The sequence below is a fragment of the Coloeus monedula genome (genome assembly GCF_965178545.1).
Source record: "Coloeus monedula genome assembly, chromosome: 7".
In the NCBI taxonomy this organism is placed as follows: Eukaryota; Metazoa; Chordata; class Aves; order Passeriformes; family Corvidae; genus Coloeus; species Coloeus monedula.
In genome coordinates, this window is record NC_138787.1 from 9631967 (window position 1) to 9704055 (window position 72089).

Here is a 72089-nt window from a genome sequence, read left to right on the forward strand (position 1 = left end):
TTTGTGAGGAAAATGATAATTGTTGAAAGGTGACTGCAGCGCCCACAAAAGTTGACTGCAATAAATTGCTGGTGAGGCTGGAGCTGTGAGTGAGACAAGGGCTGCCCCTGACCAAAAGGGAGCTGCTCACAGTCATGTCATTTATCTGCTTGTCTGGGGGAGAGCTCCGTGCTCCAGCCTGGTACCGCAGGACTCAGCAGCACAAAGCCCAGTGCCACAGCAATGTACTAACGCCTCAGAGGGGATCCCTCCTGAAAATCCATATACATCAGTAAGCTGCAGTTCTTCAGAGAAATGAAAAGCCAGACAACAGCTCAGTTATCCCTGGCCCTGCTGCATGCCCAGAGACTCAACAAGCTGTGGTCTTGAGACATCTTACCTTTAGGAACAGCAGACAATATGAATTTAAACTGGAACTTCTGAATTCAGCTAAATATAGTTGAAACATTTACAGTGAATACACTCTTTAATTCTAAAGTAGGGCTTCAGAGCTGGCCTCTGTCTGGTCTTCTGTTCATGCCCTCTCTAACTGCTATATCCTAAATCCTGGTGTTAAGATCCTTAAGTTACCTCAGGATGAAGACTCCTAATCCCAGACCTTATGTACCATGGATGCAGTTTTCCACCTTCTGGGACTGTTGGAGATGTGGGTTTCTGCAGAAAATGTGTCACCAAAGGTGGAGAAGAAAACTAAACTTTGAAGATTGCTTTTCAAAATCAAAGTTTCATAAAATGTTCTACTGCATATAAACTAATCCCCATTCTTTCACTTTTCTCCCTTCCCAAGCACAAAACCATCCTTCCATAAACTGTCTCCTGCTCACACTGGTCACAGGATCAAAGGCATGTCAACGAGGCTGCAGACTTATGCATCTGGAAACAAAGATTCCTCTACTGAAAACTTTTTGCATTCATCCATCCATAAAAAGTCACCCCCCCCCCCACTTTTCAGTTTAAAGCACAATATTCCAGATAGCATAACACTCCATAAAATAACATGAAAAGCACAACTGTATGAATAAGACCCACCAGCTCCTGAGAAGTGGCCTGAACAGCTTCAGAGAAACCAACAGTTTGTGACATGACTTTGCACAACACAGAGTTCTTTCTTGCTTAATTTGTACCACAGCATCCTAAGGAGAAAGCCTAATCTTTGTTCATTACTGCTCTGCACCTGTCATTTACAGCAGTATCAACTTCAAACAGTAAAATAACAAACAACAAAGGAGATTTTTTACAAATACATTAAGCAGTATTACATTTTTAATTGCCATTATCTTATTTAAGTTCTTAAACATTAAAGCAGAAGGATATCAACACTTTTATCAACACATAGACATTTGTAATGAGTATGCAAGCAACTGTAAAAAAAGGCACTAAGCAAAAGTTGAACCATATAGTAAGTGAAAGACAGCTTGTTGCATCTCATTTTTTTGAAGGTGGGGAAGCACAGTGAGGAGGCGAGGTGATATTTTAGATTAGAAATACTTTTTTTACAAAAGTCTTGATTTTAAACTTGCATGGTACCTGACATTGCAGGGAACTTGAAGTTCAATAAAGGAAAATGCATGCACATGGGAGCATTTTCTTAATTGGACTCTTGAGCTGAAAACTCAGATGTATTTCTAGTAGATGAAATGCTTCATATTAAATGTCAAGATGTATTGAAGAAGTGACACTTAAAGTGAACTGAAGAAAGAAATAAAATGGAAGAAATTTAAGACAGCGTTTATTAGTTCAAGATATTCTATGCATAGAGCAATTCACATTTTAAAACTAATTTCTGCCTATCTATGATAATAATTGGGTGCCAGGAGTCAGGAACACAATGAAAAGCCAGTATCAGAGAGGAGAAAGAAACTTCTATGGAAATAATTTGAAAACACACAACACAGCTCAGACGAAGACTACTGTCTTCAGCAGGTCTAATTGACACAAATTGTACTCCATTTCTGGTCTATAAATACACACGAGGGTATTTTTTCTTTTTTAAGCAGATCCCCTAGAGCCTTATTCAAGTTTGCAGTCACTGTCTGGTCCAGGCAGACAACCTGCAAAGCCACATGTGCCTTTCCCCTCCTGCCCCGTGCTCCCAGCTCTCTGCCTCCCCCCACTGCAGGACCTTGGGGTCCAGCTTGGTGTCCAGCTTTAGGCCAGCTCAGTGCCCATCCTTTCCTCTTGGCTTCCCTCCATCCTTCCACACCACTTGATGTCTTCTGGCTCCTCTCACCCTCTGCAGAACTCTGCACTTTCAGTCTTACTAAGAGCTGTCATTTTCTATAGTGACCCTGGAAGGACAGGTATTCTGACCTGACTTTAACATCTCTTTTTAAAATTTCTTCCAGAATTTCCATCCATTCAGGGTACCATTACTCTTTTGCTCCAAATCTCTTTCACTCTTCAATTATTTCCTTTTGCTCATCACCTATTTCAATTCAGCTTCACCAGCTTTCTCTTTTCACCCTGTCAGACACTTTTCACATCCATATTTCCCAATCCTCCCTCCCTTTGTAAAATGATACAGCTTGTCCTATCACCTCTTACAAGCTGTCCTTTCAGTTATTGACACCATGGCACCATCACAGCCCGAGACCCCATTCTCCTCCTGCTCCTGTTCTCATGCTGCTGAAGCAGGCATGAGAAAGGGCTCAGATTTTCTGGCTTCCTGTGCCTCACACTGATTCTCCCCTCTCTCATCTTTGCCCTTTATCTTTTGGAACACCCCAGATTGATCCTTCTGCTGTCAATCCTCGTTACCACCACAGCTGCCTCTTACCTGCCACCACACACACACTCCACTGTTCAGACTCTTACTAACATTTCATCTGAAAACCTAGCAATCTTCTCTACACGTCTTTCTTGATCAGTGAACTCCCTGGTGAGTCTAGAACTGCCTTTTAAAGCCTTAACAATGCTAATTTGAAAAAAATCCTCAAATTTATGATTTACTCTCATAACCTAAATGTCTTTAATGTTCTTCTTATATCTGCTCATGAGAACTGATGCAGCTAAATAGGTGTAGGTCCTTTTTCCCAGTCCCTGATTTATTTTTTTCTTCCTATTTTGAATATCTTTAGCATCTGAGGAGTGAAATTTGTCTTTCTTCTTCTTCTAAACTGAGCAGTGCTCAGGAAAGTCAAGGAAAGTCAAAACTAGAACTCCTACTGTTACTAAACATAAGTAAGACTTTGATATTACTACAGATTTACACTGCTATTGCTAGAAATGACAAAGAGCAGGAAAAAGAGCAAGGATGAAGTAAGCAAGGAAACACAAGCCAAACTGTATGTTTTCACCAAGATATGGGGTGGCTTTGGAGATAGGGAACCTGCAATCCCCCTGCTTGCACTGACAGTCTTCCATTCTTTTTCTCGAGCCTGAAGGGTGCCCTAAAGTTTTTACCTACCACTGGGGACATCTCCCAGATGCCCCTCTACCATTTTCCTTCTCCATTCCAGTATATCACGCTTCAAAAAGGAAGATTGAAACAGGCTCAATGGTAGGAACATCACACCTGAACTTCCAGAGAGATCAGATTATTTTTATATAGAAAAATGAAGTCTCAAAGTGGATTTATTTTAATAGTGTCCATGCCAAGCAGAGGTAAGTAAAATCACTGGCCTGTGGAGGTTAGCAACATGCAGAACATGAGGATATTTGGCACTATTTATAACTAACACAGCTGTATATTAACTATGTATTAGCTTGAAGGATGCCAACTATCAGATTTCCAGAGATGCATTTATACAATGCTCTTACATAAAAAGATTCAGAAGAAGAAACTAAATTTAAGCTCATAATTCTCTGTCTTCTCTCCTGTTCATATTAATTCTCCAGCTCCATGTTGGAAGGACAACCAGAAATCTGGATGCTCACAGGAAGTCTTTGCAGGATTCATCACTGGACCTAGCACAAGAAGACGCCTACTACAACAGGATTTTCAGGCTCACTGTTTTGTCCTCAAGCAAACTGATATTCTTTTTCTAGAGGTGAAACTGGTTTGTACACAGGAAGACACCAAAACTTCCAGTAAATGTGAGTTGCGACATACCATATACATAATTGTAACAAAAACAGTGAATCTGCTTGGCATTAACTTCACCAAGTCACTTCTGGGTCAGTTTTGCTGTAAAATAGCAATTTCAAAATGAATCTGCTCTCAACAGGAATGTGTACTCTCTTGCAAAACTCTCCCTTTACTACAGGCTTAAAGAAATGGTTAAGGTATTTGGAAAAGACTAGGGAAAAATGCTGGGTTTGTAAAACCAAGAGATTGACACTGACAAGAAAATAGGAGTGCTCTTATTTTTCAGGACACAGGTATCAAAGTCAATCTGAAAATGAAAGAATTATCTCTCAAATACTAATCAGCCAAAACCATGTAGCACCTCAGTTAAATAACTGAATTTTGAGTTGAACAGCTCTTACCAGTGACAGAGCATACTGTGACTACAAAACAACTTTGCTCTTGGGAAAATTCCCTGCAGCCGGCTACTCCAAGGCTGCCTGCACAGCCACATGGAATCCAGCCCATCCTCAAGCAAGACCTGAGGTGGGATACAGCTCTGAACCTGGCTGGGCTGGCAATCCAACTCCACTGTAGAAAGCACTCATCTCTTTCTCTGACTTTATATAAATACTCTGGTTTAAAACTCCTTTTTTTCTTTTAAAGCTAATATAGTTCATAGTTCTTCCCAGGAAAAACTTTTTTTCTAACCTGCAATAAATATTGGCCATTGGTTTTTATTCCAAATTTAACAATGTTTAAATCAGAAATAATTAAAAATCTGATATATGAACTCACAATTTTGATTGTAATAACATTTCACTTCTAAGCAGGTTATTTCCCAAAAGCCACTCGTGTAAGTATAAAATCTGCTCATATTCCATAATCTTAAGAAAAAAAAACAACTGTACTTTAAGTGGAAAGTTAAGCATAATCAGTCTATACCCGTGGCAAGCCACCGTGCTTTGCCCATGATGTTATGCTCCTAAGAAGAGATATCTGATCTTTTTTTCTGGCTCCATCAGGACCATGCTTATACCCTCTGTATGTGTAGGTAACATGGGAGCTGTCATTATAATTGCATTTTTCAGAGAGAGCCACAATGATTATTTGCATTTTTATTTGCAAGACTATACAGGTAGGGAAGTCTGCCTTTGGAGAGTGCACAGGGGGAGAGTCTGATCCTCCCTGGCAGAGGGAGAGCAGAGGTGAGGGCAGATGTGTCTCTGTGAACGTCGGTGGCATTCTGTGGATGCCACCTGAAGCAGCCAGGGGGACCAGCAAGCCCCCCCGAGCTTTGCTGCCTGGCTGAGATTCAGAGGTGTGAGATAAATGCTGCCTTCAGCCAACAAAACACTGGCAGTTTCAGAGGCTGAGAATTCCTCCTATACCATTGGCATCATAGAGATTTCTGAACTTTGATGTGGAGACCTTGTTTGGCTGTTTCTTCAAAAGCAAAAGGCTCACAGTCCCTTTTCCTTTTCCCTTGCACATGGCTCAGAGCCTTTTGTGGGAGAAAAACCTAATTAGCTCTTTCTGCAGCACTCTATAATTGGGATCTTTTCTGAGCTGATCCTTGAGACTGCCCAATCATATTTCATTCCTATTTATCAGTAACATGTTTGCTAATGCATTACATGGCACCATTAGCATCTATACACTCTGAGATTAGTCAGTGTTTCCATTAGGAAATTATAACTCATCCTTACAATTTGATTCCAAACAGAATTGTAGCTTTCAGCATCAGAGCCCAGTGTGATTTAAATAATGGAATTGGGCTATAAAATCTGTTTAGTTTCCAGTTTATATTTTATATTTGAAATGAAACGCAAAAATATTGAAAGATTTAAAATTGGGCTATTGCAAAGCACATTTAGGATGTAGTTTTACTGATATCAAAGATTGCTGCTTTTGTGCATTTATCTTTTTTAAATAATGGTATTCTTGTGTTGAGCATTCTACAAATACTTTTCTCAAAGTGAAATTTCACAAGAATACTTATAATGTGGGTTTGCACATCCATCTATCACTATACAGATAACTAATGCCATTATATGGGTGGTTGATAAAAGAATATTTTGAACATTTAATGGCTGTGAAATTCTGAAGACTGTATAGGGAGCTCTGATATTTTTCAGTCAACAGAACTAAACCATCACATTATATCAAAGACAGCATTTTACATTCAGGAAACAGCTTTCTACAGAAGAAAGATGGGAGTGCCAGGAAACTCATTTAGTAAATGAACAGCAATCTTTGACCAAGCTTTTCCAAACTGTATGCTTTAAGTGCCCAGATATACATCATTCTTTCTACATGTGATGGGAAAGACATGATATTTGGAGTCCCAGGGAGAATCCCAGATGATTCTGCTGCTCTTTTCAGTAAATGTTGATACCCATGGATAAACCCTCCTTTGATATATAATTAATTCTGATTCTATGACCTACTTAAAACAACGTATATAAGACACACCTTCTCTATTGGGTTTATTCCTCTTATTCTGGCTTCAATCAAGTTTTCTAAAATTATCGGGTTTTTACATCACTGAACTCCATGAATTTCATATATGTATCACAGAATATCAGGGAGTCTGGAAGGACCTCCAGAGGTCATTTAGTCCAGCGTCGTGTTCCAAGGAGAGCCACTTAGATGAGGTTGCTCAGGGATGCATCCAGGCAATAGAACCCTCAAGAGTTCCATTCATCACCACCACCTCGCTGAAAAGCGTCTTCCAGTACCTGGTCACTGTCATACTGACAATATTTTTTTAAAATCTAATCTGAATTTCTTTCTTTTTTCCCTACCACTGAGCACTTCTGGGGAGAGCCTGTCTCTGTTCTCTAGACTGTCCTGTTAGATAGTTGAAAACAAAACTGTGTCCTCCCTTAACTTGAATTCTTAAGGCTGACCAAGGTTCTCCCCAACCACTGCATTTCTCAGATCCCTGACTACACTGATAACCCTCAGCTGGGCTCACTCAGTTCTATCAAAGCTCTTCTTATGCTGGGCAGTCCAAAACTGGACACAGGCCAATGGGACTCCCAATGGGAATCATGTCCTTTATGTGGGAATAAGTTACAGTGAATTCACTTTTCTTTTTACAGATCTACTGTATTATATTTATAATGTACTATTTTAAATCTATGCTTATATTTACCATATTTATAGTATTTTTTTTGAATAGAGGTTGTATTATGATTTGATAAATGCAACACATGATTAAAACAGTTAAATATTTGCTATGCACCCCAAGAACACTGGCAAGTAAAACGATTGAAGTGTTTTCCCAGGGGAAGTACATGTGGCACTCTTACTACTAAATAATTTTGATTTAGCATTAGAAACTCTTATGTTTTAGCTTTAGGAAGCAGCACTAAAGAACAAATGTCCACTGAACCAGTAAAGAGAAGGAAAATAAAATTAAATAAGCAAAAAAAAGTTGTTAATGTTACAGTTTGGAAAGTCACAACATTTAATTTGCTCAGATTTCTAAAAATCCATTACACATTTACCTTACAGAGCTAATCCTGTTGTAAAATTTATTTATGGATTTTTATAAGGAAGGTCAGGTCCCACGAGCCACACACAAATAACAGAATTGCAGAGACAGAAATTATTACCAAAGTACCACGACGATTATCACCGTCTGAACACAAAGATGACAATCCCATTATGCTGTAGGGATTATTCTTCAGCACAGGATGAGAAAGTCCCCAAGACTATTATGACAGAGCAAAGGATGAGATGCAAACATGAAAAGATGTGTTATTTCCATTTGACAAAAGTAGGAGACAGGATGCCAAGCACTGAAATAAATTGCCTAAGGCAACACGTGAAGATACATGTGCTGAAACCAAATCTTCTGAAGCCCAGACTTACATTTTACACTCATCCAAGAGCTCTGGTTTCAGTTTCTGTGCATTAATCCACCCTCTGAACGCCTTGATTCTTCTTCCATTTAATCAAATGAGAACTTAGACTGACTTTACAGTGTAAGGGCTGTACTTATTAACTGGCAGCTCTCTCCTGCACCCACAGAACATGACAAACCCCAATAGTTAGGGGCCCTAGGAGAAGCTGGGGCATGTGGCAAGGCTGCACCAGGTGAAGAAGGACATGGCACAGTGTTTCTGGATCTGGGAACGTGGAAAGGCTCCTTCCTGGGGCTGCACCAACAGGGAGACTGGGAGCCACCCACCTCCAAACAACAAAGCGCTCCTCAGCCTCAGCTGAGCCCTGTTCCCTCCTGCTGCGTTCACTGCCTGTCCCTCTTCCTGAGCCACCCATCCAACAACCTGATCACCACAAAACCACGTTAATTTATCTTCTCTCCTAACCTTCTACCAACTGACCGCCCACTCAACCCACTCCCTTCTCTAAGTATCTAGAATATGGTTTTGTTCCCCTCAAACATCTTTCTAAATCTCTCTACATATGGTGTTAACTATGCTATATGTGCACATTTATATAAACATACACACACAAAACCTACAGCGTATATAACAAGCAATATATTTGGTACAGATAGAAAAGAAAGGCTATAAAGGCTATAGAAATACTAATTTTAGTCTGTGCTATTAAAACTACCCATCAGATATTCTACTGTGGCATAACATTGTCAAACAAAAACACATAGACCTTCCTTTCACTATGTTCAAGAACTTTACAGGTTCCTTAGTATACCTTTCCACATCTTGAAACTGAAAACAGATAAAGTAATACCTATTACTACAGAATTACTCCTTTATGAATATTTATAACTAGAAAGATGGAAAATTGAAAAAAAACCCAAAACGACAAAACAGCCAAAGACACAGATTTCAAACAGAGTATGAAAATAAGCAGCTTCTATTTAGACTTCAATGTGATATTACAGAAGTTAGGTAGTTATAGAAGGAAGCCTGCAGACCATCTTTGTAACAAGTAAGTATGAAAGGAGAGGTAAAAAAAGTTGCAATGAACAAAAGCAGCATGATAATACCTATCAGTTCATCTGCTGTTCCACTGCTGCACATGCCGTGTAGCCAAGCTCAGACACAAAAACCTGTAAAGTATTAAACAGGATTCCACTGGCTACAAATTTTACTCCTAATCTGGCATGTCTTTAAATCTAAAGCTATTATTACACCTAAATAGTCAAATATTATAATTTGGGTATTGCAGTTAAGTCACAAAACCAGCCTTCATCTATAGTTCTTGTCACGGCCTTGGTACCACGCACACAATCACAACTTTTACTCATTTCAGTAGCAGCAGTGGTTGTTAAATACTGAAAGATACCATGTAATTGATTTTAAACTGATTAAAGGGAGCATACAGCATGAGTTCATTCCTGGATTTATCTTCTCTTTGTGTTTCCATTTGAACGTGAATGCAGAAAATATTATATTTTTTCTACCCACGGTAATAAAATATTTCTACTCTGTTTATGGAAAAATGAGTACAATGTCTTCATTAGATACAGTGTTATTTCCACTCATAAATGGATTTAATTTTACCAAGTGATTCATTAAATTTTGAACTTGGCCATTCAAAAACTGCATTATACAAGGCAGCATCTCTTTTTTTATGATACCTTCAATGACCTGGAACACTATCACATTTCCAAAAGCTGATGCTGCAACAGGAACTGAAGCGTCTGGTGGAACTGCAAATGTGCTGTGATGGACAGAGCTGATCAGGACGCTGGGGAGCCAGAGGGCTGGCAAATAAAGGCATTCTGGTTTCTACCTGTCCCCTCCTCACTCCCCACCTTTCCTGTGCCTGGCGTTTGAGGATGCAGCCCACGAGAAGAGAGGCTCCCAAGGAGCTCCTTGACATCTGGCTCCATGCCTTGGGAAAGCCACGGGCCTCCTGAGGCAGCCAGGCCACAGAGAAGTTACTGCACAATTCCAGGGATAAGCACCAGCTGAGCAGGAATGCTAACTGCTCGTGGGGCATCCTGAACACCTTCCATTCACTGGAATTCCGACAGCGTTGGGCTGCTACAGCCTCCTCTCTCACATAATCCTGTGCCACAACCATCCCCCTGGGAGCAGAATTCAGTGCTAGGAGAAGCAATAGCAGAACATGGCAAATAAAATGAAGTAGGTTTTTTCCCTCGTTGATAATGTTGTATGCAAAGGAATAGCATCAATCTTGTTTCTCATTTGAGGAATATTGGTTGCTTCAGCTTTGACAGTGTTAAACAGCCATCTCAGTCTTTACAATTAACATTATGATAGCAGTTATTTAAAATTACTTTGGATGCAAACAAAATAAGTAGACAAGAACTACCAGCAATTAACAAAGTAAAATACCATATACAAAAGAAAAGTTTAAACTGCAATTCTATTGGCAAAGACAGTTACTTATCAGCATCTATGACAGATGTTTAAAGTAAATTTTACACAGTAAACCAGTAATAGATATTGCAATTTTTCGGTAAAAATTGCTTTATCAATTATATTCACCAAAGTTTGAAGCACGTGTATATGATGCATAGCAAGATATTGCTGAGGCTGAAAGCAAAACATATTCTGTAAGGAGGTTGCAGGAGAGTGAAGTGTAGGCACATCCAAATATGCTTTTGCTCCACTTACAAATGAAGTGGAGAGATGAGACCTTTCATATTTCCAGCTAAATAATAGACAAAATAACCCTGAAAGATCCTGCTAGACGGTAGTCCCCTGCATTTCAGAGGCAAGGTGAACAAACCCCCAAACCTGTTAGCTCCAGTACCATATTGCTCACACTGAGGTTGTTCCATGGGACGAAATACAAATGCATCCATCACAAGATCCATGGCAAGACCAATTTTAAGATGTTCATGGTTCAAGTGCCTTAGGTATTCTGAGATGCAAAAATGTACTGAATTCACTTGCTCAAAAAGTGTGCCCTGAAAAACAACCCCCAAAAGACCTGAAAATGGAAAGCCTTCCCACCCTTGTGCTGACCTAATGCCACACGTAGCACATGACAGCAACACCCAGAGATTTACTGCTGCACCCTAAGGGTTTTTTTGGTGACACCTCCTTGTTTGGGTGCTCCCCACTTTTTACCTCAGTTGCCCCTTCCTCCAAAGGTAGTGAAAATTAATTACACAGTGAGAATTAATTACATACTAGCTGAAGACAGCCCAGAACATGGAAATAAGCATTAGGTAAGATTACATTAAAAATATTAGTTATAAATCATGTAGTAGTCTCTGCAGAACTCTAAGCAGTATTGAAACATGAGGCTATTTAGAGCCAGAGGAATAAAAGGGTTTGTTCAGAAAAGTTTGTGTTACCTTCTTTCAGGCAAATGTCTTTAGTGAACTGAACACTCAGTATGTATTTGCATTTTTGGTCAAGATGGACTGGTACAACAGGCCTGTACAAGCCAGGACAGTGACTTCATAATTTGGTATATCCACCAGAGAATTCAAAAGACTAAGAACACTTGGCAGTGTTTCTAAATGACTTCCTGTGTTCAGCTCCACTAGTTTACAATGAAGATAAAAGCCACAGAAGTTATTAGTTTTGTTTGCATTCAAGTTGATAAACAAATGTTCTGTGTGTATTTGAATAAATCATAAAACATGAATTATGAAATTATACAACATTGGAATGATGAAAACCATTGATTTCTGTCTCTGCCTAAGGGCAGACGGAAAGAACAGAAAAATGAGATTTGTAGCGTATTCACTAGGAATACTTCAAAAACCACGTACATTTCTCCTGTGAAAGCAGATCAATACAATAATTTTATTTTTAAGCTAAGACATGGGTATAGCTAGGACAGCCTTATCTCTTATCTGTCTAGTCTCACACATATGCAATGATATTCACATAACGTCTACACCAGCAAGATACAGTTTTTGAAAATATAACACTTCGCTGAGCTCCTGGCAGCACAGATCACATTTCTGCACTACATCTTGCACTTAGCACAAGCACCCTGGGGCTAAGTGACATTTGCCTTCTTCACTCAACAAAAGAAAATGCTACTTTACTTCAAACAATTAACAGCATGTTGTGAGGGACTGATTGAAAAACATACATTTTCAATTTTATACATGTTATGGAATAAGATGGAAAAACACTTCTAAAAGGGTCTAAGCTCTTCCCTAGGAAGAAAATGTGCATCAAAGTCAATGTGTTGGGGATTTTTGGTATGGTTTTTTTAATGGTTAATAAACAGGCCTGCAGGAGAGCCTGCCAGTAGGTCTGTCTGTCTGCCCAGTCCTGGGGAACACACCCCCCCACCACTTAGCACCACACTGATACTGCACACACCATTCAAATGGGGCACACACATCCTCCCTAGGTTTTGCAAGGCTTCGGTGGGGAAACATGAAGCATTGAGGCTAATATGGCATGGATTTGAAATGCACATGGTCAGCATCTTAGGAGAGGCACGAGAAAAATGAGCCAAATTCCCTGCTGGGCAGAAGGATATGTCTAATCTTATTGATAATGCTCTTGCAGCCATCACAGCCTCGAGACAGGATTGAGCCAGAGTCTGTGGGGAAAGGGAACATCTTTCCTTAGATCAACAAATGCAACTGAAAAGAAGACAAGCTGTCAGATACACAAGAATTTTTCAGCTTCTGTCGGATACCAAAATCACGGACTTGGGAGCAATATTATTCTTATGGACATTTATAATCTTACCTATACCAGTCCTTTCCCCACAATCCCTTCAAAGCTCCTTAGAAGATAACTTATGTGTTTTCTCTCCTGTACAAACAATCACTTTCCCTGTAACTTTGTTTTCCTTCCCTTAATTATTCAGTTAGCAGCACCTTTTTTTCTCTCTACCACATCCACTTAAAGTCGCATGCAATTTGTTCTTGACTTCCATTCAGCTTTGAAGCTTAATGCTATTATTTCAGAAGAGTAGGGTGTGCCTGAAAGCTCATCCACGTTTCTCCAGGCTTCCCAGACTCCAAGAGTGAAAACAGCTGCAGAGTTTGGAGATGCTTTTGCTGTTCATCCTCCTTTCCTCAGAGAAGAAACTGTTTTCCTGAGACACGGATACAGTAATGTTGCAGAGAGTAAGTGAAATTTTTATGGTCATGAAGTTACAAGGTAAAGGCCATACATTGTTAATCATTAATTGGCTGTTAAGGTATGTTTACCAGTTGCTAGAAATTCTTCTTTACAAATATCATGAGGGTCCTTCAATAGAATTTATAAATAGAACAAGCAATTAAACATACACACAGAGAATATGCCTACATTGTTTTTGAAGTCAAGGCTGCTTGGTGGAGACAGAGACTTTAATTGCTTGTATTTAGGAAAAAAGACAACGTTTCTAAGTAAGCACTGTGATTCACCATTATTGATAGTATTTACAGTTCCATATCCAATTTAAAAAATTGTGTATAATTTACCATTAATGGACATAGAGATACAATCCCATTTTTGTGCCAGTTGATAATCATCTGAACAAAATAGAAAACATATATGCTTTCATAAAATACACTGAAAAAAGTTCACTTATTTCAGCAGGATAAATACTAGATCTTATTTGTGTTTTACATGGAACTAAATGTAAAAATAGGCCATTCTCTTTTGGAAGTTTTGAGGACAGCAGTTCCAATCTTAAATCTGTTAAACTGTTCTTAGTTCTACAAAGCTAAACTTTAGTTCAGCAAAAGAACAATCCTTACGTGAGTTTTGATGCTTACCATTTAAAATGAAAGAAAAGATTTTGTGCGATATCACATTAATAATTTTAGCAGGCATTCCATGAGCTTTGAATTTCAGACTAAAATAGGATTCAAGTAATCACACGACTTACTCAGAATGATTAACACAATATGAAACTCTTTCTTTGAAGAAGAAAGAATATTCTACATGTACCTTTCATATCCCTACACCATTGTATTTTCTACATGGCTACATTATTACAGTATATACAGCTAATCATACACAATATTGCAGCAGAGGAATGGTCAGAGAGCCAAGGAAGAAATTAATTCAAAGGAAAAGAAGTTCTAGTCTCAGGTCAAAGAACTAGAAAGGTGTACCTGTGCAGAGTCCTGCCCTGCCACTTCCCAGGAAGGGGACAGGACAAGCCTTACTGACAGCTCCCCCTGCCTCTGGGAGAGGAGCCTTTCCAGACACAGGCAGGAAGCTGCTCCCATGGAAGAAGAATTGCACACTTTGCCTTTCAGAATGGAACAAGCCATCAGCTCACGTTGAGCTTAAGTGGCCACCCAGTCTGAGCTTCCTAGAGATTTCTCAGGGATGTGCTCATGTGGCTGCGTGCTCCAGCACAAAGGCACTGTATCGGGAAGACTCTGCTGGTGCCAAAGACCAATGTGAGCCTTTTAGAATACAGTAAAACCAGCCAAAATAGCCATGGGGAAAGAGGAAACAACTCCATGCATTTCTTACTATATCTTTCCCCCTTTATGATCCAAGGTTTCAGATAATCTTACCAAGTGCAGAAAGTGGAGTGAAAAGCAAATTGAATCTTTGCTATAACCATAAATGTGACTGAAGTCAGCAGGACCATTCTGAAAAGGACTGAAGGTCTGCCTATTCCAGTACAAGCATTTTATAAACGTGGGTGATAGATCATTATGTATTATGGCATCTCAAAGGTAATAATAGCAATAAGAAATAATTTACAACTAGTGTCCCCTTTATGGCCTCATGATAGTATGACTTAAGTGCTGCACAGACCTTGGACTGGCCCTCAAAGTTCAAAAAGTTTTATTCTTTATGAACCTTGCATGATGGCTATTTTATCTGAAGCAGCAAGCTGGTTCAAGTATGGGAGCAGGACATTTTCCCTCGGTGTGTCTCTTGCTGTATGACTAATGGGCCCTTTTGATTTCTATTGTATGAAAATCCACTGGGAGGTTTAGGGTAGTTTTACTGCAGAAACCTATCAGATCTTATTGGCCTTCCAGGCTGATTAGTAGCAGGTTGTTTCTCACAGCTCTCCTCTTGTCTCTCTCACTGTACCTCTCCCTGAGCTGCTCCGGTGAGGTTTACAGCATTAGATCTTGTTTCACAGGAAGAGTAGGTAGGTTTCTATAGCCTGATGCCTGTGTCACAAAGAATTACATAGGATGTCCTTAAAGGTGACAGAACTGGATGCATTGGATCTCTCTTTTCAGTTCATAAACTTCATTGATTTTTTTCAAATACAAATATGCCATTAAATTCCGAGTCAAAAGTGTCTGGATATTACAAGCCTTCCATGGAAACAAATGTTCAGACTTTTGGATTTCTTCCAGCTGCTTTCTTATGCTAGACTGGTGAGAGCAGGCTTAAAACTGGTGATGCCTGCCAGGATCAATGCAGGATTTGTCTAAAACAGTTGTAAGGAATGTGTGTGAAAGCTGCAGGTCTAGGAGGTGTGTGCCATCCTTAGCTTCCGAGCAGTGCTTTGGTAGCAAATACAATCCAGAGAAAGCCCTGCCCTTCCACTTGCTAGCCAGGCAAGAGTTTAATATTTTACACCACTGTGATACAGTGTGGGACTGAAATTCTCCCACAGTTGTGTGTTCTTAGAGACAAGGGACAGGGCAAAGCCAAGGTCACCAAGAGCTAGAGAGGGACTCGTGTGTGATACCTCAGGGTAACCCACTCCAATCTAAATTTTAGTAAGCTTCAGAGCAGCCTGCTACCACATTGAGCTTTTTTTTGCTAATCCACATGTTCAGTCACAAAAAAATAATGAATTCCTCATCCCTCTGAATTCAAGGGATAGGAAATGTGGGGCATAGAATTTCACAAAACTCAGGGTCCAAAGCTCCTTGCTCTGTAGTCTGAAACTTAATCAGAAGTGTAACTCCTACCACAAGAAGTTTGAATGCAAATGGTCTGTTCTGCTCATATGCATTATTAGCTGGATGAAAATCTTTAAGATATATCATTTGCTTAAAAAAATAAAAGATGCCTCTCACTCCAATAATGCAGCTTAAGCTTGGCACAGCTTTTAGAGGTGAAAAAAATAAAGAGAGATAAAGGAACTCAAAATAATTAACTTCTGGTTTAAATGGAAATTTTCTCTTTTCTTGTTCTGAAATAGTGTTTTCAGACTACATTTAGCCACAGTAACTTCAGAAAAAGATCTAAGCAAAGAATATTTCATTTCAGATCAGGCCAATTTTTCACATTATTATTAAGCATTCCAGCACCAATACAAATTACAGACTTTTCCCACATATCTCCAGTTATTATGACCTGGTTTTATGCAAACACATTGTTGTGTTGTACATTCATTCACCATTCATCTTTCACAGCCTTTTCTTCTAACAAGCCCTTGTTCAATTCGTAAAGGGAACATAAACAATTAGCACAAGCAGTAAAGTTCAGTAACACCTGAAATGTTTTGCAGCACCCCATATTAATTTAAAAGTAATAACAACGAGAATGTCAACGCATCTTAAAAAGAAGTTATTGCTGCTTTCTATGTGCAGCAGTCTATGATTCATTGGTTGGCACAAAGAAAATCTTTCGCTGAAACACTAAGCAGGTTATAAAACACCATTTGTGTGTTACTTTCACAGTGGCTTTCATCTGTCATTATAAAACCATCCAATTAGGACAACAAAAAGGAGGGCTATATTTTTTAAGTGCTGTTTCTTCCCAAATTAACTGCTTCATTTTGACAGAGAACACTTTTGCCTTATAACTTTTCTGAAGCATTACATTTGATTTTTATGTCAAAGAATTGCACAACATATTTTATTTTTGTTTTAAACGGGAGCTGTGGGAAATCTGCCCTGATTTACTTGGAACTTGTATGCTTGCACTACGATAATACAGAATTTTCAAGCAAAGGCAGCACCAACCTCTGTCAGCTACACCAGAAAACCACAAATAGAGCTGGTAGGTTCATTCCCCCTGCAATTCCAAGCAGTTTGAATTCAAGCTTTTTATGGGCTTGTTTTAGACCAGTCATTATCTTATTAGATTTTATAAAATATCACAAGAAAGAAAATCTTGGTCTATAACTTTAGGGCAAACACCTGCTTTCATAGTAAAGTGCCTTTTACTCGTGCACTTGCATAAGGCAGAATTTTGCTCTATAATGACAGAAAGAGCAACAGTTCTCCAAATCTGCATCCAGCTTCTGGTTTGAATTATAAATGCATTCTCTCACTAAACAGGTCAAGGCTTTTTTCATCCCAGGGACAAACAAAGCAGAACCAACCACACTTTCTCATTCAGGAGCTGCTTTGTGCATTTCTGAGATGGCAATATGTTTGGGTGTAATATTTGTTCTTTTGTCCCAAATTGAATTAAAAAATACTTTAGACATTCTCCTGTTTTCCTCTCTCATGTTTTTGCCAATTCTGTAAGGTTTTTTCTTTATAGTGCTTCAGGTCTAGCTATGAATAAACCAAGACCTCTCTCCAAAATTCCTTGGAGATGGTCTTCTACTATAAAATATTTCTTGGGGCACTGACAAAACATGTACATATTTCAAATACATAGCATGTCTAATGAGGTAAGGTGGGGTTTTGTTGTAGCCACCTATTTTTGGCAGGGTCCTGCTCCTCACATTGCAACAGTGGAGTTTTTTTCCAGTGTTGTCATCACTTCCTCTCCTTATCTCAAGTCTCTCCCTTAATTATCAGAAAGTAGAGAATAAAACTAATAAAGTTTAGAAAATAAGGTCCAGAATGAGGAGCACACATTCTTTTCACATGAGAACACTGCAAGAGTCTATTTAAGCAAAGGTGCACCATAGCAACAAAACAGCATGCAAGAACCAAATCATTCTAAAATGGCACAGCACATCCTTGTACAGATCCCTGGACTTGGTGCACAAACATGCAAAACATTTTCTGCTGCTTTCTCTGCCTAACATTTTCTTCTTCTGCGTTTTCAAGTTTATAACTGTCCTAACCACCTGGTGCATGGTATGAAACTGCCTTCTCTGGGAGAACACAGCTTAATTAGCCCCTACATGGTATTTATCCTGCTTATTTCTGTGCCAGTTAGAAAGTAAATCATCTGACAGAAACGTCCCAAATGTGTTTCAGTTTAAAATCTGATTTACCTCTTTCTTGCACACACCTCAGGAAGAGTCTCTCACTTGCACAAAGCTCTTCTGCTGTCAATCTTATGCACAGCACAAGCAGTGGTAACCTGGAGATTTATGGAGTTCTCTGTGATGAAGAATTACATGCACACGTTCCTTTGTTCTCTTTTTCTTTATTTATTCCTCATTACAGTTGTTGGGTTTGCTGATTGTGCTGCAGGAGTGTTTATGCTTCAAAGTTAGATTTTTTTTTTGGCCAGCTGGTCCACAAGAGCCTTTTCAGGAAACAGAGCAATGCTCTAATCCTCGGGAAGTTACGACAAGCTATATTTAAAGGAGTTATGTGCCTGACTGATAGTGAATGAATTAAAGTCAAACTAGCAGCAATATTCTTTGTGCCTTCACATAATGTCTGGCACTCTATTAATAAAAGAAATAAATTTCTTTGAGAATAAAAGTTAAGTGTCAATACTGAATCCTCTGGAATTCAGGAACATGGGTGAATTCTTTCACTAATATCACTGGATTTCTTTCAGGGAATGAATTTGCAGTGTTTCTGGACAAAATGTTGCTCTCCTGTCAGGACACTATATAGATAAAATGGTAGCAGATATCCTTTTTCCTTGCTCTAAAACTCTTTGAGCTTTTTTTTTTTTTTTTTTTTTTTTTTTTAATATATTAGCTTTCTGTAGGATTTTCATTACTATTTCAAAACTAAAACTACCTAAAGAATTTACAATGTCACAGAAGAAGCCTTATGGAAATCTGTATGTTAGAGTCCAATGCTTCATCTAAGAAGGTTCAGAATAAAGTATATATAAAAGGTTTGAGGCAGTGGAATAATTTCAAAACACTTTTCAGAGTCAAAAGCAATTTAAAATGTTTATAGCACCTTTATATTTTTGCTGTGAGTGCTCCAATTTGGGTATCAGTCAAGCTGAATGCTCACAGCACAGTGCAGGGTGAACTTAACTTATTTGCAAATATAACCATCAAAAAGGAAAATAAAAAGATAGGTCAGGAAGGCCAGCTGGGGGAGAATAACACCCCAAAAATAAAAGCAGTTTTGGTTGCATAAAAAGCAGCATAATTCTTACAGTCAGCTATGGATATTGAGCTGGGACAAGAAAAAGAAAAGTGCCATGAAAATAAACAGAAAGAAATGAAGCTATAAAGTCTCAGCCATAGCTGGATATTTAATTCCAGTCAGCAATATTCTCTTTCCAGAATGATTTCTCCTGTGCACATGTCTGCATATACTTTTATTTCATATGGCAAGATGGCTTTGGCAAAACTTTTTGAAGGGGGCTACTATTTTTTTTGCAGACTGCTAAGGAGAAAGGAGGTGTCTGTCACACCTCCTGCTAGTCCAGTTTCCCCTGCAGTGAGCAGGGCCCAGGTCAGCACAGGAATTAGAGTATACACCAAGCCAGGCAGGAAGAGGAGGGCAAACCATGCTGCTGCAGTCAAGACTTTAATACATTTATCCTCTCTGCCCATTTGCCACCTCCTACCTCCATCTGAAGTGCCCTGATCCTCAATACCCTGACACTCTTAGCTACTGCCAGTTTTGCTCTCCAAACACACCACCTCAGCCTCCTACAGCTTCAGACAGGCAATTTCATTGAATCTGCATGGTAAGTGGCCACCCAGCCCACTTTCCTGGGAGGTCTGCACGGCCAAAAGTGCTACTGTCCATTGGAACAGTTACTGCTGTGCCTCGCCAGTCATTAATTCGTGTTTATACCTTTAGGCAAATAACTAAGTAGTTTGATACATAGATTTACTTTCTTGTCTGCAATTTAGCAAAAAAGCAGTCTCACCTGTGGCCAGCAGCAACACTTAACCTATGCTGGTCTGAACCCCACAACAGTATCTTGGCAAACACAACCTGGTTTTTGGTTCAGGTATTTTTTGTAGGCAATATGTTACCCCTAAGCAATACTATAAAGTTTAAAACTTCAAATTATAAAGAAGCAATCTACTCTGTAAAGCCAATTACAAAAGAATTAGGCAACTTTAACTAACTACAGCGATGGAAGACAGCACTGATGACATTTTCACTCATGCTGACTTCAGCATGAAGATAACAATGCATCTTCCAGCCTGACCACGAGCATGTAGAGCTCCAGCTCTTTTCCCTGAGGAAAGCTTGTTACATCAGCAACAACCTCTCACAAAGGAAAAGGAAGGAAGACACATCAGGAGAACATTTTGGAATGTGAGTACGAAGGAGTAATAAAACCAGCAAGAAAAAGCAAAGCTTCAGAAGAGGTGTTTTCCTTCTGGCTGTAGCTCCTCAACAGCCAGATCAGTTCTGCCACAAAGCCTGGGCACAGAGCTCACTCATCACCTACATCCCAGATGATGCAGTCCTATTTTCGGGACTCACATCAGGCTTTCTGCTGGCTCCAGGGTGAATCTCACTCCTGCCAGAAGCTGCACACTCACAGTCTGCACACCAGACATGCTTCACCTTTGCACTGCACTAGCATAACATTCCCAGACTTCACTGGAAAACAATGGAAATGCCACACATCCACGTGGGGTTTATTTCTGTATTGTACAATTCATTTCTGTGACTGTGTTTGGTTACCTAAGAAACAGTCCCTGGGTAAAATTTGACTGATTATGTTGTCAGGTTGATTGTCAGTACCGTGGGTAGAGTTTCATTGGGTATGTGCACATGTGGGATGCACAAAAATTTAAAATAAACACTTGACAATTTTAGATCCTTTTTAGTAGCATTATGGAAAAAAATTATATGAAAACTGAGAGAAATTACACTTTTAAGACATTTATTAGGATCTGTATTATATTTTGAGGTTATCTTAGCCAAAGAAAAAGAAAAGAAAAGAGGCCTTCAAGCAGAAAAGAGGGGTATTTTTAGAAAAGCAATCTGTATTGGAAGGTTAGTAACACAGTAACTTTACAAACTCTGCAAGGTTGTAATAAGTACTGAACTTATTTTAAAATAACAGCAGTGCTTTCATTTATCATTGCCTTACACAAAATATTGAAGCATAACAGCCTTATTTAGTGAATTTCCAGTGTTAAAATCTCCAAATGACTGATTATTTGGGCACTGGAGATATGTGCAATTTTACCTGCAGCCCACATTATTTAGATTCAAAGAACATGCTAAACAAAAAACAAATAGCTGGTTGAGTGATTAAAACCTTGTTGTTAAACACATGCAATACAGATTTTTCTATGACCACTCTCCTCTCTCTCATGGAAAGAAAGAAGCAGTCATATCAAATAGAGGTAATTCTGCAAATATGATGGTGAGGAACATAAAAAAAGAGAAGGTAAAGAAGGAACATCACTTTAATTACCACAGACATGATAAAACAGAATGTTATCAGGGTTCTGATAATATTGCAGAGGTTGCTGAGAAGCATCCTGTTTGAAAGGTTTGTAAGTCGGGATAAATGTGGGCACCAGAGAACAGGTTTTTGTCAGCAATCTAAACACATTTCCCCTTACTATGGTCTTCCAGCATTTTTTACAAATGTTTTTTCACTCTCTTTGTTGTAGTTCTAACTACAATGGGGATTTGCTGAGCAAAGTTATGACATATAACCCCTTTTCCTCCCATTGTGTAAGACTGCTACCACTGCTTCTGAAAGCTCAGAAAGGATGCTAACAGCAACACATGCTGCTGTGATAAATAACATTGATAAAATATGGCTTTGGGTGGAGGAGGAGGATTGTTTTCAAGCACTTCGGCATCAGTTTGCCTACCACAGGTGCAGAACTTTTCAACCAAGGACAGAAGGGCACACAGTAAAACCTGAAATCTCTGGGGAACAAGTCACTGATGACTCTGTAACAGTGGGGAAGAACAATCAGTCTTGCTCACTTGTCCTAAGCATGGCACACTTGCTCCTAAAATGCTCTTCTGGCTGGCTAACAGCCAGAGGTTTCTGGTGCAAGTCCCTACAAGGTCAGTTATATTTTTCTCTCATTAAAAAATAATGTCAGAAGCACTGTAGCATGGTGGCTCGACAGTCTGATGTATCCTGCTTAGAGCTCTGGCCTTCTGCTCTCAAGCACCAGTTGGGGACCAAAACACACAGCAAAACCTCAATGAATTTCCAGGTCTGCTGCACTGGAACAGAGAAGGGTCTTTGGGTTTTGATATTATGAAGACATTTTGCTTTTGGGAAGGTAAACAGACCATATGTTTGGAGAGATGACTGACTTCTGCAGGGATTTGAAAGAGCACAGATCTATTTTGTTGATTATTTCTATAATGAGGATAGAGTGAATAAACACATTACCAAAAATCCAATGTACTGCAAGAGTGCTCCAAATGAGAGTATAACTCTATGGTGTACAGCATTTATTGCTTGACATGATGTATTAATGGACAAGCTACCTGAAAAGAATCTTATTTTTCAAAATATGTTAGCATTTCACCATTATTTCCTCCTACTCTGCAATACAATTTTTTTTCTGATTTTTTTTTTTTTTTTTTTTCCAATTTGTCTTAGGGGAGATGGAGCTTGGGGAAGAAGAGTTTGAAAAAACAAACCAAAACCAAACCCTTCCAGTTGTTCAGTGAGCCCAGTGACTTGCACAGTCACCCGCAAGACAGGAGATAAAAAACATAAGCTCACCCTCTACAAAGAAGGAGAATGAACCCAGTTTCATGTCTTCTTCTTGCAGAAGGCTTCAGAATGTGAGGCTACAGAATTGGCCTTGGGGCTGTCCTGTGCAGGGCCAGGGACTGGACTCAAAGATCCTCATGGGTCCCTTCCAACTCAGGATATTTTATGATTCTATGGACTTTTCCTTGGTCCATTTAACCAAGACTGAATCAATTTTATTAAGCAGAACAAAAATTTTGCAAGACTAAGTCCATGTCTGGAAAAAAATAGAGCTTAAATCTGGTTTCTTGGTTCAGACTAGTGAAAGAAAGTTGCTCAACCAAGCAAACTCTTAGGAAAAGCACTGGGACAAAAGGGAAATATGAGGAGATGAAACCCAGCATTTATGGCTGATGAAGCCTGGAAGAATCAAAAGATGACAGGTTATATTTTGATATCCTCTTCTATCATAAAGTGTCCAAAAGATGCTTGCACTTATGAAAGGGTGATTTTCTGCCTATAAGAAGGGACTAGCTGCTCCTTGGCTGCTGCTCCAGGGCAGTGCGTGGGCAGGAGGGGATCTCTGATACAGGGCTCTGGAGTGGACTGGCAGCTAGGAAAAAGCTGCCATAAACAAAAGAGATGTTGGGGTGCATTAAGGCATTTACTTATATAATTGTCACAATTAAACCCTGCATTTCTCCAAGCCTCCTCACATAAGAATGTGGATTTCACCATCTAAGACACAACCTTTTATTTATATATTTCTCTACCGCTGCAGGACAGGCCATGACCTTGGTTTTTACTGGCTGCAAATTATAGTACATGGAACAAACAAAATACTCACAGTGCTCTGTTAGCACAATTAGTTGCATCAGTATGATATTCAAAATCACTTAAGAGCTACAGTGAATGGCTTCAAATAGAGCAAGGCTGCATCTTTAGAAGTGTTACCATTTTTCCCTCTGTGCTGCATGAAGGTGTGCTCTTGCATTCAGAGCTCCCAGGCAGGCATTTGCCAGCTGTTTTGGCTCCAGAGAAGAGGACCTTACAACCTCTCCAATAAAGACTGAAGGGGGAGCTCTGTTAAACCTCTCTCTACAATGCTGGGAACAGGTCTGTTTTCTACTGCTGTTTTATTTCTACAGTTGATGATTAAATAACCCACCGTGCAGTTGCCTTATGGCAGTCAGTGCAAAATTAAATATTTCCCCATGCAGAGTTCATTAGCCATCAGAGTTTCCTAGTTAATTCGTTAGGCCTCTATGAATTCCCAGGGAATATTATAAAATTATAATTTTGGTCTATTCTCCTCCAACCTATTACAGAATACATTTCATTTTCCCATATCTAAAGCATAGTGAATGAAACTATTAGAGGAGAAAACACATCTGGATCTCATTTACATTTCTTTTCATGCAGATCAACACAACAGGATGAATTCAGTCCTTCAATATTCTTTATTCAGGGAAGGAAAGAATCAAAATGAAAGAAATACTAGATTGCTCCTCCTACTACATAGCACTAATGATTTTTTTTTTTCCATTTTTGCTGCTTTTAAGGCAAGAGTCCTATTTCAAATTACACAGCACCTCCTGGAGAAGGGAAAGAGCATCTGGAGGAATGAAAAAGCTGCCAACTGAAATTCACGCCATAAAGCCCCAGACATGCCTCTTCAACACTGCCTGTGTTCAGCTGAATGAATTCAACCTTGCAACTACTCTCCACATGAGAAGTGATATTTTCACCTACACACTGTAAAAAGGTCCCAGTTTAGATGTGGCAAGTTGGCTCATGGGGACAATATCAAGACCAGCCAAATAAGAGAAGAGTTACCGTTCTGAACCCTAAGGAACACGGTCAAGTCCAGAAAAAAAAAATTCTATGCACAGTAGAACACTCAATTTTTCGGTTATTTCCCATTTTCCAAAAAATTTCAACCCATTTAGCAGATGTAGAGGTGGGAGAATGCGCTGAAAGAAAGCCCATGGAGCTCTATAAAGATTGCCCCATCACGTTCCAGGTACCTAAGGGGAAGGAGCAGCTGAGAAAGGGCAGGACTTAATGAACTCATATCAGCTCTCAAGTTGCAAGGAAAGAATAAGGAGGATAAATGGTCTTTCTTTTCTGAGCAGTTAACCATCTCCTGTAGCTTTGGCACTTCTAACACAACCTGTTTTATCGGACCCTAGACACCCTCCTCCTCACCTCAGGGAAAAATAAAAAGGAGATAATTTGGACAAAATTGGTGTTGAAAAAAAAAAAAAAGAAATTTAGTTCAAACAGAATCTATAAACTGTCATGGCAATAAAATGCTCCCCAGCAGACCTGATAAGGTGGGAAAAGGCTCCACTTGGCTTTACAAGATCTTAAAGGAGATTTACCTGACAGTAGCACACACCCTGCCTTCACACAGACATTTTAGACACCTGAACAGCTTTGTAGCACATTTTGTGCAAAATACTGAGCCTCCATAAACATGGCTGAAATTATATTTGATGGAAAATTGAATTTATTAACTTTTCCTTACTATCAGTATTTTTAAATTCAGATATGAGGTCCTAAAGCATTGGATAAGCTTCTCATCTTGCCAGCAGTTGTGCCACCACTTGTCCCTCCTGAACTGCTCTACCATCAATGATGAACTTGAACCTCTGATCAGTTCCCATTTCCCAAAAACACCCAGTATATTTTCATGAATACAGACATATTTACTGAAGTCAACATTTTCTTTTTGCCAATACTAAAGTTGGACTTGAAACTTATCCCTAATGTTACACTGAGGTGAGCAGCTTCTCTCACAACTACCAGTTTGACTAAATCTTCAGTGTTGATCTGGATGTTAATACACTTCATCCTGAATATTCATGTACACAAGTGAAGCTACACACACAGAAGCAAATGTGTATACAAAAACATGCACATATCTTTGGTTCTGTGTGTATTTATCTGTCATGCTTGCTCATTCAGGTGTGTGTCTGGTGACAGATACAAAACAAAAGCCAATTCCAAAACACAAAAAACATCTAAGTTTTCCAGAGGAGTGGATAAAAGAATTAATCTTCAGGGTTTACTGAGCTCTCAGGAATTGAATTTAGATTAATTCAGACAATACAGTTGCTTAGTGTTTCATTTAACTTCAACAGTCCTCATTATAAATGAAAGCAATGTACCTCATTCTGGATAAACCCAGCCTGAATCCCAGCTAGGAAGCACGAGGTACTGATGCATCTTCTGTCCTTGTGCTGAGCTCTCTGTAACACTGATCATCACAGTTTGCAGCTGTACCATTTCCTAATTTCCACAGGCAAGGCTACCCAATGGAAAGGTATCCTGGCAATTAATGTTGGGGTCTGGTTTCCCAATTGCTATTGCCCTGTTCACACTCCCAAGTACTATTGGCTGAAGAAAATATTAGCCCATTTGACCTTGTACCATGACAGAGTGAAACCTGGGGGAAGAAAAAAAAGTAATTTCTTTAAAATATAAGGTGCCAAATACTTTCTGACCCCGGTGTGGACACATGAAAAATGGTGTGTAAATTCCCGTTTTTCCCCACGTGCTTTTGCATATGTCACAAAAGGGCTCGTGCTAGAGTTCTGTGTCCTGAAAAATAGTATCAAGCGTGAAGAGGCACACCAGGCACACTTCCTAATGCACAACAACCCCGTGGGGGTCCCACAGAGCTGTGGGCTCATTCCTCATAACCTTGACAACTGACCCGCTCCTGTTAACTGATACAGAAAGCTGTTTTACAGAGCATTCCTGTAGGAAAGAGCAACAGGACCATGACATGCAAGTGCAGGTTCCTGCATGCAAAGAAGTGATAGCCCTAGTTTCTCACTGCATGGAGAGTCCTGTCTCTCCAAAGCAGATTTCAGAATCGACTGAAGCACCTCTGAAGGTAACAAAGTGCTGTGTTAATGTTTCTCTGCTCTTCCTCCTGAAGCCCTGTTTTGCACACACCTGAGATACTGACAAGAAAATATGCACTGTTTTGTCTTCAGTATCTGATCTTGATATATTTATAACAATCTCAATTAGAAGATTTTGATGGCTCTGTTATAAAATGATCTCTTTGTAGCATCCCTCAAATTTATGCACTTCATCACTCCTGACTTCTATGCCTTTTGTTCTTCTTTTGTTACGAAGAGAACAATAACAGTGGAGTATACTGACACAAATTAGAACAGCTTATTCTCATTAACTCCTCCAAGAAAGAGAGCAGAGACTGAACAGTATCCACAGCAGCTCTCTCCAATGCTGATTTATGTTACAGAACTGCAGTTCATGAAAAATGTGCATGTGAGATTGCTTGCACAGAAGCAAACATAAGCAACTGGCTGTCTGAAGCCTGTTCATTTTCAATCTTGTACTAGGAGCCTAAAAACATTTTAATTCTCTCTACCATACCTTGTGCCTCTCTAAACTCTGCCCCCTCCTTTTCTTCTTGCCACAGGGACACCTCTGCCTGTGTGCTTTGTGTACTGCACCAACGCTCCCAGCACAGAGTTGGTGGCTTGTTTCAGCAAGAGCACACATGCAGTGGAAGTGGCTGGGTTTACAGATGCCTGCTGTCCCTGAAAGTGGTTCATGGGGCACAATTAAATCTCCTTCTTGGCCTGCATTTGCAGCTGCTACACGGTGGGACCCTGAAACCTACCCAGGTCATGAACGTTTCCAATACTCGCAGCCAAACAAAGCCATTAATTCGCAAGGATTTGTTTCCAGGTTTCCTTGCTGTTCCCCATAAACAACTGTTGACAGGTCTCTAAAATCCAGTCACACTGAATTGCTTCACTAATTTGCATATGCAAATAAAAGCAATTCAAAGTTAAGTGTCAATTTCCATAAACATTACAATATCCGGCTTGTAAATATACACGTACATGTGAAATACGAAGCCTAATTAGACCTCAAGAGTATACATAAATAACTTTTATTGTTTTTTTCATTTTGAACCTAAGCTTTCAGGCTCTTGAACTCCAAAAACAAGGGTTTTATTGGTTGCATTGTGAGATATATTCTGCATCTGATCCTTTAACTTTGGGAGCTGCAGAATGATGCTAATTTAAACTAATTTACAGAATGAAATAATTTCTCAAGAGCCCCTTTTTCCACAGGTCATTTTTGTTATTTGGGACTAGGTAAGAAAAATATGTCAACACTAAATAAGTCTTCAGCCAACAATTCCAGGTCTACGTGGTGATGTCAAATGAATAGGGCTCATATTTTACTTCAGGGAGGTATATGATAGATTTCTTAGCAGCAAGATACCTCTGGCTTTAATAATGAGAACTTTGAATCACACGGCACCTTTTGTAGCAGGTAGATAAAAATATGAAAAGAAAATAAAGAAGCATAGATCTGCTTCCACAGTATACATAATATTTCTGTGCTTAATAGCTATCATTGCAGACATTATGATTCTTACCTCAAAGTTTATATCAGATGCAACTCTAATGAAATCAAAGTTAAGAGTCATGTAAAGTTTGATGCATCTCAAACAAAGCTTATTCCCATTTTCAGAAATACTTCTCTTTTCTTCTCCCAAAGTTTTAAGTGAAAACACAGAAACCTGATCACACAAATCCACCATTCTTACAATTTTAAGGAATATGCATTTTCTTAAAATCAAGAAGAAAAAGGCACTTTCAGACACATGTAAAAACAAAAGATAGTCAATGACAGATGTGAGCAGGATTGGTAATTTACCAATATTTCTTTAATGTTTGCATCTCTTTTGTTTCTATTGACAAATTTAAGGGTTGTTTGGAGAGAGTGAATAAATAACATACTACAAAATTCATATCCAGTCACACATGAAGAATTAAACTCGAAATTGAATCTTAAATTTATACATACATAGATCCTGTATGAAAAAACCATACCTGACTTTGTAAAATCTTCAGGCCAGGACTACCCTTTTGTTTTACAAAATTACTTGTGCAATGGGATTTTGACAATGACCACACACCTTTAGGTTTTATTGCTTTTGACAGGCCAATTTCTAGTTGCAGCCAAACAAGAAAAACTTAACTACTGTATATACAAATACCAGTGTTAAATAAATCAATCAACACCTGATTTTCTAAAATATTTACAGTATCTACAGACTTTTTTTTTTCATAAAGCCTCTTTCTACATGTCTTTGAAGAAGCAAAAAAAATTCAGCTGTTATGATGACAAAAAAAATGTTTGGACACAAATTTTGGAAGCATTTTAGAAATAAAGGAGAGGTGGTACAGTAGCAAAATATAGTATGAGTGTTAGAGATGATATGGGGTCTAATGCTAGAAAAACAACTTGGTGAAGGCACACACAGAGTGGAGGCTCACTGAGAGAAAGAAAGAAGGTGCAGGAAGGCAGGGAAGAAAAAAGAAAAAAATCTGTGTTTCTAGAACGTCAATGTGATCCTTGGGGGATTTCTGACAGAACTGCAAGTGTATTGTTATCATTATTTTAAAGAAAGATATAGAGGATGCTGTGTCCTGTCTACAGTATTTCTCCAAAAAAACTATCATGTATACATTTGCAAAATCCTTAGATTTCTCATTTTAATCAGGACCCAGTAGGAAATGAGGCTAATCATTGCTTCTGTAGCATTATGCTGCCACATCCATCCACAGAGCTCTAACACATCCATGTTTCACAACACATCAGGGTTCAGCTCACCTGACAGAAGGCAAATATGACAAGATTTAAAAATAGCAGCACAGCTAAACTGCAATTTTCCCCTCTAACCAGCATGTCCTAATCTCTCAGCTTTGATCTCCTCTTCATCTGGGAAACCTGACACTAAACACTGCAGGCAAATTTGTTTCACCTAGCTGTAAGCGCTTCCTTTGGGACAAGGCATGAGTGAAACTGAGGTTTATCTTTCTCCCATGCCTGAGTTTAAACTTGTACTGCAGAGGGGCACCTATTCCACAGCCTGGGAGCTTTTGAAAGATAAATCCCAGTGGGGCTGACACAAAAAGCAACTAAAACATTTACAGCTCCAGCTAGCCCATAATCCTGAATGACTCTACCTGTCACCTGTACCTTCAGCAGGCTCACCAGCTTAACTGTGAGAGAGTTTGGCCATCCAGCCCTGGCAGAGTATGGCTAAGGCATCCTCTGACCACTGGGCACAGATTCTGAGAGCTCTTAGAGGATGTTTCACTTATAGCAGCTTTCTAAACAGACCAGGGTTGATGAAATAGCACCACCACAACCCACAGCCTTAAAGTCACTTGTTACTCTAGGCAGCAATTGCAGCCATGTTACTGGGCATGCCCCTCCTTCAAGAAAACACCAGCATAAATAAAAAGCAGCTTCTCAAAGAGACAAAATCTCAGTACTACAATTCTCATCATTATCAAATATATTAGATACAACTAGGCACTTAACATAGGTTTACCTGTCAGATGCAGAGACCCACTCTAGATTCAAGCACCTGTGTGGTTTGCATGTTCAAAGGCCTTGAAAAACACTTCTTTTTTTCCTGAGAACTCACATCATTTTCTTCCTTTTCTATGAACTGGGAATGATAGATCCTCAGAAGCCATGCAGCACCTAGACATTTTCCAAGTGCTCCCTGAAATCCATGACAGGTTTACAATCATCTCCTCAGAGGGCAAGCTAGAAGTCTACTCATAAAGTATAAAATTTGGTTAGTCCCCAGTGGAATCTCCATTTTGAGACAGAGACAAATATTTGACTAGCTAATGGCTAATTAAGGACTAACATGCTAATTAGTGTTATAATGGATTTTTTTAAGCACTTACAAAAATAATTAGACCAGGTATCAAGATGCAGTGAGCACAGACATGACTTATACATTGAGGATAAAGTCTGAATCAACCCTTTCTTGCAGGTACCTACATTTAACACCTTGGCATGACTGCTATCAATGGCTCTGCTTTTTCAGAAGTTAGTTTTGAGTCAGCTCTGAAAGTGGGACAGTTACTCTTTAGGTTCTAAGTAAGGCCATACTGGTACATTTAAAATCCACCAGGTACTGCATTTCAACCAAGGAGAGAAGAGCTTACCTATAGAAGTACTCTGATACATCAAAAGCCAAAGTAATCAAACACAAGGGCAGAAAGATATTACTGATAAACTGCTTTTGGACAGTGCAGTCCAAATGATGGAATCCCACTGCCTTAAAAATTAAAAGCCTTGAATATTTGAAATTAAGGAGAATACAAAGTTAATGAGAGGATTTTCAGGACTATACCATCTTTTAGTTCAAAAATTTGTGGGTGACCGCTGGCTGGCATCCCTCTGCCACCACTTTGTGTTCTGGCCTGAAGTCTCTGTACCTTCGTGGCCATGCTGAGCCACATATTGTTTACTTACGTCCAGATTATCAAGAGCTCTAAATCAAACTGTTCCCTTCATTATTTTTCTCTCAAATCATCTGCACAATTACAGTAGTAATTCTTTGGTATTTCCAGGTCACTGAGCAAAGCTGTAAAAATTCATTCTTGAAATCACATTATAAGGACCTTACTGGAAACATCCTCTTTTGTAATGAACGCTAATGAATTAATCAGGTTTTATTTCTTTTGGTGATTAGGTGGTCATTTTGCATATTCTGACTTTTTCAAGTTTAAAAAAACTCAGACCAAAGGTAAATGGTGTTTTAGAAATTCAGTTCAATGCCCTCTATTTATTTTTTAATCTTATCAGAGTATATTGTTGCAGGAGAAAGAATAATAGAGTATTTTGCTTGTTTGAGCATCCAACAAAAAATCTTTTATCCCTGTGTTTCTAGTTCTGTATTTGCAATTCCACGCTTTCCCTCAATGAGCAATGCAGGGCTGGCTACCATAAAATCACCAGGGTCAGTCTGCTTAAACAACACAGAAAAAATTGCCTTTGCTGATGCCTCCAGGCTTACTAAAAATCATCACTAGTGGCCTGGAGAGATCCTAATTCAGCTCCTTGAAAACTCTTCGATAAATCTCAATGAAAACTACTGCTCCTAACACTTAATGTGCAGGTTTGTTTAACATTTTCTTTAAGTACTACAGGAATGAAAAGTATGTTATATTCATAGAAGTACTCCCAATATGCAAAATAGAAATAATTAGAGGAACAGCAATTGTTCCTCACCTAATAGTAAAAAACACTATTTTTTTCAAAATAATCCCAGGCTTTTATTGCACTGTGACAACCATAGATTTCTCCCTGTACTGTTTGGTTTCTACTGTCAAGTTATTATAATCACCCACTCCTGGTTTACATTCCCTCTTTTTACCTTGTGTGGTTTTACAATAGATATAATAAATCCAGATGGGAATTTTCTTTCTTAGAATTCTTGCCACTTTCTCTATATTTATTTTACATCTATGTGTGTAGATATTTATTGATCATACCCATCTACCCAAATCCAGGGTATAATGAATAAAATTTTACACTCCTAGTGTCCTTTACTGCTAAGCTTGTTTTTTTAGGTGTGCATAAGCCTTCTTGTTGACTTGTCTCCATGGAATTAACATGGGATTCAGAACAGAACCATGAAACAAGTTGAAAAGATGATGGGGGAAAATGTGTTTTTCTAGGTACCGCTAAATTTCATGCTTTAAAATGAAATTAGAATATAAATTCACAGCTTTCAGCTTCCAATATATTTAGATGTACTTTCAAATATTAAGTCCAATTACAAGTAATTTGAGGCTAGATGGTCTCCTTGTTATTACTCTGAAAGCTTTCTTTGTCTTTCATAACCTGTGGTGACAAGGCAGAAAAAAGCAATTTTTATGAGCTAGTAGCAGACACTTTTTCTGTTCTAATTAAAAGTCATAATTACATTTTTGATTAACCCAGAATTAACAATAAAACAGATTAGTTATCAGCATGCTACATTTTGTGAAACAATATCGAAGCTTAGAAAATTTTAAATTCTCTGACATTCTTAGCATAACTAGATAAAGCAAAAACATAAATGCAATTTATGTTTAACAATCTCCTATTTTGACATCTTATTTGAAAAATGAGCAGAATTACCAATTCAGACAAACTTCTATTGCTGCAGATTTTTGTTGGTTCCCAAGACATGGGTTTTGCTTGCATTATTTTAAATAACTTAATTGCACAGTAAGTTGTTTTTTCTTTTCGATAGCAAAAGTCAGTTATTGAGTGTTTGAATGTCAAAAACGAAGCATCTTAGAAGGGTGATTTGATACTTTTAAAGAGAGCCAGTACTCATTGCTTTCTTTTTTTTTAATTGACAGAAGATGTCACGCGAAGAATAAATCCATGACCTGACATGATGGAGGCCATGCAGGACACAAGTCAGAAAGGCAGACTCCACCTCAACATGCTGCTCAACCATAACAAAGTAATCCATGGACTGTTGCCTCCTCCCCAAAACACAGATTCCCTGACTCCCCTCATGTCTGCAAAACCTTTCATAAAGAGATACTGGAGTGTTTGGAGTACCTGGGCATGTGAATTGTTCTATTTTTCTCCAGAAATAATCATTAAAAATCACTTCTTAAACACACACAATTGCTATCATGGCAAAGAATAACATCCAGGTTATTTTCAAAGAAGGCTAATGCTTCTCTTGAGGTAAACTTGCAATTCAACAGCAAATGGTAGAGCTGGTGTTCCACAGCTGTACAAAGGTGGAAACTTCACAGACACGAGTGAAAACTTCCCTCAAACAGCATAATATTTTTTTAGCCACAAAAGCTTTTTTAGAGTTAAATGAAATCCAACAAACCACAGGAAAGAATCAAATGTAACAGGGTTCAGAATGCGAAGATGCTAAGAAGGTGTCTAGGGAAGCACTGGTGCAAGTTCCTGCAATATTCCCTAGGGCAGCCAGTGCCAGAAAACTCCAGATTCCTCTGCAGCAGAAAACTTACCTGAGAAATTTCAGCTGTGGAAAGGTGTTTAAAGCCTTTTAATAACTGAAATCATGCCACATACTTAGAAGCATATACACAAACAAACAGACAATTATAAATCATGCAAACTAAGATGGCCTTAACATATCAATAAAACTTCAGGAGTTGCATCAAGAGTGAAATCTAATTCAAACTCATAGATCAGGCTGACATCTGAAATGAGCATCTCAAATTCCTGTCACACTCTAAGAATATAAGAATTCTTTATTGAGGGAGATTTGGGGGTGGGGAGGTCCATTTTTACAACCTTGTGAAGTGTTAGAGTTCGAGTTGGGGGGGTTGTCAGAGACTACTGAAAAGCAATGACTATAGGGCAAAACTTATTTTAGTGTTGGGGAAACTTACAAGTCTCAATTCACAAAGTAAATCACTTTTGTGTAGAGGACACGAAAGACTCAGGGTTCTTGAGGTTTGACTTTGACAAAATTGAGCTTATCAGAGAGACCATACTTAGATGGATACTCCCACCACCTCTTTTCACCTTCCAACAGCTGATTAAACTTTCCTATGGCAGGTTTTCATTTCAAATATTGTAACAGAAAGTGAAGAAAAAGAACACTTTATCTCATTTAAAAAAGTTAAAAAATGTAATAGACAAATGCTCATAACTACATGCTGAGAGATTGATATATTAATTTTTAAGCAAATATTTAGAGATTCATAAATATTGATATGAACAAGCAATTTTGCACATTGACTTAATTTGAAACTTGATTCTACTTGTGCATTGGGATAAAAAAAGATTAATACTAATCTGAGTCTACTAGCAGAACTCTTACTGTATTTGGGAGTTTAAAATAATAGTTTTAAATTTGATCAAGTAAAGGCCAGATGCACCTCTAATTACTTTAGACATCTTTTAAAATTCTATTAATGTTGTCATAAAATATAAAGTATCTATATCTGGTATTCCCAGAGGACCATTAGCAGAAAATCTAAATAAGGTTTAACAGGTTATAGAGAAATTATAAACTATTGAGATCACGTGTGATATTTATATGCTATAACCTTGGTCTTAAAAGCGAGCTTCTAAAATTCAGTATTACAGAATGCTGGTTTAGAGTTTTTTTCTTATTTCTCAATTAAATACATCTAAAATAGTAGCTAACAGTATTTTTGTTGATATATGAGGTAGCAGCCTTGCATAACAGAAGAAATGCATATATGTGAACAAACCCAGCTTTTATTAACTACAGACTGCTAATTACAGATAAGAAAGAGGCGAGTCTTTCCTTTTACCCCCATAAATTTCCCACCTTTAAAAATTAAGAAAATACTCCGGATTTTAAATATTCCTTAGCAATTCACCAGGAAAACAGACTGTGTTCTCCAAAACAGAAATACATAGAAATACATATAGGCAAATAGCAAGAGGTGACATTTTTCCTGTTCAGCAACCTGAAACTTGATGCAACTTAAGGAAGGGGAGATCAGAAAGGGTCTAATTTTGCTGCAACACAAAGATAAAGGCAAAGGAAAAGGTGCTTCTGAGAACCTCTAAGAGTCCCGAAAAGACAAGGTTAGTTTCATAGTCTCACATTGGTACAATGGATCAAAGGTCAAGTTACTCTCTCTGCCCATAATTAAGAAATCCATCTCTTTTTCCCATCTGGGCAGTTTCTTTACCAGTTTATATCTGACACAGTTTGTTAGCATATGTGAAAAATAAGTGAATCTGAACTAAAAACGCACACCAATTTAAGTGGTGCGGGGACAGTTGCCCAGGCATGTCACTCTCTGAATATTAAACTTTGCACGACAAATCACTCTGAAGAATTTTTGAAGAATTCTCCTTAAAACTCATTGCTCTTACTTGGTAACTCAAATGTCCTAGTAAAACACACTATTCATCACATTTTTAAAAATACTCATATTTCATACATTAGGTAACACTGGAAAAAAACATGGTTGTAAATTAGTTACTACAATTAACTAATAACCTCCATTTCCACTGTGAAATCTGAAGATGCACCACTCCTGCTTTGAACTAACATGAAAGGAAAATGAGCATCGTCAGTAGCTGTGTAACATATGAGATGTGAAAAAAGTTCTATTAAAAATCAGTAATACTTTCCAAAGTATTCATCTTGCACAGTGACTCACTCTGAAAACAGTGCTACAGCTCTTCCCATGATATTAATTCTGAGCATTTACACTGCTACTAATATAAAATCTTTTTCTCTTAATTTTTAACTCAAATTTTTGTCTTTTTGCAGCAACTCAACAGTTGCTATATTTCCCTCTACATGTAGCAAGTTGAGCTACTACTAAGAGTTTCAAAACCTACACTATCTAGTGACAGAACCTGTTCCCATGCCCAACCCTCACAATACTTGTAGATATCACAGAAACATAATGCTTATCTCCACTTCATCCATGTCCATGGCACTCATACAAGCACACAAAACATTCATTGCTGTGTTCAATAACAAATCTCCGATTGCAGTTGCTAATTAGTTCACAAACCCCAAAGCAAATAACAGGATCACACACTAAATAGAGTGAGGGAAATGTCACACCATAAAAGCATACACAATATTGACCAAGAAGAAATCATTTTAGCTCCAAACTGATACTTTCAAAGTTTAGGAGAAGGCAGGGGAGCTCTTAGAAATCACATATTTTTAAATTGTACCCTCTTGATGAATACACTGGCATAGCAAACTGCAGCCTAATCTCAGTTTTCCATGAATTCCAAAAAACCTTAATTGCCTTCTGCACCAGCTCGTCGAAGCTCCTTATTCATACACCTCAGAGCAGGCAACCATTGCTCATTCTTGGCAAACTTCCACAGGCCCAGAGACAACAGAGATGTGTTGGAGTGCATCTGCACCACAGGCTTTTCAGCCAAGTCAGCAATAGCCATGGGATTTTTCATTCAATGCTAAATAATGCAACTGTTTCCCTCTCCATCCATTCACTGTTTCACCTTTATTCTTTATCTACCAAGTTTTTTGTTTGCCTAGCTTTTTCTGTGCTTTGTGATATTATGTGAGCCACCTAAAAAGTCATCAGACTTTCAAACTTGATTAAATAGTTCCCTTATGGTACACCTTTGCTGTGGAAGGAAGCAAAGCTTTTACTGCATCAGCCAAGTCTTTTCAAGTAGGAGCTGTTCATAGTGTCTCTAGTTCATTGGGAAAATTAGTAATAGTTTGTACATCTGGCAAATAAATGAGGATATTGTAACTTGCAATTGTGGAGAAGTAGAGTGAACATTTAGAAACATAGTGTTCAAGTGAAAGAAAGCTGAAAAGTTTTGAAATGTTTGCTTTACAAACATGGAGAATAAAGCTGAGGAGCCAATATTCACAGTCATTTAAGTCTTACAATATCTGGAAATCACAAGTATTGCTCCAATAAAATAAACAAAGGAATTTATCATCCAGAAAGTATGATTTTGAATCCTTTGTATTCTACCAATATAATTAATGACAAAACTCTCAGAAGACAATTTTGTAAATTAAAGGTTGCTCACCTACCATTTCCTCAGCTCCCAATTACCTCCTTGTTCAATGTATTCACTTAGGGAAAATAGCAGTAGGTCAACCAAAATAAAATCATAAACTGAATTAATTTTCCCTAAAGTGCTGCCTGAATTCAGGTTGAACTCTTTTGTTAGGTACAACAGGTTTTGTACTTAGGGGGTAAGTTTACATTCTGCTTCCTTTCTGAAATGCTGTTTTGTTATTCTATTCAGTATACTATTCATTGCTCTGTTGTCCTTATCACACTCAAGGAAATATGGTATCTATCTCATTTTATTTAAAAGTGACTTGAAAAGTACCCCAGCTTTATACAGAACTGCTTTTTCTCTTAGGAGACTAGAAGTTTCTGGTTGAACTGTGCTCTGCAGTGGCCCCTGATGGTTAAATTACTTGCTAATTCCTACTTTGCAGAATTTCTTAGGCTCAGATAATTTTCCCTCAGTCCTGCTCTTCAGTTCTCTCTCTCCTCAACTCCTTCAAGTGAGCCAGAAGTTCCTTAAGCCATGGTTGGGGGTGAATTGAAAAAAAAAAAAAAAAACCCACAACTTCAAACTTGAAGGGCATATGAAATGGAGATTTTAGAATTAAAATTATTGTGGAAGATTATGGACCAACACAATATGAGAAACTGTGGTAAAAGGGAATGTTTTTAGTATTTTTCCATTTCATTTAAACTATAGTCTTTGAAAAATTAATGGGACAAATTTGAGGCAAATTTCAATTCCACTTATATTGTTATTGACAACAATGCTGTCATTCATGGGCACAGAAATAATTACAGATTAAAAGCTTAATTAAATATAAAACATTTTCTACCTCTCACTCTGGCTTCAAACATTTGCCTTTCACAACTTGATTTACAACTTGAGCCAAGACAAAATCAGCCTGCCATCTTTGCTTCCATCATATCCTTCAAACCTTCTTGAAACTGGCATTAGCAGCTGCCTTTTGTTTGCCGTTGAGCATTTTCTGCTCTAGCTCAGCAGCACTGCCCAAAAAAAACCAGTAAATAAGCCCCAAAGTCCAGCAGACCATCACTAACCGCTGAATTCAAGGCTGCACTGAAGCAGTATTTGAGAAGAAAAAGTGCTGAGAAGACCAGAAGACCAAAGAATAAAAATACAGAATCCTTTAGGTTGGAAAGGACTTTTAAGATCATCAAGTCCAACCAATAACTTAACTCTGCCAAGACCACCATTAAGCCATGCTCCCCTAAGCACTACATCTTTTAAATACCAGCAGGGAAGTATTTAAAATACATGAAGAACAGTAATTACTCAGTTTAAAACTGTTTTCTTTATTTAGTCTTCCTTCTTATTTATGATCATGGCATAGTGGCTGCAAAATGGAAAAGCCAGTGAAGCCCACTGCCATCACCTTGTGAACTCGGCTCTGCCAAATTTAAAGGCAGGTTACAGCCACCAAACATGGCTGGAAAGACTGTTCTAACATAAATGCCAGAAGCAGAGAGAGATTTTTAGACTGAGTATTGCTGAAAACCTCCAGAAGAAGGAAGAAATTTATTTCAGTCCCTTCCACTTTTTTCAAACAACAATTTACCACAACAAACAGCAGTCTCAGAAGATCACAGACTCACAGAATTGCTTGGGTTCGAAGGGATCTTAGAGATCATCCAGTTTAAACTCCTGTGCCATGGGCAGGGACACCTTCCACTAGAACAGCCAGCCTGGTCAAACACTTCTAGGAATGGGGCAGCTACAGCTTCTCTGAGCAAGCCGTGCCAGTGTTTCACAATAAAAACATGTCTTTGTTATAGAAAATCTACCACTTTTTAGTTTAAAGCCATTAATGACTGGATTAATCATTAAAATATTAGAAATAACCTTTAAAAGCCAATCATTCTGTCTGACAGGATCTTGAAAAATAAGACAAATGTGTCACACCAGGACAACTAAAAAAAGCTTCATGGACTCTGTGTTTTTCAAGGAAGAATTCTAAATGAGAATCACACACTCGTTTATCTCTGCTCAACATTTTTCAGTGTGCTAGAAGGCTTCTCATGGGAGATATTTGCTGATATCATAGAAGGCTTTTCTGAAGATTTCCAGCATTCTTATGAGGATTCTAAAGTTCAGCAGTGCTTTAGCAAAGTCAGTCTGTAAATTCCAAGGTTTCTGGGATAAATAAGGGCTTCTGAGGTCTGGAGAGCAGTGAAACTCATGGGAGAAACCAATAAAACTGAGAGAATGCCTTATGATCTTTTTATTCCTTGCACAAATGTCTTGCCTTATTTTAGATACGCCAGAATGGTAGCTGGCAGAACACAGGCTTAGCATAACTACAAACCACATGTGAATAAAGTGAGGACTAGGAGGGATGCAGTGCATGACAGCATAGTTCCATAAACAGAACCTCTTTAGCTTTGTAAAAGTTGCTGACTCAAACTTCAATCCAAAAATGCTAAGAGAAGCTTTTGTCAAACAGACATAGTGAAAGGTATCAAGTCTCATCAGAGAAAAGAAGGGAAAAATCCATCTCCCCCCAGCAGTCCCCCAACTTCTTGGCTTCCAAGAGAATGCTCATTTCACTGGACAAATTAAAAACTTCCTTCAAAGCATTCATCTAAAGAATTTCTCACCTCGATTGAAAGAAAAAAATGCTCCTTAACATATATATATATATTTAAGCATACAAATAAGTAATCTAACAAATCATTATCTTAACACTACCTAAGACTTCATGAAAGCCCAGTGGGCCATGATTGCCCATTGAAGCAGTTCATATAAAGACACCATTTAATGAGAAGTTGGATGTAGGATCTCCAAGAAGAGACCCTCCTATTGAATATAAAATTCTGGGATTCTCCAAGGAACCTCTAACAGTACAGTGGAGACCATTAACATCTTTCTGTTGGATTCCATAAAACAAATGGAATATGGCACCAATTCACCAGCTGAAGCTTACACAGCTCCTGATACCACAAGTAAGTCTAACATGCACCCTGTGAACTCAAAATATTGCATTTATCCTGAAAATAGGTTATATTGCTAAAAAACAAAATACAACAACCATCAACAAAGCAAAATACAGCCCTAGTTGTTACATATCTACAGTGGATAAATATCAGGAGAGCCTATGCAGTTGCCTTGCTTATGTAGGATTTCTTATTTGATAATGTCAGAACACCTTTTTCAAAATGAGTCATGCCAGAATTGAGGAAAATATTCTGGAAAAATATTTTGGATTCTTAGATGACATCTTCATAGTCTGAAATGTGAATTCACAAGAGTTAATCCTTTAAGGAACGGCGTGCTTTAGGTGAAGGCTATGGCAAATGTGAAAAAACTTTATGGAGTTTACTCAAATGCAGTACTAAACTCCAAAATGAGTTTGGTCTTTCTGTACCAAGATCAAATTGAAATCAGGTCTATATCATAAAGTTCTGCTGGTGCAGGGATACTAACTAAAAAAACCAAACCAAAACAAAACAAAAATCACAATCTATAGGACATACCAGTATGTTTTCCACTGCATTTCCAAAGTTCATAAAGAGACAGTTTTCACAGACTGCAATGAACTCTTGAAAGCAAATAAGAGAGGCAGTATAGGGCTACAGCTGCTGCACATGTTACTTCCCCAAAATTGCTCTGAGGGGTTACGTGATGGTAGTTATCTAGTAAATATTTTATTCAGTGTCATAATTCAAGCTAAATAAAGTGAAAGTCATCTACTACTGCTAAATACAGTCACTTCTGCAATTTCTTGGCAGTAAGAAGAGAAGATGCCCTTTCATCATACCCAAATTAGTGTTTGCTGTGGATTTATGAAACTTGCAGCTTCCTTGCCTATCAAAATAGTGACAGTATTATTCTGGACATGGGGAAAATTTGAATTTGATCTGGCCATGGGCCAAATCATAGAAAGTTCATGCTGAAACACAGTTAATGAGTAGCCAGAAGAAGTGGCCAGTAATTGGCAGCTCAGCTTCTGTTGTAATGAATGCTCATTAGGAAGGTAGACTGACTACTTGGCTCCTTCATTTATTCAGTTTTTGACCCATAATTTAAATATTCCAAACTGTTCCATTTTAAAATACAGGACAAAAAGACTGCATGATCTCACATATGAAGGTGGCAGTTCCCCAAATATTTACATGAGAAGCAGCAGTTAATACACTTTACCATGCTTTTGATCATCAGAATTATATCTGACACTAAATAAACAGCAATGATAAATAGTGACAGGGAGGTACCTGTTCCAGAGAATGTATGAGCTCAAGCAAGTTTTGCCCATTCCCTAAAATGTGTCTGGGAATTTTTTGTTGTTGTTCAAAAAAGGTGTTGGGAGCAGCGTGCTCCCTCAGTGCTCCACAGGGTACAGCTGTTGGGAATTGATTGTGCCCAGAGATCAAGGAAACGCAACTCAAGGCAGATGTGTGCTGGTGTGTTTACAACCAGCCAGATGCAGTCACACCCTCTACCAGCCAAGAAAATTGCTGAATCTAATGGGCAGTTTGACAGGAACCTGTATCAACTGGCATTTGGAAAATAAAATTCAGTCAAAAAGCAAGCAAATAATGAAGCAAGATGTCATCCACTCAACAGATAACAAAATCAGACCATTTGAAAAGTGGGAGACAGGCCTCTTCTTGCTTTTAAACAAAACAGAAAATCTAACCCCACAGCTGATGGTGGTGCTGAGAACAATGATAGCAATTTCTGTAACACAGCTCTATGCCAGGACTGATTAAGTGCTGAAAATGGATTTGGAATCAGCCAGTAGTAAAGCAAAGTATGCAAGATCCATGATCCAAAATTAAATAGCTGAAACATAGTAATTCAATTAAATTCTCAAAAACTTTCAGTGCTAAATCACACAGATATATCACTTTTATAGATTACTTGCCTGTGTGGGTCCATCAATAAATGTTCTGTTGAGGAGTCCTTCCCACAGCTTTTATCCCAAAATGTCCCCAAAAGCATTTCTGAGACTGGTTTGGGCAAGCTGCTCTCCTAAAAATTGTTTACACATGAGCTAAAGTCTAGAAGTGACCCTTGTCAGTAAACACGCAGTGAGTTTAGAGCCCAAACGTATGCCAGGGTGCTCCATCAGCATTGTACATGCTGCATTTCATTGCTCACAGCCTAAGCTTCACCACGGTGTGAAATGTAGCTCAAAGAGCTGCAGATGGACTGTACTCAAATGTATGAATTTCTGATGCTTTCCATGAGCTGCTGAGATCTGTGGGCTGCCATCCAACAGGTTTAGCCAAGCACAAAGCATGAAAAATTGCATCAAGAGACTGTTTCTGTAGTCACTTCAGCTGAGCTGCTGAATGCCATGCTCATCACCACAGTAAAAAAACCAAAACATCAGGAAGGCCTGGGATTTGTTATGTTGAGCTACCCAGCTGCTGTGGCCCACACCACAGCTTAGCAGGGACATCAGGAGACAGAGAGGCTGAAGAACATCACACAAGATATGTCATTCTGACATCCCCCCCACATCTTCAGGTTTTTGAAATCTTGGTCAAACTGCTCATGCCAATGTGCTTAAATCTAAGCTCTGTGAAAGTTTGTTATTCCAATTCTGTCAGAGGAAGGAGAATGGCAGTCACTCCCAAACACATGCTGGTAGTACAGGGTGACTTGTGCAAGCAAAGCAGCCTGTGTCAGTCAGCTGCTTGTGAGGCACAGCATGAGTGATTAGACATACACAATCTGTGTGGAAGGACTTGTTTTGTTGTTGTTTGTCATAAACAGCCTGAAGAATTATCAGTACTGATTTAAACAGGCGCACACCTACCCAGCCCTTCTTCAGTGACACCCTCTGCTCTCATGCTGTGTATAAATCCAAGCCCTACTCTTGGCAGAGCTCTTTGTTTCTATACTCTGCTGTTTAGAGGGGCAGTATAATCCTTATGGGAAGGCATCTTTCTTTGCAAGGATCAGCTGTATCAGCACCACAAATCTTCAAGGATAGCTACGGCACTAATGAAGTTTGCACAGGCTCTTTGAAATTGAACAAAGTGAATAGTTGATTCAAAGCAAAATAAACATGTTACTGAGTATGTAATAGGTAAATAAACATAAGAATTGTAGTGTTATATATAACACTAAATATCCCAGTGAGAGAATGACAATAAGAAGCTTGAGATAACTTCTATGGCTAAAATGAAGCCATGACAGCAAAGGACAAACACCTGCCAATGATTTTGCACCAACTTACCCAAAGGAGTAGCTGGATGTGTTTTTCTTATCTGCAGACATATTAGTTATAAATACTATTCCAATATCAATACAGAACAATCACCCAGTAAAACACACTTTAGGCACAGATCTATCTCTGCAAACCAGTTGGGTTTTCAGACTAACATTAGTCACAAACATACTCTTTGCTTTTGTGCAACTAAACTTCTTATCTCTTGCCTGGGGACACAGAACTCAGAATATTAGGTTTCAATGACTCACTTTTAGTCATTTTTTTTAAAAATCCAATTATGTTTGCATCATCAGAAACAGAAAAACAACTCATTTTGATGGCACTCACAATATGTCTTTTTTTTTAAGAAAGAAAAAAAGCACTAAAACATTTACTATTGACCTTTTATATTAAAAAGGACACTGACAAATACAAACTACTTTCACCTTTACTTACCACTGGTCAGTGTTCTAACTCTGGCAGAAGTATGAATAACTAAAAAAATAAAGTACTTCAGATATTAAATGTAAATGTGCATGCTTACATACCTCCTCTATTTTGATCTGTACACTATATTAAACATCATGCTGAACCATCAGGCCAAAGGAACAGTGGCCCTTTCGCTATATGAATGCTTTATTACAGACACAAGTGCAGGCTTCTCCCCATTTTCCCATCACTATCCTGTTATCCACACTTGCAGATGCCCACAGACAAGGAAATAATTTAATTAGCATACACAATTAAACCAAATGACAGTATCAGGGCCCTTATGTTCTTACTTTCATTACTAAAGCTTATTTTGTAATGATAGTCATCAATTATTTTTCAGATTTTGAAGCACAATCACAAAGTAAGAAAATGTTTCCCAAAAATTACTATGGAGGATTTAAGAGTTTGTATTTCCTGTGGCTTCACTACAAAAATAAATGCACAAAAAATGTAGTCAGCAAGCACAATTTTTGAAAGGTCTGACAGCAAAGACATTTAGACCACATCCTTAACAGAAACTTTTACCAGAACAGCATCCTGCAACAAATACAGGGGAGAAAACAAAGAACATATTTTTTCATATGTCCAAGAAGGTTTTATATTTATAACTTTCCTTTGTCTGCTTTAGGAAAATTTACCATTTAGGAATCTATTTGAATTTTATTTAAGAGTCTTGACTGACTACCAATCGGGAGCCAAAATGTTTCCTCAAGTGTTATCATTTTAGTTTTTTTTGAAAGGCTGTTTTGTAGCATTTTGCATTTCAGTAGTGGGAGTACCACAAATACAACACCTCAGTGTATTTAACACAGGAGGTTTGCAATGGGAGCCAACAAAAACAAAGGAAGTGATTTCTCCCAGTAATACCCACATTAAAAAATACATTTGCTATTAAGGGTTTGCCATTCATGTATGATATTAACTTTCTGACACCGCTCATTCATTTTCAGCACTTTGTTCATGCATGGAAGACTGCTGTGCCCTGAGGAGTTGTTGTAGACAAAGGGGGGATTTTTACCTCAATAACTATTCAGATTTTGTGCTTTTATTTAGAAATGCATATGATTTAGGAAGAAACAAACATTTTCCTAGGTATATTTTTTTTCATCTGAAATCTTATGCTGTCACAAACAGGATCTGATTTTTTAATCAAATGATAAATAAAGCCAAAGTTCTGACTCCCTAGTGTTATTAAGACAAGAGTCTTCCAAAATGCAAAATGATTTTGTACTAAAACCTTCCCTTACACTGGTATGAGCAAATCACTTATATGTGCATGCACTTTTATTTTTTTCAAATTTATAGCTGATGATTTAGGCTTTATATACAGAAATTATGTGAAAATATGGGTTGCTTTGAAAGATGGTTTTGCATGCACATCTAAAGCCATTCCTAGTATAAATTAATGTATTTACATCTCACATTAACACCTCTCACTTATTGAGTGTTTCTATTGTCTCAGGTTGCTGTTGTGTTGCTAAGGGCCAGGTATGCAAATATTAGCATATTATAAACTTTTTTCCCCGTAAAAAAAGCTTCCCTGTTTTAAAATCATTATGTTATTGTGATATTTAGCTGTTATTTCCTCATGAACTTCAAATATATTTCAGTCTAACAAATTCAAATCTCTTTAATAAACACTCCTTGCAGCTTGTCCATACCTTCCTACAAGTTTTATACACATTTAATAACTTTGTCCTTTGTTGTACCTTCATAACTCATTCCTCAAAATATATGTAAGTCATACAAAACCTGTATTAATTCAGAAGGGCTGGGCATATTATTTTGGGAATTTTCAGCCCAGATTTCTGTTACATGCTCAGTCATATTCAAAAGACAGGGTCCACATCAGCTGAGGTTCAGGTTACAAATGTAACAAATAAAACTGTGTTGACTATGGGTAGGAATGATTGTGAATAATCTCAAATTTGTATAGTACACCATAAATCACTGCCACCTTCTATTCATGTGAGCACGTACACATTTATTTGTTTATGGAAAACAGTTCTTAAAAAAAATTCTCATAATGTTGCAGCATATGCTACACAGGGAAATCGCCCCTTTGATCTGTATAAACCTACATGTTCAAGACATCTTTAATCGAAAAAACTTTCTTCTCTATCACCTGTGCAGAGTTTTTAATTAAAAAGTTGAGTTACTAGAAAAAAAATGAATCTGAGTTAAGAAACTTGGGAAAAAGAGCTTTCACAATTTTCTTCAAAATAGGCATAAATTGATAGTGTCTTCTAATTATGAACACACTTGAGAATAGTTAAGCTAATGAACATTTCCCCTAAATGTTACAAATACTAACAATAATTGACTAATAAGTATTCACTGGAATAATTAATTACAGTAAATTTTAAAATAATCTTGAAAAGATCATAGGGCCTTTAGAAAAGAATATAGATGCATCCTCTTGTAGCAGTAGCAAAACCAGTCTTGAAATTCCATTAATCTAGCAGACACAATTTTTTTCTAAACAGGAATATAAGAGAACACATATTACATTCACCACACATGTAGCTTTTATTTTACTACCCTATCACCAAAATTTGTATTTTGCCCATTGCAAACTGTGCACTCAGCAGTCACAGAGCAGTTTTACTGAAAAGCATCTGAAGTTACCAAAGGTCACTCTCAGGAGGATGTATTACTCAGTGCCTGCAAATAAGATTTCCACTTAATGTTTCTCTGCATGAATTTGATCCTAAGAACTTTAGTCACGATTCAGCAAAACCTCTAAAGAACAGGCATTATCCCCCTGCCCTTGATGGGGGCGGAGAGGTTACTGGACCCTTTTGAGTAAATCTGGTTCTTTCTTTCAGCCTGAGAGGTGAGGTAATCCTGAAGGAACTGCCTCAAATACAAGGACATGAAAAATAAGCTGGATGACTACACATGTTGTCAGAAATACCAGTAAGAACAGAAACTTTGTTGAGCTGGATCCAGTGAGATGGAGGAGCAACTAGCACAAAATTTATTATTCCAATGTTATTAAAAAAAAAAAAATCATCAGCTTTCATTGCCTTTTAGCTTCTGGACCTGGACCTCTTACATGCACTAGCAACACTCTCAGGTTTTTTTCTGCAACCACAGGATTCAGAAGTTCTCATTTATGAGTGCAAACTGAATCTCTCAGGAACCATTTGAAAGTCCAGAACTTAAGAGAAATACTTGATGTCACACGATCCATCATAACAAAAATTAGAAGAGTTAGAAATAGCTTTTTACTGAGGGTCATATCAGCATTCAGCCCTAATCAAATGGTATCAGATATTCAAATGCAGTACAAATCCACTTAAAGAATGTTTCTTTAATCAATGGATTGACAAGGCCCCAAGGAAGCTGCAAAAGGCAATCAGTATATGCTGGCAGGGAACTGGAAATGTAATTACAATCTAGAGAAAGGAAAATTTCACTGTGCCCTTCAAAATGATGCAAGCTCTTGTCATTTGCATGATGTCTTTCCTACCAATAAAAGACTCAGAATCCCCTTTCCAGCATATTTTCATGTTAGCCATTTAGTACATCCACAAACTTGTAAAGTTGGGAAAGAAAGGAAAATGAGTTTTGAATAAAGGTGTGCTCGACTTGGAGTTAAATTTCTGAGCTCACAACCCATCGCTCACAATACTTGGGAATTTCTGCCACACAACCTGACACTCAATAAGGCCCTTTTTAATTGTGCCAGAGCTTTCAATGATACAACATTAAAAAGAAGAAAAAGCTTGTTCATGCTGATGAACTTTCAGTAACTCAGGTCCTTTGTATTCAAGTAAAATTTTTCTCTTTTTATTCCTGATAATTGTATGGCTCATTAAAGGAATAAAACCCAGCATGACATGAAAAATCACTTTAGTCTGATAAAATGAAGTAAAACTCTATTCAGCAGCAGAAGTAGCTTAGCTTGCCTCTAAGAGAGAAGCTGAACAATAATTACTTTTATTTATTACAGAACCTATCTTATGATTTTTACATTTTCAAAAATTACACTTCTAAACAAGAGGTATTCTTTCCTACTGAGAGGAAACCTCCTTTTTATTTATTTAGCATTTTCCTGAATACATACATTGCATAAATTTTAGGGCAACTAAAGTTTCAATTTACTTCATGTTCAAACTTTGTCTAGTTAGAATAACCTGCAAACTGGAAATAGTTAAAGAGGGAACCAGCAAACAAAGCAGAGATGAGGAAGGAGGAAAAAACTTTTTACCAAGTTGCTTGCATGTCTTCAGCTATATTTCTGAAGTTATCTAGGCAGATTTATCACTAGATCTTTTACTGAAAATCATGGAAAAACTCAGCATCAAAACCATTAAAATTAGGTTTCAGGAAATAATCGAGGAAGAAAACATCAGATACTCAGTGTTCAGAGAGCACTGGGCATGCTCTAATAGCAAAATATTTTATGCCAAAATTGTCTGGTTCAATAAAGCCAAAGAAACTGGCCTAAACTCGGAAAGCTGTCTGGATTGCAAGCTTGAGGTCTATTTAGGTTGAAGGGGTTTTTTGTTTGTTTCTGGGGGTTTGCAGAGTGGGAGGACAGCGGGGAAGAGTAGGGAGGTTGGGGTGTTTGAGGTTTCTTTTGACCTCGTGGCTCCAGGATACAAAGTTAGAGGATAACTAGTCTTTCTCCACAGATCAGTCACCTCTTTTTTTCTCCAGTCACTACTAGGATGATTTCACTTTGCAGCCACTCTTCCAGCAAACACAACACAAGTTGCTACTCTCTCCCTTCTCCACTATCTTTTCAGTTCTCCTGCTGCTGCATAAAAGTAATCTAGTTAAAACTGAAACTCCAACCTCTCTATAAGCATCACTTAAAAAGCCAGACATGACAGACAAGCTGTTCCCGGTCCAAGCTACCCAATTTCTGTGGAACAACCCATGAAACCTCCCTTGAGCTGAACTGAAACAAGGCGAGGATCCCTCCTGGGGAGGGCACAGAGGAGAGCTGGGAAGCTCTGACAGGTGATACTCCAAGCCTTCACAGATGGCTTCTGAAGAAGGTTCAAAGGCAACTACTGATGGAAATACCAATTATGAGCAGCTTCGCTCAAAATAATAAGCAATAATAAGTTTTATTTGCAATAGCCAGAAAGGAAAACTCTGATTGCAAAATACCCTGGTGTTGTTCGATGAGAAATGATATTTTTGTGTGAGTTAAGTGCTAGTGAGTGAAGAAGCACTCCATTTCCTCAACCCCCCATTTTATGTAAATCAAAAACCTTGCTAAACTTTGCAGTTCTATTTTTTTATTTAATAAAAACTTATAAAATAAGAACACCTCCCTCCCCACATATACACACTTTAATAGCAACAAGCAGATTTTGGAACTTGGTTCCACATTTGTTACCAGGGAAACTGCACAGACTCAGAGAGATTCACATGCAAATTATTTCCTAATCTGCTCTGTCATAAAAACACAATCTAGCACTCAACTAGCAATATGCATTAAAATGCAAATCCCAGGATTATCAGTGAGCTCAGTCTTAATTTTGACTCTGTTTGGATTTTATATTCACAGCTTCTTTCCCTGCTATGAAACTGCTGCTAAACCACTCTGACTTGGCAAAAAAAATCTTCAACCTACACTGTGTAATGAAGACAGCAAGGACCAAATACCCTCTTGAGCACAGAAAAGATTCTCCTGCATTCCGAGTCAGCCTGGGCAGTGCATCCAGCCCTCGTGTACAACCAGCCCTCCTGGGCCTGGGGCTAGCGCAACTTCCTCAATTGGGATCTGAACCTGCTGCTGCAAAGGTCACTACTCTATTAGCCTTAACATTTGGGTTTGCTCCAATGAAAACACACACTGGCAAAGTGCAGAATACTGAGAGAAACAGAAATTGAAGTTCTACAAGTCCAACATTAGCAGTGCTATTTAGTACACTCCACTGAAGGAGAACTAGCCTTCACTCAGTTGTGAATGTTCAGTCATTCCCACAGTGCCTTAAATTAGTTAATCCATGTACTTCCAGCACCAATGGAGCTGCACAGCCAGAGCCTGCAGCTGCTGGCAGAGGCCAGAAACACCTGAACGTTTCTTACAGCTCTGTGAGGTCCCAGCTGCAGCAGCCTTGGTTCTGTCTCATGCCCAAGCGTGGCAAGAGTCACAACTTCGTGCCCTGACAAAGGCAGCAGAAGTATATATATCTTCAGGGAATGTGATATTTACATTAGAGAATGATAAAGGAAGCTTATTTCCTGTCACAAAAACATTACAGAAACCTGTCTTCTAACTCCTTCCGCTCACTTGAGAGAGGATGTGTTATCAGCCTAAACTCCCGGGTAAGTGATACCCCAAATTTGCTTTGATAGAAACTCATCAGAACCTGACAATGTGCATTTAAGCATTTGATTACATCACCCATTGGTCATTAAGGAAACCACAGTTGCATCTTCCTGTTACAGCCTATTTGATTAAGTTATATGATACATCCTCCAGCATTATTCATGCCCCTGTGCACTAGCAGCTAATTTCCTTTGCTGCGTGTCATCCAGGTTTATTAATATCTCCTCCAAAACGAACTTTTTGAGTTATATTTTTTCTTCCTCTCATACCTTCTCACAGCTCAGTCTAGTTCTCACTGACATATTTTAATTAATTTACTCGAAGAATATACCATTACTTAAGTATATGAATACATTTCATTTCATACCTTCTTATAAGTAGGTTTAGTCTGAGTTTAACTGCTGTTTTTCCTTTTTTGGGGGGGTTATTTGATTCAAAAGTACTTATTCTGAGGAAATTCAGCTCTGAACCATAAATGACTGATGCAACTTTTACAAAAGGCTAAGTTGCATGAGTATAACTGCTGATATTAGAACAGGAAAGATTAGCCAACAGTTTAGAGCACTGACTAAACGTGAATTTTGTCCCTGTAATGTGCGCAGGCTGCGGAAAAATATAACCAGTGCAGCACCTTCGCTGTAACTCCGATAGTTTAAAAACATAAAACACATACAAAGATGGAAAACTGCTATTTTCAACTCAATTAATCTAGTTACCACAGATTTAAATGCACCCTAAAATGCTCAAAAACTTGAAACGGCATCTTCTATTGCCAGAATTGCACCATGGCACTAAAAAATAGATACTTCAAAGCGCAATATTTACTTTTTTTGCAGTTTGATACGGTTCCTACCACAGATGTGCTGGAGCAAGACGTGCTGTCTCCTCAGGAGATGTTGCATGCAGTAGCATGTTCATGGTAAAACCCACACCCTCCAGGTTGAATCGTGCCTAAATAGCACTTGAGAACCTGAGTGAGAGTTTTGCTCTGGAGGTAGCAGGATTATCATGTCTCTCTCTGCTTGCAATGTGTACTAACAATACACAAAACCACTGAGGGGTTTACAAAAACACAGAGAGAGCAATTGACAACTTTTTCCATATTTGCCCTTGCCCAAACATACATGGCGTTAAAAGTACCTGCAAGCTTCATGTTCTATCTGTACACGAACATTTCTCCTAAATTTTGTCTCTTTTAAGTTTAGATTTGGAGCAGACTCTCTCCACTAAACTTGATAATCTGATCTCCAAATTTTTTATTTCCACAAAAATGGCAGAGATGAGCTGTCAGAAAACACAGAATATATGGTAAAAAATTCAAAAACTTCACAGAGAAGCTGACGCATGATGTGCACTATGGTAGAAGTGAAGAGAAAAACCAAGGGGAACTCAGGAGGTTCCTGAAAAAGGAACTTAATAAAAGATAAAAAATGCTTTGAAGTGATTTAAGTATTTCAGGATTATTTAAACATTGTCCTGGATATGAGCAAGGCTCAGTTTAGTCTTCCTTCTATAAATATGCACTTGCCTTTCTAACAGAGATCTTCTTAATCCCTTTTCTATCCTGTTATTTTGGCTAATTCCAAATGTATCAAACCCACATACAAATCCAATTCCTATTTGCCAGTGTAGTTATCCTTAACATATGCTAAAACAATAATAACCAGGGGAAAAAATACTTATCAAGTTTATATTATTGATTATATACTATTTTTGAATGCATTTCACTAAATCCTGCAATACTGTGCTGTTTAAGATCACCACAGAGTTTAAAAAGTAATTTGTATAACAACAATGAAGAATTACTCCGACAGAACTGTGAGGGAATTCAGCCTTCAGTGATGAATGCTGTCTGAACCTACGTCATCTCATTAGTGTTGAATTAATTCGGTTTTAATTATTCATATGACATTAATGATTACATAGAGCCCATAATTGTCAAAGTTTCAGAAATTCTTGGCGTTGTTTTATGGTGGGAGGGGTTCAGTAGCCCTGTAAGAGATAATAACCCAAAGTCTGCATTCTCACTTTAACATGCCATTTTAATTTTTATTTTCATCCTGAACTTTTAAGATTCATAAAAGCTTCAACTTAATTTTTCCCCCTACAGTCATAGAACAGTTCAGTTTTGAAGTACAAAAAGCACATCCATAATTAAAGGCTTCCATAAGAGTTATGCTGTATGATTCATTTTGTTCAAAACCAACAGCAGATATTATGAGGATACCGTTTATTATATGATTACTATTATTGAATTCTGGATATTTAATCTTCACACATTTAATATTCTACTTTTTATTTAGCTTCTTCCTGAAGAAGTATTGCTTGCATGTTACAACATAAAAGGATGAATTAGGGGAGGAATAAGATTAATATTTTTTGGGAATGCGTGCTATCATTTTGATTTGTGAATGCATATGAATTAAAAAAAATATCTTCAGGTACATTAGTCTGTTGGGGATACATGCACTAGACTTTATCCTAAAGAAGGGAATTAAAAATAAAATATGAGAATTAGATAAGCCTTCAGAAAGGCTAAATTTAGAAAATGCTTGTGAATTATATTTGACACAATGTAAAATACCCTTACAAGACTTTTAAATGTCAGCTAATTCCTGAAAGGAATATTACTATTTAAGTATTACTGTTTAAACAAAACAAAGAAAAGCAAAACAGTTTAATGCATTTGCATGTCAGCACAGAACACCTGCAGATTTTCCTGATTTGCACTGAAAGAGATGCTTAAAACCTGCAAAGCTCTGTTTAGTAGGGGAGCAGAACCAACAATAGTGGAGGTGTATTTCAGGAAGGGATTCATGGAACAGTCCATCCCTAAAAATGAGAAAGGGAAGCCCAGCAGTGCTCGTCTCTTAGTCCCAGCACTTCTGAACGCGCTGCAGAACTGCAAAGTACCACGAACACCCTACTTGTCACAGCATTACCTTTCTGCTTTGGCCCTTGAAGGGGTCTGTGACAATGTAACTGGCCAAATGGTATAAACATTTTAAATAAAATCTCATGTGTCAATCACATCAGACAACTACAGCAACAGGTGTCTAATTACACCTGGCAATATGGAGGTGCCAAGGATGAGCAGGAGATTACATTCCCAGTCATGCAAAAGCCCTTTCCGGTTTTGTTTCCTGTGGGTTTCTTGTTTGCTTGGGGTTTGTTTTGTTTCATTTTCAGTTTGGTTGGTTGGTTGGGTTTGGGGTTTTTTTAAGGAGTTGGAAGAAGTGAAATGAAGAATGGATGTTATCACCTGTACAGAATTCATACACAAAGCAAAACTACTGACTATTATAAGTAATCTGTCCTGAAATACAAACAAAACCAAAAAAATAACAACCTGAAACCCCTCCTTGTTTCTCTGTCAAGTGCTGCACTCAAACACAGCACAAAACACAAGCAGGTGAATGGAACAACAAATTTAATTATTCCCATAAACCCTCTGAGCAATGTGACATATTCTCAGAGTTACCTATCACTACATTACCATTAATCAGCAAGGTTATACACACACACACAGAGAACTCTGATAGCATTCCTTAACGGCTTTTCATAATGAAAGAAACAACATATGAAAGTAAGACAATGAAGCTTCTTTTTCACTGCTTTGTCTTGATTCAGAGGTAAAAGAGATGATCTTGGAAGTATTTTTTCAAGTAAAGACTCTATCAAATAACTAATAATTTAAATATTTCATTTAGCTTTGCTTTTTTCATTGATTGACTTCCATCCAAAAATAAGATTGCAAAAAAAAAAAAAATTTTTTTTTCAAGCAATAAATAAAAGATTGTCACCCAAAGCATCAAATACAAAGTAGACTACTCAATAATTTGAAAACTGAGGAAAACATTAAAATTTATCTTTAGATAGATGTGTTTTCAGAGAATTGGAAGCTTTCTAAGGAAATGATTCCCAAAGTCCTAGCCAGCTTAGAGCATAACAAAACGTAGCATAAGGGGTGAACTGTAAAAGTATATCTTCTCAGCTTTAGAGGAGAGGAACAGGAAAGAAGCAGCAGTGCACAGAAGGTACTGTTTGATAAGATTTATGGAGAAAACTATGGATTTGTTTCTCAAAGTAATGATAAAATTGAAAAGTCTCCACTCAAGGTAGTCTGGCTGAGTTCCTGTTAGAATAATTAATTCACCACTGTGGGGATGGAATTGTTATTGATGTGTTGAGGCACCAGGAGACTTGGACAGGCACTCTTTAATTATTTATAATCTAAGCAAATAAATATAATTAAGTAATACGTTTCTTTATGAACTTCAAATTGAATCTCAGAGGTATAGAAGATCACCTTTACTCCCAAATCAATGACTTAGATAAACTTTCAAAGATCTACTAATGTTGTGTTGAAGCCAAAAAGTCTTTAGTTGTAGGAACCTGGAAAATGCTATGACAATGTTTTGATCAGCATAAAATCCCAATTTTGTCAAGAGGAATCAGGCAAGTTCTGTGACAAAGATGGCAAAGACAATAAAGGAGAGACATGAGAAAGTTAAAAATCTGGAGCTTGCATCATACGTATAAAATACATGCAATTTCCTCTTCTCAAAGCTTTTGGGCATATTTTAGCACCAAGTGAAGAGATTACTTCACCCAGACTAAAGTGCTTTACACAAACGTATGTATCACTGCAGAGAAGCAGAAATGGTTCCAAGCTGGAAAAGGATGGCTGTCAATACATCCTGAAAAGAAATAGCCTAGAGAATGTACACAGAAGTATATGCACAGCCAGGCAATTTCCATCTTTTCCCAGAATGAAGTATTAACTTTCACTATCCTGAACCTGCTTCTACAAAGGATGCAAAACTGACTTCAGGATCTTTATTTTATTCACCTGTTTAATGGTTTAGAGGTTTTAAATCTGTTCATATATCCATGCTCCTTTGGGTAATATCAAGAGGAAGCACTATTTTTTAAAAAATTACAACTGAGGTTCCTACATTATATTCTGACTTCAGGACATGAAACTTTCAAAAGATCATTAAGCATTGTGAGATCAAAAATGAGTTGCCAAAATATTGCAAATGTTGAAGGTTTCCTCAGACACACCTAGCTAAACAGCCAGAAACAGAGTACAGTAGAAAGTAAAGGAAGCTCCTTAAAGTCTAGATGCCTACCAACAATCCTCCAAGATCAAAACAAAGCTCTCCTTCAGCTTCTGGAGAACTGGCATCCAGATTCTATTGAGGCAGTGGAAAGAGATTTAAAGTACAATACGTAAAAATACTTTCTCATCTTTCTAACCATTTCTATTTTGCTGTAAGCTGCCTCCCTCCTGAGTTTTCATGTATCATCATTGACAGAGGAGTTAAAGAAAAAAAGGGCATGTTTAGACAGCTGCAATGGTGATGATGTCTATCCTCTCAAGCCAATGCAATAGGATAAAAACTAAACACTGAAATGTACCTTTCCAAGCTGTTCTGCAACTAGCTGAAGAAAAATGAACAGTAGAAAGACCAAACTGAAGAGGGAATTAAGGAAAAAATTACTCCTAAGAAATACACAAATCAATCACGTTAACAGCACTGGAGATAGTCTAATTAATGGCATTCAGCCATTCCATGTGGCATTCAGTAAGAATCCTACAGCTCACTCATTCAGCTGAAGACCACCCCATGTAGCTCCAGCTGCCTTCCTCAGGGTGCAGGGGATGGCCTTGTTATGACTTATCTGTCCCCAGTCCCTGTGTTGCTCAGGGTAACTGGGAGAGGCTGGCACTGCAGAGTACCCTGCACAGCCAGGGAGGGAGGGGACAATGGCAAACAATTTGTAACAATGACAACCACAGTGGGCGAGTGCCACAAATGCTAAAAAGAGTAATGATAGTTTGTAGAGAAATAAACTGAGATCTGTAACGATGTGAAGTGAGGCGTCTCTGAGAAAATAAAGGAAAATGAAGTCATTTGAACACAGTGCTGGATTTGTGGATGCAGGTCCAGGTTCTAGAGGTGCCTCTTGCTTGCTTACTAAAAACATCACGTACAGATGGAGTAGCTAATTTATGATATTTTCCTTGAGCAGCCCACAAACATGTTAGAAAGAGCTTCCTACCTGGGGGGTGAGGCAGCAATATGGGACACGGAGAAGATTCTTTCTACTGCAAACTCTTCAAGTTGTGATAGAACACACAAGTGTGTTTCAGGGGGGTTCTGCCAATCAATACTCTGTTTTAAAATTTCGGCAGCCTAGTGGATGACACTTCATTTTCAAGCGTTTTAGCCTCACCGGAAACAAGGAAAACCTTACATATCTATCTTAGATACTGCACTCTTAGTTACAAAAATACCGTATTGCAGTATTGATTTACAGGGCTAGATCAACTTTAGCTCAGACCTAAAAATTATAGGGCCCTTCTGTCCTGATCCTATGGTTGCATGCTGTTTAACTGATCCAGTATAGGGACACGTTCTCATCTGCAGTCCATTGGAAGCTGTGTGCAAGTGTGAACATAGCACACAGTAAGAGCACGATTCTTTATAACACGTATCACCTCTATTAATTATAACACATATCACCTCTAATACCATTTTGTGTGATAAAAAGGAGGTTAAGTAATAGTTCTGGGCCATTATTGTGTCCTCTTTTTCTCTCTTTATACAAGAAGCATAAAAATGCACCATCAGTCTGTCCCTTCAGAGCTTCTTCTTTTCCCTTTCTATCTGTATTTTCAGTGCTTTTCTGCATTATGTGCTTTATCTTGAGATAGTTGCTGATTAAGTTTTTAAACTTTGGAAGACGTAGCAGCAGCATCACAACTAGACAAGTCCAGGATCCTCAGCAGGGCCCTTGGAGTCAGCAGTCAAAGGGGAGGAGCTGTCAGCTCCGCTGGCTCGCTCAGATGTCACGTCAGTTCTCCTCTGGGGCAGCTGTTCCAGCAGCAGTGCCTTCGTGCCATTGTACCAGGCAAACCCTTTTGAAAAGATTCTCTTTGATGTGGAACCAAGGGAGAGCACAGGTTCCAAGTCCAGCTAAGCATGTTGTGAACATTAGCAGGTTTAGCTCCAGAAAGCAAATACAAGTGACAGCCTGTAAATCAAGATATCAGTTTGGAAGAGTTGCTGCAAGAAAAATATTGAGACAGAGAAACAGCAGGTATTGTGGATTTTTCAAGTGAATACTGGAGCTCTTGAAAAGCACCACTACCCGAAACCTTGATTATAATAGAAAAGGTATTAACATGTGCTTTACGGTGCCACTTTACCTGTCCAAACACAAAGGAAAAATCAGAGAGAGGGGAGCATTTAATTTTCCTTTAATAACAATAAACAATGTTGAATGACACCTTCTACTTGCAGAATGCACTCTGGACTTTCAGTATGGAATTAAATCCTCCAATCTTAGCACTACACCTCCCTCAGCCTTGGCACAAAAAAATCCTCATGTTCCACCCAGGAGGGTAACAGTGTCCTCCAGACCCAACTCCCTGAAAAACACAGGCCAACCAGGGTGAGCAAATTGGTCTAAGCTGTGGTTGCCAGTTAAGCCTAAATTAATCCTCTCCATAGATCAGCATCTTGCAAATGAATTAATAGGCACACTACCTGGGAGACAGTACACAGGCTTTTTCTACCTCATTAAAGAATTCTTCCCTTGAGCAAGATATTAGTCATTCTAAAATTTGTGGGTCCTTCAGTTTCAAATTTTCAAAGGGAGTTTTGAACTCAGTCTATGAAGGATTAATACATGGTTTGAAGTCCAACCAGGACTTCTTAGGTCTGTGGTAAGAACAGCAGCACAGAGCAATCACTGTTACTTTTGATTTAAATGCCTCATTTACTCCTTCCACATGAAAAGCTATTAAATAAAATTATGCTTAACTAATGACTTAACACTAAAGGAACTCTCCTTCTGCACAGAGATAGACTGTTGTTGTACACTGTCCCCAAAGCAACCATTTTCTACAACTGGATCTCTATCAATACAGTCAATGTATCAGGAAATACACAAAATAAAATAAAAACACACTATGACAAATTTTAGAAAAAGAAAACATTAGCATTTTCCACTGCTCTATAATAAAACATGAGATCAGTATAAATACATTGCACATTAATTATGGGTGAAGTAAACTTTAAAATCTTATTCCTGGGGTTTTAATTGCTGGTAGAATTGTGTATTTTAAGTATAGGGAGAACGAAGAACAACCGTATTATTATTAAGTGAAAACAGGGTACTAGGTGTATTGTAATGAACATTTTTGCTGCATTATTTAAGTCTGTATTTTTTACATATTCATCAGTGTATGACTTTACATAGCTCATGTTCTACAGAACCAACAGGATGCTTTTCACACAGATTACACATAGAAAGTACTGACTGCCATTACTCTACGAGTGCCCCGGACATTGAGATCCTTGAGCAAGGGGAGCCATCTGCTCCTCCCTTGTCATTCTTAGCTGGTGTTTGCTCAGTCCATTCTCAATCCCCTCAACCCTCCTACACTGTCCTACAGCACTGCAACGTGCTTATCACCAAGCTGGGATTGACACTGTGCTTTTTCTTCCATGATACCATTTTTTTATGTTCACAGCTTGTCTTATGAGCCCTAAACAAAAAAAAAAAAACCCGAACTTTTTTCCGCTTTATACCAGCTTTCCACATAACTGAAAGCTGTCTCCCCCATGATTTTCTTCTAAAGATTATACAAATAGCAGTTCTTTCAATCACCATATTCTGGGTTGTTCTTCCTTGGCCACCACCAATAAATCTATACCCTTCTTGAAGGAAAATCATTGTATTTTTACACAGGATCATGTCATGCATTTTTTGCAGTCTGCACTGTTTATACAGCCCAATAAGGTATTTACCCTTCTCTCAGCAGCCTAACACCATTGACTCACATTCTGCTTGGAGAGCAAGAATAGGAGTTCTGCCCCTTCACTGACCCACGGGGTACTGGGTTTACCCAGCTAATCTCATGTCAGAGGTAAACAGAGGCAGAAGTAAACAGAAGACTGGAAGCTCTAAACCTACAGCTAGACTTTCTTAGGGCTCTAGTTCTAAATTCAACCTCTGGCAGAAGAAAGGGCAATTTCTCATAAATAGAGAAGAAACAGAAGCGAGGATTAGGGAATGATACTGAAACAGAGCCCTGATAACTCTTGGTTTTCTACTCAGTTAATTTCTTTCCATCTGGACTCAGCACAAACTGGAGCTCCTTTATGGGACTGTGTGCACAAGTGATGGTGTTTTAGGAGGGCAGAATTCCCAAGTGAACACATCCTACTTCAGGGTCTTCCTGTACGTGGAACTGTAACAGGGGAGGCAAAACTACAAATTAGCTAAACTTTTTTCAGTTTTGGGTGGGGGAAAAAGAAAAATGGTGAAAAATGTATTGGCATACAAATTTGTATTTATGAAACTATGCATTTTCAGAAAGAGCACAAAAAGAAAAAGGTGCCCTCAAGGTGGTACCAGTTGTCAGAGGGAATTATATGATTTATAGGAGCTCTCATATCTGGGGCAGGTGGCACAAAGATATTTATAGCCATCTCCCCAGCAGAACAGGTGTGCTTTGTGAGTAAAGTTAATTTCACACAGTTTCATTAGGCAAATTTTCATAGATAGGGTCACAATTCATCAGATCACTTTTTCTATGATTATATGCATTTAAATCCTTTACTGAATCAGGTTGCTGCATTCAGAGTCAAACTCAAGTCTGCAATGGCAACTCTGTCATTGTCTTCAATGAGAAAGAATTTCACATGATTTCCTCCAAGATCTATGCAAACATCTCAATACACAGGCAGATCTGTTCAAACTCTGCTCCTGAAAGAACAAGCGCTTTCCACTTTGATTCTGGCATTTTTATTCATCGTGTGCAATGACTAAATTAAATGTTAGGTACATGATTAGATGGAATTCTCTTCTATAAGCAACTGAGTTAATTCATTCTCTTCCAGACAGTATTTATACTTCAGTCTGTCAATAAACAATATATTTTTAGCAGTTTAGACCATCCAAAGGAGCATGGAATTTGTTTTATAGCATCTCTGTGGTCGGTGCCTTGCATATTTTCTCTGTTACTACCTGTGTTCACACCTCTTGACACAGACTGCCTATATCACAGGAGGAGCTGCTCCAAAAGTGGATGAATCTCAAGGTAGATTTGATGACGGCTTCAGGTCACACAATAAGCACTTCAGAGAGCTACTTCTTAACCAAATCTTTTTGTCCTTGCAAACTGAGTTTAAAAAAACAGACCAAACTGCCTTGACCAGGCAACTCAATAACCATGACACTTAAAAAATGTTCTGAAGATTTAAATAATAATAATTTCTGATTCTCTCCATGTGCAGAGAGCTGATATTATGAAGAACAGCTCAATATATGTGCCTTTGGAATTACTTCTGACAGGGTGCACACGACACTGAAATTGGAAAACTTACACATATAAGCTACTGGGCTAATCTATTTCAAACAAAGATAAATTGAGGTATTTTACACAGAGGTAAAACTAGATCTGAGATGTCATCACTGTAAGGCTTTACCACCATTATCTCATTACAAGAGAATTCACAAAACTAAAAAGGTGAGCTGGCTGATACGAGCCAGTCCTGTGGCAGGACACTCCAGAGTCGGCTCTGAGTTTATCCCAACACTGGATTCACCTGTTCCAAAGCCATGGGCTCTGTAAGAGCTGCTCACCCAGCACTGATTTGTAAGACAGCTTCTCACGGTGAGACTGCATCCACAGGCTCGTTACCTTTGGATATGGAGCTTCACTGTTGCTCTCAGGGCTCTCCCTGTTGTTTATACACCTTTTTTGCTCACCTTCTTTTGGGCAGTCTGTGCTTCACATTTAGCCCCTTAAAGCATGGTACATAAAGTTTTTCACAGAATCAAGACTAAGATAAGAACAACCTATGAACATGATCATGCTCGTCCCAGTTTAATCAAGCCTGATGTGAGGCACCTTTATCTCTTCTCAGACAAATTCCTCTCTTAGAACATTTTTTATTTTTATTCTTTTTAGGCAGTTGTATTGTTGCCATTATTTAAAATTCAATCCTCATTTTCAACCAGGAACAAGATAAATGGTTCAGCAAACCAGCAAGTCATGGAGAGATATTCAGCACATAAGGCTTCTCAGAGATAGTGAAAGCTGGGGCTACACTGTGACATTAATGTCACAACAAATGGCATGCTTTTACAGCTCAGAGTAGAGGTGGCACGTGGTTACATTTACAGCTCCAACACAAACATATTCCACTAACAGTCTGGCATTTGACAAAAAGTGTATTGCATGGGATCCCAATCAAGCTTATGGTTACAAATTTCAAATACAAAACTTAGAGTCACTTCAGTTGTTCTATTAATACAGACTTCAATTATTTCTCTGTGAATACAGATTTTGTTAAACCAGTGCATCTCAAAAGGGTTTAGGAAGGAGTTAAATCATTTTCTTATCTAAAACAAAGGAGAAAAGTGATACAGTCACATAGCTAATGGAAGAGCCACAAAAAAAAATTTTAAAAATCATTCTCTCTCTCTATATATATATATATTTTAATACATATTCCAAGATTTGGACAGCTAAGAAACATCCTAAAAATACACTGTAGATTTTTAAACTCAATAATTCCCCTGACAAACAGATACTTTTGAGACTGCTTCTGAAGATACTGCCAGTTTTCCTGATAAATCAAACTTCTAAAGATGAGAGGTCAGGGACAGTTCACAAGGTATATCCCTGCAATATATAAAACTTGGACAGGGAAACAGCTAAGGTGGAAAAAGTTTGAGTAATTTTAAAAAAGTAAATGACTATCAAATGCATAAAACAAGCCAAAACCTAACCAATGGCTGCAGAAGAAATGTTCCCAGAGCTTTTGTTCAGTAGCCTGTCTCCTTTATCCAAATGAAGGCATGAAACCAAATTGCCAATTTTTTTTGGTATTGCTTAGTTTTGTCATGTTTATGTATAGCAATATATAAACATAACTGATAAAATTATGGGCTTCTGAAATTCTTATTTCATTTCAAATTGTCTTTGACATACATGTATTCTCACTAACGTTTAAGCGCTTGATCACATCAGCATGAGCAGGTTGTTGCTCTTACATTGATGGCAGGTTTTTTCTATGTAATGTACATTCCAGGTGGATATAGCACATGACAATCAGAGTACTTTGTGTTTACAGACAAGGATGGCCAAGCTGTCTTTTCACTACGCAGTACGAGTGGACAGAGAAATTTCACCCAAAGCCTTTTGCTATTACCATCGAAAGGTGGGTTTTGGGAGTGAAATTTGCTCTTGTCTATTGAAACCCTATTTCTCACTCACTCTGCAGAGAAAGGTCAAAGTTGAAATTTATCTTGCTGTGTAATGAAGACATAATAAAAAAGTGAGGTCCTAAAAGAGAAGGAGGCGATTACAAGCACTGTAATAGACGCCCTGTTTACTCTGCAGATTGCATTACACCTTGCAAAGCCAAGCTGTAACCATGCCACTGCTACCCACAGCAGATACTTTTGACATCACTTGGGAAATGATGCCTTCAAGTATATTATATTTATCAACAACACAGAGCCAAGACTGGCTGCTGGCCTGAAAAAGTCCCTCACAGTGTCAAAGTTAAAATTGTTCTCTCTGTTACCATAAAAGGATTTGATGAAAACAAGAGTGCAAATCAGCCAAAGGCTTACAGACGGTCTATCCCTGTAGTTTGCTACAGGAGGAAAAGGACTCTGGTCTCAGTGAAAATGGAACATTAACAGAAAAAAATAAAGGCAGCAGTACACATATGAAACTGATGGGTTAGAGTACAGAGGAACAGAGCATTAAGCAAAAAAATGTTAAAAAAGAATTATTCCCTTCCATCAACATTATAATAGGTTTAAACTACCAAAGTTGTATTAGAGTGGGATGCATTTTCAAACCATTTGTATGTATGTCTTCAGGTACAAATGATATGATGTACCTTTGTGTGTACATTCAGTCAACATGGGAAAATTGGATGCAGCTTTGTAGAAATTAAAAAGTCTTCAGTTCCACAGAGCAACGGTGCACTCCAAGCCTTAAACACACCCCAGCACAACAGTTTTTAACACCCTCAAAGGGGGCCGAATATCATTTCAGCATGAAAAAATCCCCAGATATCTGGACTCAAATACTGCATATCAACCTTTTATTTTTGGCAAGTGGAGAAGATATCTGAAAAAAGGATAATTTCACGGCACAGCCTGAGTTTTTTCATCTCTCCCTACTGGTTTTGACTTCACACCATTCATGCTTTGACCTCTTCCCTGATTTGCCTGCTCTATGGAGTGTTTATTTTATACAAACATGCAGGTAGTTGGTCAATTCCCATAGCTGATTCTATTGACTGGAATTGCTTGGGCGGTGGGAAATTTCAGCAGTGAGCCTGAGCTAATCCCTGAGCTAATTTTTTTTTGTAGTGTTTTCATTGTATGCAAGCAGGTGCCTAATATTTGGATTCTGGTTCATCAGCAAGATACTGTCACTAGAGCATTAAGATTTCATACACACCTTTGATTTTTAAATAGGAAATAAAGTGTGTTCACTTTCACTAATATTTGACTTTGTGGCTTGCCTAATCTCCTTGCCTCCTTCCCCAGAATTTAAAAACAAACATAAAAAATCCCCCCAAAATACCAAATAACCAAAAGAAGAGGAAAGAGGACACACAATTACAAATATGCAGGATGATTTGTGGCAGGACAAAAAGAAAGGCTTGTCCACCCTAATGTGACTTACTTGACCCACTGTGTGCACATTCGATCCAGCAAGGGATTCCCACCTGCTGCCCCAGCCTATTCACAGCCTTGGGAGTTTGGTTTAGGCTTTGGCTTAAATAATAACATGACCTCCTTCACTAAAAATCATTTTATGACAGACCCTATCTTCCTCCCAGCTTCAGAAATCGAACTCAACCCATCATTCCCCACAGAGTCCCTTTTGTGAGAGTGGCAGGGAATCCCAGTGGCTCCCTGCCAGCCCTGCAGCACTGTGGCTGTTTGCAATGGTCGAGTGGAAGCCTTGGCAGCCACTCTACAATTTCCCATTGGAACTTCTCTCAGGTTAATATGCCACCTGGCCTGATGAGTTACTGACAGCTAATACATCTGTTTGTTTTGGTGAATATACTTGCTAGACATTTACATGAACCCATTGAGTTCATCTGACCTCTACCCTGTTTACTAGAAAGCCTGGCTCAGGTGTAGAAACATCCCTGATGCCTTCAAAGAACAAGGAAAGGAATTAACTGAACACCTCTGTTATGGCTAATTCCAGAGTCCTTCCTTACAGTTTGGTCATTAAGTGGTCCCACTTATGCCTTACCTGACTTCCTGCTTTTGATTTAAGAACCTTTGACTAGAAGCTTGAGCACCCCTTGCAAGGTGCTCTGTAAGTTTTTAGTACTCTATTTCCTGTCTAGGTTTGACCTGCTGTGATTTATGGCCTTTCTAGCTCTCATTTGGACAAGCTTTGTACTTTTAAAAGAAATTTTTTAAGCCTTGCTTTATGATAGCATCCTTGCAGTCACAATCCCAGGAGCTGGGGCCTTTTGATAGCCTTTGTTTGGTTTTTTTCCCCTTATATTACTTTTATAAATGTGGCGGTTTACCTGGGCTTCTGATAAACGCTTTCCAAAACTGGAGGTCATTTTGTAGGCATCTTGCTTTTCACACAATTAGTACAGTTATTTTACTAATTGCCTTATTAAAGTATATGTAGATACAGTTCTGCTTCTTTACATTAAGTACTTGTCTACTGGATTTATTCAGCTTGCTGCATAAAACAATAGTGCAACATAAAACAATTATATAAGGAACACTGCTATGGATGGGTCTTTAATTCACCTTGAAGCGGACTATGTGTATAACTTAAGGAAAGGTTCAAAATGGCTTTTTTTCCCCTAAGGTCTTAACACTACAGTTCAATCCAAAAATTTTATCTCTATACCTCATTTAGACGAAACATTGACTGTACATGTCTGTGCTGTTATCAATGGTGCTAAATGCATAACTTTTGATTTCAGTTCATATTCCCTGATAAGTGTCATGGTCCTGAACAAGAGTTTGCAGTACATTCCTAGTTATTTTAATTTTTATCTTTCACTATTTGAGTGGGCAGAAATTCTGTGCAAGCAAGGCCTCTGCAGAGCTTCTCACTTTCTGCAGTATTTCTAATACTACACCTTCCATGCTGTGACACTCTTCTGCCTGCACATATTATACTCTCATCCTTGCAAAGCTGGTAGCCTGGCAGCTCTGTACCCCATTGATCACTATCCCATTGATCATTCTCCTGCCACAGCTGACATGTGTTATCATAGCCAGCTGTCGTCAGACAGCCAGCATTCCTGCTCTCTATCAAAATTCCCAGGCTTCCAACACTGGCACAGAAGTACTGGCTGGTTCCTCCCTTCCCCTGCTGCTCAATATTGCATGTGGCAGCTCACTGAAGGCCCTTCTCAGTACTGCTGCTTTGTTACTTCCTCCTCACTTCCTTCCCACCTGCCTTTTGGCCTTTTCAGACAAGCTGCTGCCTACCTCCACCCTGCAGTTTGCATCAGCAAAAGCTAGGTTTTTCCCTCTCCGTGCTGATTTCCTTAATGTGTTTATCTAGAACATCCCTACCAGGAAAACACATCTTTACTAACACAGCAAAGAGTCACCAGTTCTCCCTGCAGAGCCCAAGCTCCGTAGAGTTTGCTACCATTGCACTTGCCAGGCCTCAGATGTCAGCTGTGCACATGAGGATCAAGACTAGCACCACCTCCACCTCCTGCCTCTGAAATTCCCTCATGCAGCAGGAACAACCTCCAAGCAAGACAACTCTAGGATTCTCTAGGGAATACCTTTGACTCTCATTGCTGCAGGCCAGCTGCTTGCTGCAGGGGAACATCCATGTTTTAGCAACACTTGGAGCCTCGCACAGCACAGACACACAAACCCACCCAGGCAGGCCCTGCACAGTGCTCCAGGCAGCCTCAGCTCTCACTCTCTTGCTGGGCCCTACAGCATCAGAGGCAGAAAGCTGCTTGGACTTTAGAATATTTTAGATATACTTCAGTTAAACGATATCTTACTGTAAGCTAACCTGCTAAGTAGGCAAAGCTGTAGCAAAAGCTACCCCTGTGCAGGGAGAAAAGCCTCGGCCCAGAGATCCACCCCAAAACCAAAGCAGCAAGCTGAGCCAGGGATCTCCAGGAGATATCCCTAGCAGGGCCTCTGCTAGCCCCACACACTTGGAGGCAGGTGCCTGGTGCTCTCCTGAACCTGGAGCAGCTCCGCACCCCACATGAAGGCCCCGTGCGCAGCCCACCCAGCCACGCACTGGGAACAGCCCCCTGCGGGGCCATCGCTCCTGCCTGCCCAGGGCACACAGGGCTCTTACAGAGGCAAGAAGTTACACACTCCAGCTGAAGGCTGCCAGTGCTCCTGATGGGTTTAAAGATTGTTACAGCGGTTGCACAACCAGGAAAACATAAATGTTAATGCTGCAGTTCAGCTGGTGTTGCAGCCCTTCACTAAACCAACACCTCTCTCTTATGTTTTCAGCTGCAGTCAAGTAAAGCACTCTCCCTCAGGAGTTTAAGAGGTACCAACCAAAAGAGAGAAGGCAGCTGAGATATCTTATTTGTACTGCCATAAATTCAGAGTATGGCACTGAATAGAGCACTTGGTTTGCTTTTATGCTTGAATATTTAACGCAAATTTTTAGGACCAGATTCTTTTACCCAATGCCTTCTCCTCAGGGCTTATTCAAGACTAATCATTGTCTCTGCCTTTTTGCAACAGCATGGTATTTTTTACTCACGTTTTTCATCATATGCCATAACCCACAAGCTGACTACCTTTTTATGATTATTTTATCATCTTAAAAGCACTAAAAGAAATGACATGCACTACCTATAAGTGAATATCATTAGCATTTACTTTCAAGTATGCCGCTGACAGAAAAAGTAGCATTCTCATCTCCTCGCTTTTTTTTCTTCCAGACTCTTACTTCATACTTTGTAACTATTAGAACTTAAAAATAAACTTTAAGGCTCTGCATGCTTCCCAGTACTGCTAGTGCTTGTGCTACTTTCACCATTACTCTTCTTCAATTTTGTATTTCAATCATCATTATACAGGCTTTGTTGCTTCAATATTGTCTTTTATGCACTATGTTCGTAAAGCCTTATTAAAGTTTAATGAAGGCATGGAATCAGATAATATTTGCGTGTAAAATAAAGCTGTAGTCTAAACAATACAAAGTATCTATAATCATCAAAACAAATCACTCAGCACAAGAGACAATAAAAAGAGAATGGAAGCCAGGGAAGGAGAATTTATACAGAATCTGGTCGTAGAAATCAGCTACCAAAGGTTCACTACACATAGTAATTTAACACACAGAGCTTTGAGCAGAATTGCAATTTCTATCTCTTTTTTTACCTTTAAACCCCCAAATATCTGTAAAAACTCAAATATAGAAAATTGTTGTCCTTATTTTTAATTATTTTTGAGAATGCACCTGCAGGATAAATCGGTAAAGGATAAACTACGATGTATGTGGGATAAGTGACAAATGAAAGAGTCCTTTACTGAAATGCTAACCCGTAATATGGGATAACAGAAAGGAAAGAATCCATTTCAATATACCTCAAAAAAATAAAAAAGGTAATGAAAATCAAGATGAAGGTGCACATTCTTTGCTCTCGTACTATCTGCGAAAGATCTAAGCAATATGAGACATAATTTATTCTAAGATCAAAGTTGTCCTAGTTCAAGTCTCTCTGCTGGCAGAAATGATTTCACATTAGCAAAATATTTTACTGTTTTTGTAGTGATTCTCAGATGTGTTTTTATGTTCTCTGACTGCAGTAGGCAATTACTGAAGACCAGGGAAATATTTTGGTTGAGTCAAAGCTAGATCAGAAGTCTGCTTCACCTTAAACAGAGGTAAAACAGCACTGGTTGTTATTAACCATTATAAACACAAATGAGGCTTCCAGTAGCTAGGGCAGGAGAAGACAACCACCCCCAAAGAACTGCCACTGAATTGAACCATTGCTGCAAAATCTTATCTATTAATATTTTTTTGAATTTTAAAGCACATTTGTTTTAGCTTCAATTTTGCATCCTTTTTGTGTTTCCTTTTGGCATGTTCCAGTAAATTAATTACTAGCAGAAATGCTTGCTGAAGCTGTGGATTTTCAGCAAATACTGCAAAATATTTACTGAAACTGCCCTTTAAATTTACAGCTGTGGTAATAGCCAGCAGAAATCTGATTTTGGAGGTTAATTTAGACCTGTCAATGGAGAATAAAACACCAGGTAACCCCATCATTAAATGCCTTCTATTAAAATCAGCAAGAACCAATTCATGAGCCACAGTGACTTAACTGCTAGCTACAATAAACAATTTTGGATGATAAATACTTCAGATTGTGCAAAGAGTCCAAAATTGTACTGCAAGGGAAAGACCTTTGTGTCACTTCTGAAGTTATGCACAAAGCTTGACAACATCTCTGCTGCTGGAGTTGCTGCAGGAATGGCATCTTCTGCCATACCTAAGCAGACTTTCTGCTGTTGGCAATTTTTTGTGACTCATTGCCCACCAAAATCAAAAGCTTTCATTTTATACATTCATGGTAACACAACTGACAAAACCCATACTAGGATGTAACCCATACCTTTCAGCATTATTCACAATAGCTCAACATGCCATCATCCTGAAGTAACTAAAACTAAAGGGTAAATCCACCCTCCCTTGTAAAAGCAGAATATAGTCTGCTTCCTAGAAACATCCACAAGTTTTACAGAAATTCCTTCCTGTCGTGGTTGGAAAGCCTGGGATTTCAACTCAGCATGTTGCAGTTGTTAACATCATTTGGGTTTTTCACTTGCAGCATGTGCAACAGCCTTGTTTTTCTAAGCTGGACCCCTTTGGAATGCTTACTGCTGGTAGAAGGGAGGGAATGTATCCCAGTGATATCCAGTGATCCCTGGGTCTGCAGCAGGCCCACATTCTCTCTCATTCTCTGACAAGAACATTGGAACTCTTTCTGGCCAACCCCAAATAATCTCAACCCTTTAGCCTAGGTTAAAATGTACCTTCCCATCTCCAAAAATACATGCCATGAAGTACTTAGGGTAATGAAATAGATATTTATAGGAACACACCTGCCTGTGACAATATATGGTAGAGAGCCATTCCAGCAGAGTGCAGTCTCTCCCTGCTTAGGGAGTTGCCTCTCTAACTCACCTCTTACCAGCAATATTAGATCCTTCAGATTCCTGTTTCTGCTACAGCCATCAAAGATTTTGACCTGGCAACATGATTACTGTCAAAGCAGGGGGCCAAGTAGTGCAGCTCTTTAGGAGAGGGTCAGGTTTGCAGAGAGTCATGCTCAAATACTGTCAGCTCTAAATAAGCATTTTTCAAAAACCAGCACACCACCGTCCTTCTCAAATTAAAGAAAACCAGTACAAGTTTGCACAGGAGTATCCATGAAATGAAAGTGAGGAAATGACCTTCGAAGACTCAGTCTTTGATCAACACAAAACAGTATGAAAAACAGGCACTTGCAACAGATCAAGAACAGGGAATTATATTTATCTCCTTGAAACTGGATGACTTTGGGAATGAGCAGATATTAAAAAATAGCAGAGAGACTCCCTCCAGAAAAACATTCAGAATTGTACGGAAATAGTTGGAAGATAAAAACATGTATGCCTTAACCATTTCTCCAGTAAAGGTGGTCAGAAATTTGAAATACTGAACATTCAGCTGAAAAGTTCAGCAAACAGAAAGGGTTTTGCCATATCGCTATGCAGGGGCACATAACACTGAGGAAAAATCATGAAGCAAATAATGAAACTTCTTGGGACTATATATGAAATTATTTTTACATTTCAGGTTACAGCACTTCAGCTTTTGGCTTCCCTTGTCTAAAGCTATTTTATGACTCTAAATGAAAATTTATATTTTTATCAGGATGGTTACACAAGCAAGAAATTAAACTCTCTTCAACTTTGGCAAATAAGCCTCAGAAGAAGTCTTCAAAATCTTATGGATTTCTGTCTACCAGAAGATTGTGACAAATACCACTTCAAGTAGAGTAACTGAAAAAGTAATAAAGATAGTTCAAAAAAACCCAGCCATACTTCCAGAAGATGTCTTCCACATTTTCAGTTTTTGAATATTAAACAATGTAGAGACACATTTCCATGAAAAAAATAAAGAAAAAAATACACTTGCATTGGTATTTAAACACATGAGAAACCATTTAAGACTCACCATTTTGAGTCCATTTTTATAAGGAACAAAGTGTATCCTACTGAAAACACAGTGAGGAAGGGAGTCAAGACTGGGCGCAAAGGTTACAAGAAGAAGGGCAGATTTTAGCAGGATGAAGAGCAGCAGCTTTAATCCTTCTCCAGTGCTGGTGCCCTGTCCACACACTTCCCCAGGATGGTTGGCATGCTCCATATGGACCCTGGGCCATGTTTGGTCCCCCTCAACCTGCCAGGAGTTCTCACCTGCCACCCTGGGCAGTCATGCCAGGACTCCAGAGAAAACTGGCCTGGCCAAGGACTTCCTCCCCCATAAGTGGACTCTGCATCCCCTGAGTGCAGAGAATTCCACTGGGTTGCTGAGATACAGCATTCACTTTCAGATATAAAACCCAGCCTAGCTTGTAACCATAGCCTTGCTATTTTCTACATTCCAAAATGTATGTGGGAAAATTGTGGTACACTTCTACGATTTTGTATCATTTTACTTAGTCCTACTAAATATATTTCATACCTTTTCCGGGACTGGGGTTGAGGACAGAGGTCATGACAGAATTTTTGAGAAATTAGAAGGATCAAACACACTCAGTCTGAATAAGTTAATGTGCTTCATATCTCATTTAGTTATTGATCTATTTTGTCCTTTGGATAGGGGAAATTTTAAAAGACTTTCTGGGCAATATATGACTAGATATAGCAAATAAGGTTATGTTCTACACCATTTATTTCTAATTTCTTCTTGTTTAAGAGTATCTCATTACTGAAGAAATTAAGACTGATCCAGCTGAGGTAAGATTAGATGTCAAGAGAAACCAGAGCTGTTAGTAGTGACTACAAGCTTTCTTTAATTACCAACTACCCAGGTAATATAATAGAAGTACTTGATAATAGGAGTTAAGCTGTTGTTGTTACTCTGTTTGGACTGGAATTCTTTTCCAGGATAGCTTCTGTTTGAAATGAAAGGCCCAATTACTCAAGATTTAAGAAGCAGGTGTCTGTCCACCATTTTACTTGAATGGCAAGATTAGAAGTATAGGGAAGAAACCTACCAATCATTATTAAGGAGTGCTGAAGTATAGCTGTCTGTCTGCACACAGATCTTACAAATATTTCTTTTTCTGTTTCACAGAGTTTGCTGGTCCTTCAATAAATTAATAAACTTACAGTAGTTGAAAGCAGTTATACCCTTGACATGAATATTTTTCATTTTTTTACTAAATTCCCCAAAATAGGTCTTTTAACAATCACTCAAGAACATTTTGAGGTTTCATTTTCAACACCAACAAAAATTTTAAATATTAGTCTGATAAACATTTCAAAATTTTGTTTTAATTTTTGTTTTTGTTTTAATTTGTTTTGCATTCCATATAAAAACTTTTGTGGAAACATTATTGAATATGTTAAAGATTTAACTCCCTATAATGAGTGGTGGTGGATATACCATCAGACACAAGAAATAACACCTGACTCCACAATTTACAGGTAATCTACAAACAAAACTATAAGAATACAGGATTTGGTAACATCTGTTCACCTTCCCCTTCTAATTTCCCAACTCAAAGTAAACACTAGCTGGATAAATACACACAATGCTTTAGTAAATAGTTTTGCTCAAGCAGTTGTGTTTTGCTTTTAGAACTCCTTCAAATCTATAACATGAAAAGAATCAAATAAACCCAGCAACACCATAAGAAAAAGAAGACCATTACTGAATAAGGACCTGGAGAAATGGCTTGTTCTCTAAGCATGCATGACAACACTAAAAACTGCCATGGACATTTACTTCAACTTGAATGCACACTCAATTCTTTCCAACTGTGAGAGAGATCTTGTTTCCAAGATCTAGGATGTTGACAAAGAGATGGGACAATCAGTCATGGAAAATAGTCA